This window comes from Aedes albopictus, chromosome 1 (assembly GCF_035046485.1).
Source record: "Aedes albopictus strain Foshan chromosome 1, AalbF5, whole genome shotgun sequence".
NCBI lineage: Eukaryota > Metazoa > Arthropoda > Insecta > Diptera > Culicidae > Aedes > Aedes albopictus.
In genome coordinates this window covers 24,521,532-24,593,402 of record NC_085136.1, presented here as the reverse complement: position 1 = coordinate 24,593,402, position 71,871 = coordinate 24,521,532, and the positions used below count along the sequence as shown (strand labels likewise).

General features: G+C 42.3%; 4 protein-coding genes across 6 annotated transcripts; 3 read left to right on the top strand and 1 right to left on the bottom strand.

The window, feature by feature from the left end:
- The first annotated feature begins 4,864 nt into the window (after positions 1-4,864).
- Positions 4,865-7,116, top strand: LOC115254723 (XK-related protein 6). The gene is made up of 2 exons (XM_029852408.2): positions 4,865-5,778; positions 5,868-7,116. The coding sequence occupies exons 1-2, from the start codon at positions 5,462-5,464 to the stop codon at positions 6,859-6,861; spliced, it is 1,311 nt and encodes a 436-aa protein (XP_029708268.2). The 5' UTR covers positions 4,865-5,461; the 3' UTR covers positions 6,862-7,116.
- Positions 7,117-22,927: 15,811 nt separating this feature from the next.
- LOC115256850 (protein halfway) lies at positions 22,928-41,882 on the top strand. 2 transcript variants are annotated; one of them, XM_029855881.2, is made up of 5 exons: positions 22,928-23,160; positions 23,460-23,962; positions 30,037-30,893; positions 40,779-41,115; positions 41,180-41,882. In XM_029855881.2, the coding sequence occupies exons 2-5, from the start codon at positions 23,960-23,962 to the stop codon at positions 41,720-41,722; spliced, it is 1,740 nt and encodes a 579-aa protein (XP_029711741.1). In that variant the 5' UTR covers positions 22,928-23,160; positions 23,460-23,959; the 3' UTR covers positions 41,723-41,882. The 2 variants fall into 2 exon arrangements, with proteins under 2 accessions (XP_029711741.1, XP_029711739.1); XM_029855879.2 differs by having other exon boundaries at positions 23,409-23,962.
- LOC109405103 (DEAD box protein 52 homolog) lies at positions 41,873-44,052 on the bottom strand. The gene is made up of 3 exons (XM_019678103.3): positions 43,757-44,052; positions 43,017-43,685; positions 41,873-42,957 (listed from the first exon to the last, which is right to left on the bottom strand). Exons 1-3 carry the CDS (start codon positions 43,838-43,840, stop codon positions 41,917-41,919), a joined length of 1,794 nt encoding a protein of 597 aa, XP_019533648.2. The 5' UTR covers positions 43,841-44,052; the 3' UTR covers positions 41,873-41,916.
- A 5,216-nt stretch (positions 44,053-49,268) lies between these two features.
- LOC109415244 (uncharacterized) lies at positions 49,269-56,549 on the top strand. 2 transcript variants are annotated; one of them, XM_019689139.3, is made up of 6 exons: positions 49,269-49,446; positions 49,503-50,827; positions 50,919-51,680; positions 55,127-56,039; positions 56,104-56,277; positions 56,343-56,549. In XM_019689139.3, exons 1-6 carry the CDS (start codon positions 49,429-49,431, stop codon positions 56,427-56,429), a joined length of 3,279 nt encoding a protein of 1,092 aa, XP_019544684.2. In that variant the 5' UTR covers positions 49,269-49,428; the 3' UTR covers positions 56,430-56,549. The 2 variants fall into 2 exon arrangements, with proteins under 2 accessions (XP_019544684.2, XP_062700211.1); XM_062844227.1 differs by having other exon boundaries at positions 49,316-50,827.
- The last annotated feature ends 15,322 nt before the right edge of the window (positions 56,550-71,871 follow it).

Here is a 71,871-nt window from a genome sequence, read left to right as displayed (position 1 = left end):
TTCACAGTATTCTATTCCTCATGTGGAACACAGAGAATCCATTTTCGTTGCAAAAATGTTTGATTTTAACGAAAAAACTGCTTTCAAATGTTTAATGATGACGATGATTTCAATGAAGAATGGTTCAACGTTAAAGAAAGCATTGAGAAGCTAAAAGAGGTAGCCAGAGCGATCAAGGATGCAATGACAAACCTGAACGCCAACCAGTGTAGAGCTCAGTTCGCCGCATCTGGTTCCAGTTCCAGCTCTGGTTCGCATCCGAAAAAAGAAAATGCACGTTGAACTTTTTACTAAGATGTATTCTGCCGTGAATCGCAAGTCAGTCCCATCTGTAAAAAGTAGGCATTGTGAAAATGGACTCAGAAGTTTTCAAATTCGGTTTCTAGGGTATCGCGCCACTTGGGCGGTGGCTTCTATATTCGTCTGTTTTCCACTATAACTCAGTCAATTTTGAACCAATTGATTTGAAATGTTGTACTAGGGTAGATACTATACCTATCTCACCACATTCCAAAAATTGTGTCAATTAGTTCAAATTTGACTGAGTTATAGTGGAAAACAAACGAATATAGAAGCCACCACCCAAGTGGCGCGATCCCCTATTTGAAACTTTGAAAAATCTCCATGAATTGACAACTTAAGCGATCATCATGAAACTTTCACACATTATTTCAAACGTGAAAACGTAACAGTGAAAAATATAAAACTGGCCAAAATACCGTCTACCCCCGTTGGTTTGACCTCATCTAATCTGAACACTTTTTAATTTGACCCCCTCTAATCTGCACATCGTTCAAACTAAAAATGGCTCAAGCATCATTCTGCTCATGGAACGGGGTGAAACGGAACGCAGAATCAAAACAAAACAGCAAAAAGGGTTACCATCAGTGTGTTTTTCGATGCCCACAGGGTTACTAGAAGTTCAAATTAAAAAATTACCCCCGTTGGTTTGCATGAGGTGTCGTTCAAACCAACGGGGGTAGACGGTAGTGTTAAGTTTTGTACTGCAGGGTACGTGTACAAGTTCAAAATAAGACTGACTTGCGATTACATTTCAATGTGGGACAGTCTGACGTGGTGTTGTTTTTACCCTTCTTACACCCATAAGAAGGGTATAAATATCGCTCGAAAAACCGACTTTCGATCCGAGGCCCGGAGGGCCGAGTCTCATATACCAATGAACTCAGCTCGACGAACTGAGCAAATGTCTGTATGTGTGTGTATGTGTGTGTGTGTGTGTGTATGTGCGTTACAAAAAAAAGTCACGCATGTTTCTCAGCCGTCTGTCAACCGATTTGAGTTCTCTTGGAAGCAAATGAAAGCTACTACATCCTAGTAGAACGCTATTGAATTTTTTTTCGATTGGACGTTTGGTTACCGAGATATCTTTCGAAGAGTACTTTGAAGTAATATAGGTTAGCTTTTTGAAAGATTTTTGACATTTAGCATATTGATGAATATCTCAGCCGTCTGTCAACCGATTTGAGTTCTCTTGGGACCAAATGAAAGCTACAGCATCCTAGTAGATCGCCCAGAAATTTTATTTCGATTGGACGTTTGATTACCGAGATATCTTTCGAAGAGTACTTTGAAGTAATATAGGTTAGCTTTTTGAAAGATTTTTGACATTTAGCATATTGATGAATATCTCAGCCGTCTGTCAACCGATTTGAGTTCTCTTGACTCTTCTCTAGTAGAACGCTGTGAAATTTTATTTCGATTGGACATTTGGTTACCGAGATATCTTTCGAAGAGTACTTAGGAGTTATACAACTAAACTTTTTGAGATTTTTAACAAAGTGTATCATACTAAATATCTCAGTCGTGTGTCAATCGATTTGGGTTCTCTTGGCACCAAATAAAAGCTACAACATCCTAGTAGATCGCTCATAAATTTTATTAGGATTGGACATTTGGTTACAAAGATATCTTTCGAAGAATACTTATGATTTATTCAACTAAACTTTTTGAGATTTTTGACCAAGTGTATCATAATAATATCTCAACCGTCTGTCAACCGATTTCGGTTCTCCTGGCATCGAATGAAAGCTATCACGCAGAAAAATATTGCTTAGTAGAACTTAAAAATCCGATGTTTTGAATCAACCTTTTTAGTGTACTTTGAATTAACCCACCCATATTTTTGCTTCAATGCAGCTTTATTGTTGAAACAACAAAATTTCGAATAGAATAAAACATTGCATCTCCGTTCGAATATCAACTGATTAAATTTGTTGTTTCAATAAAGCAGTTTTAATAGATTCAACAATGTTGAATAGTTTAACTACAACTGTCATCAATTTGTCTACAACACAAGTTCGGAGCTTCTGGGAGCTTACTCTTTTAGATCTTGTGATTTAAAGTGAGACTTTTATCAACATATCAGAACTTTTTAGAGTAAGTTTATCATGCTTTTCTAATAACGTATAATTTACATAAATGAATATTTTAGCAAAACATTTAGGCATCAATAAAAGCTGATGAAATTACATCTTTGCTACCCTGGGTGGAACGAATCAATTTTATCATCATGACTGAAGCAGCAGGTAATTCGTGAACATCTGATGGGAATGTACAAAATCTTAACTTTATTTTTTTTTTATCTAGGTTGCTTCCAATCCAGAATAAATCGAAATGGTAAGGATCGGAATAAACTGGTTCCTCGTCAAGTTTGTTGGAACGGATGTCATAGCCTCCATAATTACGTGTTACATATTTACGAATATAAAGAAAATAAATCGTAAACATGAAAATTTTCATGCGTTTCAATAAATAAAGCAATAATAAATCCCAAATTCAACAACAAAAATTTTTTGTTTCAAAATTCCTACACTATTAACATCAATATATGTTTTTTGTTGATTCGAAAAAAGTCATTTTTAGTTTCAACAATATTTTCTATTTGTCTTTGACAGATGTCCTTTTCATGTATTTTTAGAAACAACAAAATTAGTTTTTGGAATGAATGAACGCATTTGTTGAAATAAAAAATATTGCTGGTAAGCCCTGAGTCTACAATAATATTTGTTGATTCTATGCGGAATTCTTTAGACTTTACAATATTTTTTTCTGCGTGTATAATATCCTAGTAGAACCCTATTCAATTTTATTAGGATTGGACATTTGGTTATCGAGATATCTTTCAAAGAGTACAGGTTAACCTTTTGAGAGATTTTTGACCAAGTGTATCATAATAAATATCTCAGCCGTCTGTCAACCGATTTGGGTTCTCTTAGCACCAAATGAAAGCTACAGTATCCTTGTAAAAGGCCCTGAAATTTTATTTCGATTGGACATTTGGTTACTGAGTTATTTTTCGAAGAGTATTTCAAAAAAAATCCTTTGTTTTATTATTATATTCGTTTGTTATCTTGCATGAGCTTTTGACCAGTCTATGGGAAATTAATGTTCAATCAATAATGCTGACCTCATATAAAATGTATACTAGCAGGTTATTGTTTTCAATAAAATTATAAATAACAAATTACAAATAAACAGGAATTCTATGAAAACTAACAATATGTTAAATGAAAGTTTTGAATTTATATATTCTGGGAAAAATGCAAGAACTGGACAGCCAAAATAACTAGCTAATTCTAAAACTGATAAGCATAGTAGATATATTATTTTTGTCCTTTTTACATCATAACCATTGTTGCGATTGCGGAAGGTGTGGTGGCTAGGTCCGACTCTTTCAGCAGAAAGAAAACACATAGGTTCTCCTATGATCAGCTATAAAGCTAAAATTATATTTTATTAAATAAAACAATGTATAAACATGTACAAATAATCTTACATATTCGGTGGTTTAGCTCCTTCTACCACCTCCTCGCTGTAGCTACTGATCTTCACTTCTATTTGACATTATGTTTCTCTTTGCTACAGAGACTGGGGGTGCTAAAGTTTAAATATATTTAGTCTAATCTATGTTCAAATTTTAGATGCGTTTTCATACGCAACAACCATGAATACCAAGTACTTCAGAGCTAATTTAATCGTCTGATTAAGATATATTAGACAAACTGTATCTCGCTGATTTTATTATCCATTTGATAATCGATTCAAGATCTTTTGGCAGTTAACAAAAGATACAGTATTCCAGAATATGTAAGCTATTTTTTTTTAAATTTTGGCATTTCTGGTAGTTTAGTCCATAGTCCATGATGCTATTTTGGAAACCAATCCACTAGATGCCAAATCCACAATATTTTCTAGAACTTTTGGTCCATCACACAAAATAAATATGTTAAATACAAATAATACAACAATCGTTTTAATAAGTGTAAGAAGGGTTCTGTTCACCATAGGTGGATTAAATCGGGTTTTTTTTTTAATTTTACTAAATAAACTATTTGTATTCACGAGGCGTAAAGATCATCCCAAGAATGATCGAAAACGGTCATTAACTCATTTTTGTCCAAAATGCAGATGGGACTGATTTGCGATTCACGGCAGTATTGTAATTGATTATTTTTAGAATAACAATTATTTTTGTTTTGACTCTCGGCTCCGTAGAGTTTTGTATTAAACAAATGAGCCTAAATAAATGAACCAACTGAAAAAAAATATGATAAAAGAAACCGTCTCATATGCAACATTTTTTTCTCGGGTTCACGCGCATCCTACACAGGAAGACAAGGCGATCAATTTAGCAACACTATTACACCGCAATCACATATCCGTCCTTTACGCAAGAAAATAGAATAAAGCATTTTATGCAATTCAGTACCATAATTTTCATTTTATATAACTCATTTTGGTATCATAATGGTCAATTTTTCCGAACTGGCTCATCATGCAATTGAAATGAGTTGAATGAAAAATAGTTGTATAATGTTCATAATGCAACTCATTTGAGTTGCATTATGAACATTATGCAACTCAAATGGGTTGCATTATGAAAAAATCATTGCATAAAATTTTGTATGGAACTCGTTACAAAACTCGATTTTTTCAGCACTCTTCGTATTTATCCAACTCGGCAAGCCTCGTTGAATAAATGTATGACTCTTGCTGAAAAAATCTACTTTTTGCAACTCGTTACATAAATAACTATTAGAGCAGTGAAAGTTGCCAATCAAAGTCAATATCAATATCCATACGCATTTAGTTTATCATAACAACTTTAACGTAATTCACTTAAGAGATTTAAAAATGCCAACATCTGATGTTAATCGAAATGTGGTGAAAAAGTAGTATAAGACTATTATGCGATCACAAACTTGTACTTCGAATCAATGTCAAACCGTCCTCCAAAATAGTGCAAAAAGTTTTGTCATCTGTTTTCTGCATCTGGAAAGAAATCTAGTGATGATGTGAACATTTGTGATAATTTCGCTCTCTACGAAGTAATAAAACTCAATTCAACGAAACATGATATTAATCCAATAAATAGAACTTGTTGGCAAGGACGCCGTCTTTAGTTGAAAACACATCAGCGATCATCAGTAAGGCCAGCGAAATGCAGGAAAAATTACCCACTGCCTACTGCGATGGGAACGGCTCACCCACCAACACCGAAACGGACGGATCCCGGTTGAGTGTGCTGGCCAAACAACCGCTCGATTTCCTAACGCGCACCGACGAGCGCAACTTTACCGTGACCAACTCGGACATCGTGTGGACGGTGGTGTCCATCCTGAGCCGAATAGTGAGCATCCTGCTGAACATAAATCTGGCGTACGATTACTATCGGAAGGGGAAGGTAGATTACTTCATCTGGACCACCTGTGGCATCGTGGTGCCAGGTATTGTGACCAGTACGCTGACGGTTTACATGTGAGTTGGAATTGCTATTCTGATTTATTAAAGTGTTAAAACTGCTTCAAGGTCTCATTTATTAACACAATACCTTTTTTATCTACCAGGTATCTGGAGGACATGAAAGAGCACAAAAAAGTCCGCAAAAGATGCTGCGAAATACTGATCTTCATCATTATCATCCCGCTGTTCTTCCGCTACTGCCAATCGTTGGCGTATGCGATCCAAAGCAAGATCGCCGAAGCGCGAAACGATCGCGATGCACAGAAAAAGTACTACGAGTTCATGATCCAGGAGGACAGTGACGTGGCGCTGGTGCGCATCTTCGAGTGCCTGCTGGAGGCCGCCCCCCAGAAGATCCTCCAGTTGACGATCGTCCTGTCCGGGGAGGATCGCATCACTTGGCCCCAGCTGTTGGCTATTTTCGGCGCGATCACCGGCATTGCATGGTGCATGGCATCGTACTATCGGTGCATCCGGTTTTCCCAGCCGGACAAACGACACATGTCCTGGCTGGGGACGATATCGCAAATCCTGTGGCACTTTTTCGTGACCATGTCGCGAATCCTGGCGATCGCCACCGTAGCCAGCATCTTTCCAAAGTACATGCTGATTGCGTGTTTTGTGCACTCGTTCACCATGACCCTGTGGATATTCTTCTTCGATCGGTCGCCCTTCTGCAGTTCGACTATGCTGCACAGCTTCCTGTTTTCGCTGGTTCTGGGGGTGGTGTTCATCTTCACTTACATCCTGCCAAGAGTGGGTCGGACCTTCTATCGCTACCTTACGTACTACTGCCTATGTGCGGTGGAGAACCTCGTATGTGTCGTGATCTACATCTGTTACGTCCAGAATGTCACCATTAGAGAAACCTACTACCTTCCGCTGCTGGCCGCGGGTCCAATTGTGCCGTTTGTGATCGGGATTCTGTCCATGGTGTGCTACTACAAGAACTTCCATCCCAACATTATGTCGCGGAAGCAGCAGGAAGATGCATCATGTAGTGAGAGTGCCGGAGGCAGTTCGACGGCGGGCGAAGAACGGCCACCGCAAGTGGCGATCAATGGAACGACAAAGGAGGTTTCCGGCGCAAGCAAGTAAGTGGTGACCCACTCGAGCTCGCGCAAGATCTTCATCGGTTGATGAATAGGACAATTTAGTTTAGTTTTACGTAAGTACCAAGCGATCCGTGTGTTGTGTTTTGTTATTGAATTTTCTGTGAATTATCTACAAACCGTGATGAGAAATAATCAGACTGAGACCCAGATGAAATCACTATTTTAGGACCCACTAGATGGTGAAGCTTTATAGTATTATTATGAGTAAATGAAATACATATTTGTATACATATCTTTAGCAGAGCGTTTCCATGCATCCAAACGGCCCTGCTACTGACGATCTTGGGAAACTGAAACAGAACAGTTAAATGTCGTGTCTGAATAAACTGTAGATAAGTACAATATTTATAACCAGAGGTTATACATTATGGGTCTGAGTAAAATTTTGATAAGGTTATGGGCCCAGTAGTCTAGCGCTGTAACCCAAATAACAAGAACTGTAAGAACGCGCAGTTCTATATCTGGAGGGTGAACGAAGGGCATTCGTACAGCGACCACCAGGTTATCCTCTACTGCATAGAGTTTCAACATAGAGCACGAGAACTGGTGAGCGGAATTGGAAGACAAAGGACTTCAACAAGGATATTTTCGTGGAGGCAAGGATCGGTATATTCGCCTCACTCCATTCATATTCACTCCTCTTTGCTGAAGCGAATCGAGAAAGATGCAGCAAACGGATAGTCGTGATCAAACACGCAACTCCATCACCAGTGGGAAGCGATGCGTAAGCTGGTTGACATGGATATTCGTTGCCGATCGTCGCAGTTTGGATCGCAAGCGAATGAATGAATGGCTGGTGAATGGAAAGGATTGGTGAAGAATGCTGGTGAGCGATCGAAGCGGCTATTATCATAACTAGATGAGAATTTCTGCATGTAATGCATACATTTTTAGTGTATTGTTGTTGAAATGCTAGATTAGCAAAGAAAATAATTCGAAAACATCATAAAATCGTATGCACAATATCAATCGTATCACTCACGAATCGCATCACTACTCGATCGCTTGCGATGCGAATGTGGACGAATGAGTAATTTCCAAGTGTGGCTTCCCACCGTTCGCCGGAGTTTGCTGTCGTCGTTGACAAACAAACACACAAACTAAAGCGACGACCATTCGCTGCTGACTGTCTTCGAGTGTGGAAGAAGATGAAAAGTGCAAATCAGGAACCCTGCGTGGAGGCCTGGCATTTAGAGGAAACAGAGTGTACACATTGACGTTCAGCTTCTGCTACCTACCTCAAAGCCAGAAGACGAGTTCAATGAGCACAAAATGCAACCGACAAGGAGTGCTAGGTTGCGTTCAAGGAGGCTAGCTGCCTTTCAATAAGAAATCAAGCGAAGCAAGTCGAACTATTACAAGAAGTTATGCCAGGAAGCTTACGCTAACGCTTTGCGAAATACTTACCGTTTTGTCGGCCTTGCCAAAATTGAAAAGTCCAATGCCGCCAGCGTTATTGTGTCGGACAAGTTGAAGAGTATGAAAAGATGGCTGGAGGGACATCCGATCCGCCATAGGTAGTACCCCGGCTGCAGCACTAGGCTTCGCGACCCCGAATCACAGAAACGACTGGTACGACGGCGAATGTGAACGGTTGAAAAACGAGAAGAATGCAGCATGGGCGAGAATGTTGCAACACCGAACGAGGGCGAATGAGGCACGTTACAAAAAGGCGCGGAACAGGCAGAACTCCGTCTTCCGGATGAAGTAGCGCCAGCAGGAAGAACGAGATCGCGAAGCGATGGCTGTACCGCGCTAAGGACACACGAAAGTTCTACGAGAAGCTGAACCGCTCGCGCAGAGGCTTTGTGCCACGAGCCGACATGTGCCGAGATAATCACGGGAATATTCTCACGAGCGAGCGTGAGGTGGTCGAGAGGTGGCGGCAGCATTACGATGAGCACCTCAATGGTGACGTTGAAAGTACCGAAGGTGGCGTGGTAACAGATCTAGGATTATGTGCACAGGACGAAAGACTTCCGGCTTTCGATGACCTCCAAGAGATTGAGGAGGAGGTTGGCCGGTTGAAAAACAACAAAGCCGCTGGAGCAGATCATCTACCAAGCGAGCTTCTAAAATACGGTGAAGAAGCACTGGTGAGAGCACTACACTGGGTCATTACCAAGATTTGGGAGGAGGAAGTATTACCGGAGGAATGGATGGAAGGTATCGTGTGTCCCATCTACAAAAAGGGCGACAAGTTGGATTGCGAGCACGGTGTGTTTATAGAGAAACTTTAAAACAAAAAAATAAGTAAGTCTGAAATTTTGATCAGTGATGCTTTGGGCCATTCCCTTCAATTTGCTGGGTCGGTTGAAAACATCCATCGGGGGGTCTAGAACAATTTTTGTTTAAGGTTTTTCATGCAAAAACTGTTAAAAGCGCATATTGTAAATTATTGCATCTCCTACAAGTAGCCACAACTTTTTTGTCTTTGAAGATAGAACCATACAATTTTCAGGCGTTTCGAAGTAGTATGCGTAGATGACTGTGTGAAAATTTCATTGAAATATGTTGAATGGTTTTCAAGTAATAGCAAAACTATCAAACGCATATAGCCATAAACCGCATAAACCATATAGCCGAGGCGGTAAACGCACGGGTATTCAGCATGACCATGCTGAGGGTGACGGGTTCGATTCCCGGTCGGTCCAGGATCTTTTCGTAAAGGAAATTTCCTTGACTTCCTTGGGCATAGAGTATCTTCGTGCCTGCCACACGATATTACGCATGCAAAATGGTCATTGGCAGAGGAAGCTCTCAGTTAATAACTGTGGAAGTGCTCATAGAACACTAAGCTGAGAAGCAGGCTTTGTCCCAGTGAGGACGTTACGCCAAGAAGAGAGAGAGATCAAACGCATTCTAAAATACTAAGCTTAGTGGCAAACGATCAACAAAAAATCTATATTTTTTTTATACAATAATACATGAAAAATATTTTATTCTAAACACCTTAAGTCATTATGATGGCGGTACTGTTAAAAATTGTTTTTCAAATGATGAACAATTACATAGTCAAATGCATGAAAAGAAAACACACTGTCATTATGTAACTTTTCACTAAAGTATTAATTATTTATTTCAAGAACGTGGTTTTGCGTATTCATGTACACAAGTACAAGTATGCCTTTATTATGAATCCTATAATAAACACATTTATCATGATTGCTGAGCATGTCGGCCTTCCCTAAAGAAAATATTTTAATGTTATTTGGTAAGCCAAGAAAAGCACTCGACGATTGGGAAACATCTCTGTTTCGAAGAAAAAGTATAGAAACTAAATTATTTTGGAATTAATGTTTACATGCTCAAAATTAAATAGTATTTCACCTTAGTCAATGAATAAAAACAAGTTAACTCTGTTAAAGACCTCATAATAAAATTGAAATTGTGGGTATGAGTCCACATTAAACCAAGACAGGACACAATAACGAGAACTGAAATCAAAACAGAATTCAGTTGGGCAATATTCGATCAAGGGCAACTTTACGGTACTAAACATAGTTTCCGGATTATTCCATGATATTTGACATAGCTGTTGGACCTAAACTTAGGTTTGTCTTTAAATTTAATAGCAATATGATGCTTATTACTTATGCCACCATTTATTAACAAATAACTGATAATAAGTTCTGAAAGAAGAGTTAAAAGAACGGAGTACTTATTGAAAATTTTTCTACATTAGGCATGAAAATTAGGCTGTTCAGCATAAAGCCAAGGAAAAACAATTTGATAACAATGGTTTAAATAGTCTTATCGATTTGCATATGATGTCTCAAAAATATTTTCTGTGGTTTCCTCCATGCATGAGGAAGAGTGATTGATCATTGTTCACTAGTAGAATATTTTCAACATAAATCTATATCTTTCGAAAAATAACAAACAGTTTTTTTGCAATCCACATTATTGCGCCACGCTCTCCTAAAGCATTTCGCTTGCAATTTGATACTTAGATAAGACCTTAATCATTTAAAAAAATGGAAAAAATGAACATGTATACGTCGCAAAACCGCGTTCTTAACAAAAATAATTAATACTTTAGTCAAAAGCTACATAATGGCAATGTGTGTGTTTTCCTTTCATGTATTTGACTATGTAATTGTTCATTATTTGAAAAACAAGTTTTCACAGTACATACCACCATCATAATGACCCAAGGTGTTTAGAATTAAAAATTTTTCATGCATTATTATATAAAAAATATAGATATTTTGTTGGACTTTTGCTACTAAGCTTAGTGTTTTAGAATGCGTTTGATAGTTTTGCTATTATTTGAAAACCATTCAACATATTTTAATATAATTTTCACACAGTCATCTACGCATACTACTTCGAAACGCCTGAAAATTGTATGGTTCTATCCTCAAAGACAAAAAAAATATGAATATTTGTAGGAGATGCAATAATTTACAATATGCGCTTTTAACTGTTTTTGCATGAAAAACCTTAAAAAAAAAATTTTTGTTCTAGACCCCCCGATGAATGTTTTCAACCGACCCAGCAAATTGAAGGGAATGGCCCAAAGTATCACTGGGCAAAATTTCAGACTTACTTATTTTTTTATTATAAAGTTGTTCTACACAACACACCGTGCGAGAACTACCGCGCGATCACACTACTGAGCGCTGCCTACAAGATACTCTCTCAAATTTTATGCCGCCGACTATCACCGATTGCAAGAGAGTTCGTGGGGCAATATCAGGCTGGATTTATGGGTGAACGTTCTACAAAGGACCAGATGTTCGCCATTCCCCAGGTGTTGCAGAAATGCCGCGAATACAACGTGCCCACACATCACTTGTTCATCGATTTCAAATCGATCGACCCCAGCTATGGCAGATTATGCACAAATACGAATTCCCGGATAAACTGATACGATTGATCAAGGGGACGAAGGATCGAGTGATGTGCGTAGTTCGAGTTGTTCGAGGACTAGCAGAGTCTGAACCAGGTTCGGGAGCAAATGAAAAACACGTCTTTACTACTACAAGACTGAACGCAAAGAGAAAGATTTTTATTCAAATTCAACATACAAACAGTACATGAACGCAACCAGGTTGCTGTGATCGTTTTTCATATCAACGACATAAATTCAAACTTGTGTTGCCATTAGCAACCGCACCGTCACGCATGCCATCGCCACCACGTTGATGTTGCACTAGGGTGTGCCACCTCCAACACTCCTCCTCAACATCAACTGTCTCTGTAGTTGGATCGCAGTCGTAAAATTTGTCATAATCCTGACCAGCACAAATCGAATTCTTCACTATCTTGTTATCCACCACCTCCTCGCTGCTGATGACTCTTTCGTCGTGAACCTTGCTTTTACGATGCTTACGGCGACGTTTCCGAGCAGCTACACCTTCGGAATCCATCGACATCGCATGCTTTTTTATCACGTTCAGAGCATACAGTCCGCCAACATTAACAGCAGTCGCGATAACGTCATCCCCGAGAATCAACCGACACTGGTTCGCAACAAACTCAGTTCTTACATTTTTCGTTGCAAGTTTTGAAACCGAAATCAAATTCTCGTTCAGCGTGGGAGCATAAAGAACGTCCGTCAATGTTATCAAAACTCTCTGATTTCGACCGTCTACGCACTCAATCGTACAATCTCCGATGCCACCGGTGCGGATCTTCTCCCCACTCGCGGTCGAAATTACCCGGCAAACACTCGTGTCCAATCTCGAAAACGATTCACGGTTCCTCGCTATGTGCGACGACGCGCCGGAATCAATCACCCACGTGTCCGCGTCACGCGCACCGCTCCTAACCATAAACGTGAACGAATGGTGCTCATTTTCGCGCACTGTTTTAACCTCACTTTTCTTTTTTTCACCTATTTCTTCCAGGAACGCTTTGCAGTTTCGCTTCAAGTGACCTTCCTGTCCGCAGAAGTAGCACGTCACATCCTTCCGACGCATGGTTCCACTCGTCCGTAACACTTGCTCGTCGGTGCTACTTCTTTGCTTCCGATGCTTTTCCGCTTCATCGATGAGCTTTACCTTCACTAAATCGAGAGTCAACTCCTCCTCGTCCCGGGCCTCCAAAGCCGTGGTCAACGGATTGAACGAATTCGGCAACCCACGCAAAATCAACGCGACCTTGAGGCACTCTCTCATTTCGAAGCCAGAGTTCTCAAGCCGGACGTACAACTTTTCGATGTCCGCCAGATACCGCTCCATGTCCTCACCGCACTGATAATTCGGCGCAGTATCATAACGTCCGAGGCCATAAAGTCCCAGGACTTTATGGCGCATTTTTCCGGGGCATAACGTCCGAACTTGCAGATACGCCACGAAGTCCAAGGAAAGAAGGCACATAGGATATTGAGTTCTCGCAGCGCGGTGTCACGAACACTAATGCAAATCTACTGGTTGAAAATATGCCCATTTGATTTTGCCGGGAACAGCTGATTTTTGTTTACTATTTTCCACCAGTAACTAAAGTAGTGCTCGTGTAATGCAACGTGTACGTACACGCAACACCATTAAAAGCAGAAACCACTATTATTGTTGTGCCAGTAGAAGTAAAATGTATTCGGTGAAATGGAAGAACCCACTGAGTGGGTTCTCAACGATATCACTTCATATGATATGCTCTGGAGATGTATACTACGTTCTGAGAAATACAGTTAGTTCATATTTGACCATCGACAATCCTGGGCTTATTTATATCGTCTCCTTGTAAATAGTTTATCTTTAAAATGGCAGATATAACAGTGTCGACGAGGAAGAAATTATGGAATTTGTACTTTGCTTTTCACGACCGTCGGTTTTCGCTGCCTTTGGCGTGATTTTTTAGGTACAAGTTCCATTTGGCGACATGCGTGCTAATTTGCTTTTATTGCTATGTATTCAGGATCGACGATAGGTGTGTACTTTTATTGTGAATTTTGTTTGTGCATTTCACGGCCCCGGGCGATATTTACCTTTTGGCGTGATTTTTTAATGCAGTTGTGATTTGACGATAAGCGTGCTTGTGATTTTTGGCGTGATAATTCAGTGTATTTTTGAAGTGCGTATAATTTGGTGTTTTGTTCGTACTTTTCACGACCGCTGGTCTTTTGCTTTTGGCGTGATTTTTTTTGTTAACCTGTCAATATTTATTTAGTTGGAGTATTTATGTTAACTTTTTTGTACGAACTATGCATGAAAATCTAATATTGCAGTAGAGCGCATTTTATGTTTTTTTTTTTAGCATGGCGTAAAATAAACGCTTTTTATTGCTGATTTTGGCGCTGACCATTTTGGTTTTTAACAATGGCGTATTTTTCTTTTCAATAAGGAGTTTTTTTTTTCAATAGGAAATGTTGGCTTTTATTTGCTCAATTTTTGGACGCCTTTTTTTTTGGAACTTTATTGAATGCCATTTTCATTTTATCCTGCACGTAGCGCAAACAACGCTCACAACGATAATATGGTGATCAACTGTGGCAGACGGGTGGTAAAATTGCCACTACCCGGAATGTGCTTGTGTGCTTTGTTTTTGTTGATTTTTGCATATGATGTTTTGCTTGAGGAAGGAAAAAGAGATGAACAAAAGTGCATTGTGCCTATCACCGTCTTTGCATGATCTTTATCAAGTGATGACAAATAGTGCTGGATGGCTAGTGTTTCGAAGTGTGATGAGCCGGATTCCGGAGTTACAAGAAGGATGGATATCGTATGGTTTGGACGACACAGGAGTGAAGCAAATCCTCTTGCTCCAGTTAATCGAAATCAAGGTTTTCGACTAAATGGCTGGCAAACCAGTGTGGAAGAATGATCGCGAAGGGACACTACCATTCAGCTGGTCGAACATCTATGACGATCCTGACCATCCTGAGCCTGGTGGAGGATCATCACAAATCTAACAACGCCGCCGCAACCTAACCAGTTGAACAGCCACTTACTACACCTAGATCTTGGCTACTAAATCAGAAGTTGGAAGAAGGAGGAATAAGAACATCGACGATTAGGAACCGCAGTTGGACTAACGAACATGATTTAATCTCATAATATTGTAGTGAACTGGATATATATATATACTTATTATGAATAGTTAATTTTCTGAAATTTTCATATACGTTATAAAAAAAATGATTACTGCTAAAACGTAATGTCGGAATAATATTAGATTTTTCTTAAGGAGGAAGGTGTTGTGCCAGTAGAAGTAAAATGTATTCGGTGAAATGGAAGAACCCACTGAGTGGGTTCTCAACGATATCACTTCATATGATATGCTCTGGAGATGTATACTACGTTCTGAGAAATACAGTTAGTTCATATTTGACCATCGACAATCCTGGGCTTATTTATATCGTCTCCTTGTAAATAGTTTATCTTTAAAATGGCAGATATAACAATTATGACGCATCCAAACTTTTGGACGCTATTTCGCAAAAAAACGCGACTTAATGTCCGGGACTGTATGGCCTCGGACGTTGTGACCCGGCCCCTGATAATTCTGGTTCGTAATCTGCTTCAACAACGTTACCTTCTGTCCCAGCGATGCCTTCTGGTGATGGTCCTTCAATGCCGCCCAAGTATCCCTCGCCGTGGTTTTACCTCGAATCAGCCCGTACTGGCTCTCATCCACCGTCAATTGGATCGTGGCCAGCGCTCTTTCGTCTCCTTCAAGCCACGCGTTCGTCACAGGATTCGGGGGAGTTCCGGGGTCGACATACCTCCACATTTGCTCGCGTCGTAGCAGTGCTTGCATCGAAAAGCACCACGCTTCGTAGTTCGTGTTCGTCAGCTTCACGATCCGTGCCCACTCCATCTTCAGACAGCTTCCGGAAAACAGGGAACTTCTAACCTGAGCTGTATTTTCAGGAACGGCTTCTGCTTCTCAATTCGGCGGGTCACACGTGCCGGGCCAATAACCTGTTCGAGGACTAGCAGAGTCTGAACCAGGTTCGGGAGCAAATGAAAAACATATTGGAATGCAAAGGTCTAGGAAACAAGGGCTCGGATTAGAGAGTACAATAAACGCGTGTGATCTCTAGCTTGGAACAAAAACTAACTGAATTTATTTCTCTTTTTAGCTGATACAATGGAAGTAATGGAACTGTCAAACTTAGAAGTGTTGCCATTTCGATACTCTCAGTATCTGCCGAGCCGGGTGGCTCAACACTCCTCCTCAACACTGATTGGTTTGATCCCGATTGCGCTCCGAAGGTTCTTCAGTTTGACTGCTGGGAGCGGTTTCGTAAGCAAATCTGCCTCCATGTGTTCCGAGGGGCAGTATTGCAGTTGTACGACACATTGGTGAACCAAATCCTTTACAAAGTTATACTTAGTGTCGATATGCTTGGATTTTTTCTCGTTCCTGTCTGCTTTAGTCAAGGCGATGCAGCTTTGATTATCTTCCTTCACCGGTATTGGAAAATCAAGCTGCTCCCCTATGTCATCCATCAATTTTCGAATCCATAGTACCTCTTGGAGACACTCAGCCAGTGCAATGTATTCGGCCTCGGTGCTGGAGAGGGCGACACATTTCTGCTTACGACAAGACCAATCAATGACGCCACCGTGAAACTTGAAAAGGAATCCCGAGCTTGATTTGCGATCGGAAATATCGCCCGCCCAGTCTGCGTCGACATAACATTCCAGCTGCTTATTATCCTCGCCGAGGTGACCAAGGCAGAGCTCCAAATCCACGGTATGCTTAAGGTAGCGCAAAAAGCGCTTCGCTTCGTTCCAGTCGGCTACTGTTGGAGCTTGAACACGTCGTCCCAAGATCGAAGTTGCAATCGAAATATCTGGCCTAGTACTCACGGCTACGTACAACAAAGCCCCAATGAGACTCTGATATTGATCAACGGAATCAAGTCTCTCGCTTGCCTCCTCCTTTTGTTGAAGGAAGCCGGGATCCATCGGTACCTTCGATGTTTTGGCGTCTTTCATCCCGAATTTTTCGAACAGCCGACATAGATACGCACGTTGATTGATGCGATACTGTCCGGCCTCTAGACGGACTTGTATGCCGAGAAACAACTTCAAATCTCCCATTACAGTGATCTTGAATTGGCCGTTCAGAGTCTCAACAATATTGGCGAATTCAGTTTCCGTCGAGCAAATAACGATTATATCGTCGACGTAAATCAAAAGGAAAATGTACGTACCTGATGCTTCCAGTATATAAAGGCACGGGTCGGCTTGGGATTGATGGAAACCCATGGCTTTTAGGACGCTGTCAATCCGTTCATTCCAAACACGGGCTGCTTGTTTTAGCCCATACAAGCTGCGCCGCAATCTGCAAACGTCGTTTTGGTTTCCAATCTCATAGCCGGGAGGCTGCCGCATATATATCTCCTCCTGAAGCTGTCCATACAGATATGCGGTTTTTATGTCGATGTGTTTAGCTAACATTTTCCTTGTGCTAGCTAGGGTCAGCATTGCTCTGAATGTTGTTTGTTTCACGACGGGTGCGAATACCAAGTCATAGTCGAGGCCGTATTTTTGACAATACCCCTGCGCAACTAAGCGGGCTTTATAGCGCACGAGCTGGCCATTTTCATCCACTTTGCACTTATAAATCCACTTGCTTCCGATTACCTTGCGATGTTGTGGAAGTTTAACGAGCTCCCACGTTCCATTTTCCTGATGCGACAAAATTTCTTCGTCCATAGCCGACTTCCAATCAGCAGACTGTGGACCATTGATTGCTTCATGAAACGATCGCGGCTCCACCACATTGTGTACTGCCAGACATACTCCATCCGTGTAGCGAGCCGGCGGAACACCAGCTGTTGCTCGCCCTGAGCGACGAACCGGCTGCGGTTGCTCTTCTCTTTCAGGGTCTTCGTCATCGTCTCTCCAAAAGTTGCAATCATAGCCTTCGAAAACTCCACCTGGCCAATCGGCTTCGTCGTCATCCCATCCGTAGAAATCTTCTTCTGATTGTGCATCATCATTTGCGTCCGCTGGTTTTGAAAAATCTTCCAACGGCCACTCGACGCTTCCTGCATCTGCTGGGCGATCTAGTTCCGCTGATCGTGGCTGGATGTCCTCTGACTTTGCTTCCATAAATTCGTCGCTAAACTCCAAAAATCGAACGTCTCGGCTGATCTTGATTTCACCGGTGCGCATATCCAACATCCGATACGCCTTATGTTCAGATGAGTAACCGACAAGAGTCATTTTGACGGCCTTTACGTCCAGCTTTTTGCGTTTTACCGAGGGAATCAAGACGTAACCGGTGCATCCGAATCGCTTCAAGTGGTTCAAATCTGGCTTTCGATTGTACCAGATTTCATATGGAGTTCGATCAACTGCTGCAGATGGTAGGCGGTTCTGCAGATAACAAGCTGTGTTTATCGCTTCAGCCCAAAATCGGTTATCCATTTTTGCGTCCAGCAACAAACAACGGCCCATTTCACTAAGAGAGCGATTCTTCCTCTCTGATACTCCATTTTGTTGTGGAGAGTAAGCCGCCGTGTATTCTGCCTTAATGCCTTCGTCCAAATAGAACCGTCGTAATGCCTTACCCGAATATTCGCCGCCTTGGTCCGATCGGATGATTTGAGGCTTCCGACCAAACTGAGTTTCAACCATTCGAACGAATTCTCGGATCCTCTGTTCCACGTCAGATTTCTCCTTCAAAAAGAAGACATGGGTGTAGCGGCTGTGATCATCGATCATTGTCATGTAGTAACGACAACCTCCTTGCGTGACCACATCCATCGGGCCGCATACGTCCGTGTGGATGATGTCCAATATATTTTTCGACGTTTTTTCCGCAGCTTTCGGGAACGAAGGGCGCGACATTTTTCCTTCAATACAGCACTCGCATGTCGTGCGAATGCCGCAATCCACTACGTTGATTCCTTTTACCAAACTGTTCCGCTTGAGCTCTTCCAACACTGCAGGATCGCGATGGCCCAACCGTCGGTGCCACGAGTGTTGGCAATTTTTCGAATGCCGCTTGCTTTCTACTTTTAGCACTTTTTCACCAAACATTCGCAGCCAGTACATGTCCCCGATTTTATCACCGATAGCAACGACGGTATTCGCGTACACCAATTTACATCCGGTTTTATCGAACTCGGCACGAACGTTTTTAGATGTTAGCTTGCTTATCGAAATCATGTTGCTTTCGAGTGTAGGAACGTATAGCACACCTTGCAACGTGAGCTTAATCAGTTCACCGGAATCGTTCACACATTCAATCAGGCAGTCGCCGGTGCCTTCAACACGAATTTCATTGCCGTCCGCGACAGTTACACTCGAACGCGAGTTTTCAAATCGAGAAAAAACTGATCTGTTACTGCACATATGTGACGTGGCACCCGAGTCAATCAACCACGAATGCGAACGTGGACGGTTGTTGACATTTCCACGCACCATAAACGTAAACGATCGAAAGTCGGTTTCGCGCACTTGTCTCACTTTCTGCTCCGCTTTCGGCAGATTCTTCTTTTTCCCGCTTGCATTTTCTGAACTGCTCTTCTGCATCAGAAAGTCTTTGCAGTTCCACTTTTTGTGGCCAGCTTTTCCGCAAAAATAACAAACAACTGGCTTCACTTCACTGCTTGCTTTCAGCACCCTCTCTTCCGACGTTTTCTCACCGTACAGCTTCTCACTCTCATCGATCAACTTTGATTTAACGAGTTCCATTGTGAGTTCCGCATCTGAGCGGCTTTCCAATGCGGTGGTGAGTGCGTCGAAAGCTTTTGGGAGACTTCGCAGTATCATTGCCACCTGCATGTACTGTGAAAGCTTCTCTCCGCAGTTCTCCAAACGCGAGTACATTTCCTCCATTTCGTAAAGAAACTCTTCCATGCTTTCGCCTTCCTTATAATTCGCACTGCAAATTTCCTTCAACAAGGACACCTTTCCCGTAAGTGTCGCCTTTTGATGATGAGCTTTCAATGCGTCCCACGTGGTTTTTGCAGTAGTCTTCGCCATGATGAGATTGTGCTGATTGTCCTCCACAAGCAATGCAATGGTTGCTCTTGCTTTGGAGTCGCCATCTTGCCACTCTGGTGTAACCGGATTCGGAGCAACTCCCGGATCAACATAACACCACGTTCCCTCGCGCCGCATTAACATTTGCACTTTAAACGACCACGACCGGTAATTCCGATTGTTCAATCGGATCACGTTAACCTTCGAGATGTCCATCGTTCTAAAAACTACACTCTCCTGTTCCTCTTGGCCCCAAGGCTGAGCACATAACCTATTGGAATGCAAAGGTCTAGGAAACAAGGGCTCGGATTAGAGAGTACAATAAACGCGTGTGATTTCTCTTTTTAGCTGATACAATGGAAGTAATGGAACTGTCAAACTGAGAAGTGTTGCCATTTCGATACTCTCAGTATCTGCCGAGCCGGGTGGCTCAACAAAACACGTCTTTACTACTACAAGACTGAACGCAAAGAGAAAGATTTTTATTCAAATTCAACATACAAACAGTACATGAACGCAACCAGGTTGCTGTGATCGTTTTTCATATCAACGACATAAATTCAAACTTGTGTTGCCATTAGCAACCGCACCGTCACGCATGCCATCGCCACCACGTTGATGTTGCACTAGGGTGTGCCACCTCCAACACGAGTATCAGGGACACTCTCGAGTCCCTTCGAATCTCGCAGAGGGTTATGGCAAAGTGATGGTCTTTCGTGCTTGCTGTTCAACATTGCTTTACAGGATGTAATAAGGAGAGCGGGAATAAACACGAGTGGAACGATTTTCACGATGTCGGTTCATCTGCTTGGTTTCGCTGATGATGTTGATATTGGAGCTCGTAAATTTGAGACGTACATCCGACTAAAGAGTGAAGTCAGGCGAATCGGATTACTCATTCATGTGTCGAAGACAAAATACATGATGGCAAAGGGCTCCAGGGAGGAATCAACGCGCCCGCCACCCCGAATTTCTATCGACGGTTTTGAAATCAAGGCGGTTGAAGAATTCATGTACTTGGGCTCAATGGTGACCGCCGACAACGACACCAGCAGAGACATTCAGAGGTGCATTGTGGCAGGAAATCGTGCTTACTTTGGATTCCACTCCGCAGAACTCTACGATCGAATAAAGTTCGCCGTTACACGAAGTTAACTATCTATAAAACGCTGATTAGACCGATAGTCTGTGCCGGTAGTCCTCTATGGGCACGAAGGATGGACTCTGCGTGCAGAGAACCCAACGCGCCCTTGGAGTTTTCGAACGGAAGGTGTTGCCATCTACGTACTATCTACGGCGGAGTGCAGATGGAAGACGGGACTTAGAGAAGGCGAATGAACCACGAGCTGCATCAGCTGCTGAGAGAACCAACCATCGTCCATACCGCGAAAATCGGGAGGCTACGGTGGGTGGGTCACGTCATCAGGATGTCGGATAGCAACCCGACTAAAGTGGTTCTCGAGAGTCATCCGACCGGTACAAGAAAATGTGGTGCGCAGCGAGCTTGGGGGTCGATCAAGTGGAGGACGATCTGCGAACCCTTCGCAGAGTGCGGAACTGGAGACACACAGCAGCCATGGACCGAATAGAATGGAGACGACTCCTATGTACATCAGAGGACACTCAGGCCTTAGTCTGACCGGTAAGGTAAGTATGATACATTTCTAAGGATTTTCTGGGTTACCGTAAATATTCGTCCCGATGTATGAAGCAAAGTTAGCGTTGCACCGCAGCGCAAGTTAAACAAGAGTCTACGACTTGATTACCCCTATTAATCATAACACATGTTCTGTAGAGTTTTCACACATCAATCCTAGTCGAATCTGTACAAAAATGCAATTCATTTGCAATGCATTTGCACAGAAAGCTTTGTTTTCGCTTATCTACTCAAAAAAAAAATACAACACGGCGTAGAAAGCAAACGAGAGAATATAACTGAACGCTCTTCGTGATTAGTGAAAGACGAGTTAAACTTAGCTCGCTCACTCCCACATATCAACGATTATAGGAGAAGTTAGGGTGGCTTGCGCTACATCTTGCAAAAGAGTTTTCTGTTGGTTGATACGTTTGTAAAGTAGATTAACAGACAAACAGACGTCTCATTCTACTCACTTCCCATCGTTTCTCTTTTTAACAAATAATTCAAATATATTGTTCGCAAATCGCTCGCTCACGGCGCTCGCATCGTTTTCGCTCCTGTTTGACGTTTGCTCACTAGCTCCATCTACTCAGCAAGTTTGTGCAACACAAAATAATTAGCATTGGGCGATTGTGTATTCGTGATCAGTGATGGAAACAGTGAGGAATGCAGCTGAGCAGACACAAGCGCAAAGCTATCCTACTCGTGAACAACAGAAGCCAGAATAAATTCGCACTTCCTTCACTCGCGAGTTAACGAAGCTGGTCGCACTCGTGATTGATTCGCGAAGCAGCTCTGAACATTTTTCAATTTTGTGAAAAAAACGAATTTACACGGCCGACAAATTTACTTTTCAGGAACAATAAAGCACAAAACACTACTACCTGATGGATAATTACTTGTTTTGCTATTAAAACCGCACTAAAATGCAATTCCCGCAGCTCCACTTGTTCTTCGCGAATAAAAATTCATGAGTGTTTTTGTTTTGCTTCATACTCGTGAAGCAAGCGGGTGCGAATAAACTCACACACGGCTTACTCTCGGCACCGTGAGTAAACCGTTTGTTGGTTTTACACTCGCGAGTTGATTCACGATGAGAGTGTTTCCATCTCTGTTCGTGATGATGATTTTAATCGCAATTTGTTCCAAGTGATACGTCTCTTTGTCTGTGGTAGATTCATAATGTAGAGGCAAAAAACTGACTTCAATAGCAATAGGTTTTGTACAACTAACATTTGTATTGAAAATACTAACTTCTAGATTTCATACTACATTGTGATATATGAAAAATCAGCCCCTTTCTCAAACTTAACCGGGGAATTTAATCCTGACACCCCTATCGACGCAGTAGACTGCTTTTCCCGTTCAACCAATATCATCCTCTTTACATCACATCAACCTGTATTAAAGTCCTAGGTGGATAGGTGGCGATGAGCAGCGCCTACTTAGAAGCTTCCCATCGTCGTCTACACTCACAGCTAGGCCGTCTCACAGTCGTCGTCTCAGCGCTCTGCTACTGGCTATTATCAGTCTTGAACGGGAATCGACGAATGTTAGACGTATCGGCTAGGAACGATTCGATATTTTCGGTTATTGTGCCTACTAATTGGAAGTGACACGCGCTTAAAATAAATCAAGTGATAATTAGTTCCAATTCGTGAACCGTTCTAGTTTCGGTGCATACTATAGGTTCGATGATTATACGCGGCTAAAGATAGCTCGGCAGATCCAGTTTTATCACACTGCGGTAACTATAGGCGTATGTGTATTTGTATGGGCATTCCCACGCGTATACCGTACGTACAGCATGTTGAGCGAGCGTGCAATCTTGCTTCACCGCGTAGACTTGTTTTCATCCAAGCAACACTAATATTAAGCAAGTGCGATTGAAACAACCGTATCGTATACCGAACGATGTGTTCGTGTGTGGAGTGGATTAACATTCAAAATATTTGTCAAAGTGGCTTAGCCAATTTCTTCTGATATTGTTGTTAGTATTGCGCTGGTGCCGTCTTCTACGTAAGACTATTTGCATTTCCCCAAAAGGCGTCAGATTCGAGCGAACTACGTTGTCATCAGAAGTTCCCTCATACGAGGATTACAGGACGGCCGTATCGGTTTCAGTGTTTATCTGCGACAATATTTGCTCAGAGAAGTGATAAGTTAGAACTTCTTTTTCCGGGTGTGAATGAAACGTGTATCCGCTGATAACATATTACAAGGCGTTCCCGTGTAAATCATCTAAATTAAGTCAACAAAATCTTCTTCGTGGCAAGATTTACACGTAGGTTGTTCAGCGCCAAAGTTGAACTAGGAAAAGTGTCTTATCTCGCGGGGCGATTGTTTGGGGAGAAACTATCGCCGCCATGAAGGTGCACGGTTGCGTATAATGCACCAACCCAGCAGAGTGCATCCACCGATTGTTCAGTGATGCAGCGATCCAGTTTAGTGCGCTGGTCCTATGTGGTGAACTGTGTGAATTAGCTCTTAGGTAGCAATCAGCGACAACCTAGAAGAAGTTTCAATTATAACAAACGTGACTGAAAATGGTAAGTACTTAATTGATTAAGTTATTGTCATCAATCATATTTATCTATCACAAATCACACCATGGTCTTCACATTTATTTTGCATTTACAAGTTCGGTAACTCTTTCAAACTGGTCTTGAAGTGTGTGTAAACCATAAAATGAGTGATTAGTATTTTAATCGAAAAGGTTAAGCTTGTTACAGAATACAATGGAACCCTACAAATGCTATATTATGTTTATCGCTTCGGACTCACTTTGGGCGCTATATAACGAACATAACCTAAGGAACAATCACTCATTTAACTAACGTCGCAACGACAATTTTATTCGACATTATATTGAACAACAATTTAACAATATGCAATCACAGCTTGTAATCAGGCGTTATTAAAGCAAAACTGGAGAATTTATTAAGGAATATTCTCGGCTAGCGCGACACTAGCTTTACTATCTTTAGAAACCTTAGTTATATCAGCACCTAATTAAACTTCTATTCAGCTATAATGACCTGTTGAAAACAAAAATAAATTTATATGCAGATACAATTTTGCTGATCCAGTTTCATTTTTTTCTCATCTAAACATATTTATAACATACCAACTTTTCTAAAAGTTTCCTCAATTTGGGATTTGAACTCGTGATCTCTGAATCGTCCGTCGAATACCTTACCATCTACGCCATCCTGGAATTGGGAAAAGGGTCGCTCAGAGCGAAACATCTTCTCAAAGCAGTGAAACACATATGGATGGTTTGAAAAGTTTTGTTAAAAAAAATAATAATTAACGCTACAAACTTTGAAATTGCTACGAAAATTAGCAAATAATATTTTTTTTTTTGCATCAGTGTGCAACAAATGTCATCTTAAATTTAATACTGAAAAACTGCTTTATTACCAGCATTTGAGCTTGTTGTTTAATTGAAGGGTGATGATCGAACAAATAAACCAGAAATTCGTTTATGTAGCTTCCTATTAAACTATTATTGAACTTAGCCATAATAGCTGAAGTAATATAAATCAAAAGCATTTGTTCGACTTATATAAACAACAATAATCAGCTATTGGAAACTGTGGAATATAAGTTAAGTGCCGAATATTCTATTATGGCTTATTTACAATGTAAATAACATCATTTCGGCATATTATTCCACATACGTTTTTATTCAACTAAGATTGTTATAAACAAGCAATAATGCAGCATGCATGCTTATTTATGACTTCGAATTGTTACTTGGGAAAATAGTACCCTACAATTTTTTTTATCTTTACCTTTGGGTCATCTTGAACCGAACACTACAAATGCACGCTGAAACACAACTTCACAAGTCGACAGCATATCAACTTGCCCTCTTACCCTATTGGATAACAAATTTTCTTTCACTGAAGTACGAGGTTTCATTTATTTTTTGACAGAGTTTACTGGAAAACCGGGAATCCTCAGGAAATTTTATTTATCAGGGAAAGACCGGGAATACTCAGGAAAATTTCACACTGATAAAAAAGTAAAACATGAAAACCAAGTACTAAACTTCACTACTTGTAGATCTACTCAGCAGTATAGTCCACAAAGTTTACTACAATGTTGGTATGAATCTGGTAGTTGAAATAAATCTAGAAATAGGGACAATAGGGTATGTGTGCTATCAATAATCCCATGTTCTCATATTCATCCTATTCGAAAACAAACGATTACGGCACCAATTGATTCCGTTCTTTTTGTTTTCATCGGTGCTCACTTCTAACAAAAATACAAAAATAAAAAAAAACAAAATAAACAGTGCTTCAATCCTTTGTTTTTCGTAGGATGAAAATGGGAGCCACATGCTCAATAAGGGAACGAATACCCTACCAGAAATACCGTCAATGACTTTTTTCCAGAAATTCTGTCAGGGTCCTGTAACTATTTTAGAAATACCTCTTGCAAAACCTCCTGGGATTTCTCATAGGATTCCTTCCGGAGATTTTTCCGGATCCCTGCCTACTGACATTTTTCAAGATTCGGACATTTTTTTCCTTGAGAATTTTCCGAAATTCCTGAATTTCTACCGATTTCTACTGGAGTTTTTCACAAGGATTTTTTTTTTTTTAATTTCTTCTAGAGGTTTTTTTTGGTAAGTTCCTCCTGCGTTTTGCCCAAAGATTTTTTTGCGGGATTTCTTCCGAAACCTAAAGCCTGTATCTGCAATAATCGGGACACAGAAGTACGACTGTAGCTCTGTAATGAATCTATAAAATTCGCTCAATAATTGACTAAGAACTCTTTGGTATATGTTTATTATTGGTGCAAAATTTCATAAAAATCAATGCATTACTTTTAACTATGGATGAAAATCAAACAGACGTGGTTTTAAGCATTTTGTGCAATCATGACAAATTTTCATTCGCATAATAGATGATTCTTTTACGCTAATGTTCAAAATTCTGTGATGATAATTATGAAATTTCGTTAGCACTTATGATACTTATAGAGACACTTTCTTACAAAATTTCATCAACTTTGATCAATTGGTTTGAAAGCTACTGGTGTTGATAGGGGTGAGTGTTAGTGAAAATGTTTCGTGTTTTTCATGTGCGATGTTTGCCTATTCATAACTTTTGAATTTCTCTGTCAATTTTTATGAAATTTTCACAGAAGGTAGTTGTTTATGTGTATATTATGTCTGCAAAATTTGATGATTATTTGTATAGTACTTTCAATAGTACAATCGAAATGATGAAGGGTTTTGACTAATTGCTGTCTGAGGGGCTAAAAATCACGTTCCCAATACCTTTTTCCCAATGTCTTTTTTTTTTATAACATTGTTGAGGGTGTTTCGATTTTTTGAAATTTTGTCTATGCAACAAATGTAGATAGAGATGTTTGTGTTCAAAAGCAAAACTAGGGGTTGTACAAAATTCAAAAGCGCACATTCTACTATTTCATTGCTACAACAAAAAGTACTGCACCGATTCACATGAAATTTTGTAGGTAAAAAAAATGAACACATCTTAAGATGCTATAAGGCCAAATTTGAGCAATTTAAATGTATCTATTGCAGAGTTACAGCTCTATTTCTGTGTCCCGATTATTGCGGATACAGAGTTTACACAAGACTCTCGAAAGATACATCGCAGGTGTTTTCACACTAAAATTTTCTCCTAAAGTTTTTTTCGGAATTATTCTTGAAGATTTTTCGCGATTCCTTCCAGTGTTTCTCATGATGGAACTTCTCAAGTAGGCCTTCCCGGGATTTCTTCCAAAGTTACTGCAAGAGTTATTTATGGGATTTCTTCTAGAGCTCCTGCAAGGATTTCTTAAGGAGTTTATGATGAATTTTCTGCCGGAGCTCCTTCCAGGATTTTTTTCCTGCAATTTGTTGAAGAAATTTTCGTAAGTTTTCTTCAGCTTTGGATTTCTACAGGTGTTTCAGCTGGAATAATCCCTAAAGATTCTTGCGGGATGTTTTTAAAAGTTTCATCTGAGATTCCTCTCGGAGTTTCTCCCGGTACTTCTCTCAGAAAATTCCTTCCGGCGTTGGTCCTGGTATATCTCAGAGATTTTTCTGAATTTATCCTGGGCTTTCTCTTATGTTTTTTTAGTGTCTTTTTGGATTTCTGCAGAAGCTATTTCTCATAGAGTTCTTAACATGATTTTTTACAGGGCTTTTTCCAGGCTTTTCCTCGTAGTTGTTCACCGCACTTCTTGCAGTGATCCACATGAGATTTTTTTACCGATTTTATCGAAATCATTCCCTAATTTTCAGGAATAATTGCTCCAGGAGTTTTTCTCGGAATGTCTCCAGTGATAACTAACAAAATTCCTTGTGAGAATTTCCCGGAGAATAAACCCCTCAATGATCTATTGGTTTTAGAGAACCAGCCTAAAGTCCAGTTTTGTGTTCGAAAGGAATCGCTCAAGAAACTTCTTGACCAATTCCTGGCAGAAACTTTCCACGGTGACTGCCATTTGAACTGTCGTTTCTTCGCAACTGCGTACTGTGATCGAAGAAAAACGGTTTCTTGGGCGATTCAGGCAAGGAATTCCCAATGCATCAAGATAGGCCGAAAAATTCCTTTTGAACTGCAAACAGCCCTTAAGGCTAAAAATCTCTTTAATAAAGACATCTATCTATGATCTATTGGAAAGAACTCGAAAGGTACGTTGAAAACACGCTTAACAATTAAGAATTCACTTAAAAAATATCAAAAATATAAATTGGGTCACTGAAACCCTTCAAATGTGATGGTATGCAAGAGGACATACACTTCACAGTCGTATACACGAATACTTGCACAAATCATGGATGGAGTTGCAAAGATGAGTATATCCATTATCATTGCAGATGTCGCTACTATCTACAATAAAAAGACTCACTCATTTCCACACACCTGGCCAAGTCCTTGCAAGCATTTTTATTAATCTTATCATCAGCTTCGAAAGCGTCCAGAACTGAAACGGCTTCCAATAGATGATTGGATGATGAAAATAGCGAGTAGTCAAAAGATGTATGGACATATAACAGGAAAGATCTCACCAATATCCGTCTCGTCGGACGATCGCACTCTCGCTTTGTGATCTTTCTATTCCTTCTGAAGCACTCGGAGCAGCATAGCTCAGGAAATTCACCTAGTGCTGATTTGTTGTGATGCGCCTGGAATGGCACTGGCGATGATTTCGGAATCCTCGACGATGCGATCCGTCAATCCGGTGAACAACCAATTGCACCACAAACAGCAGGCACTACCTTTCACTGATAACTAATTTTATTGAAAAAAACTCAAGAGGTAGTTTGGAAAAATTTAAAAGAAAAACTGAAAAATTCTGGGTGTAATCTCGGCAGGAAATTTAGGAAAGAACCCTGACAACCTCTAACAGAAATCCTGGGAGGAACTTCCTGCGAAATCCCGTGAGGATGTCCAAGAAAAACATAGAAAATTCTTAAGGAAAAATCCTTGGAAGAACTTCTGCAAGAACCTAGCAAAAATCTTGAGAGAAACTGTTCCAAAGGAGTCCAGTGTGAAACTTGGGAAAACCTCTGAAAAAAAAAGCCGGAAGGTACCCCAGTACCGTGAAAAACTCCTGCAGAAATTCTGGGAGATACTCTGCTAGGAATCCCAAGAACAACTCTCAGGAATCCCGAAAGAACACCGAAAAAATCTCTAAAGTATACATAGAATTAGCCAGAATATTCAATCACCAGTTCTTTTTAAATGTCGATATGCTATCGGAGAACTGAGAAACGGATTTCTCCAGGCTGAAAATGTATTCTTACATATATCATAGGCCTCATATTATTTCTGTTGGAAAATCTGATAGGGTAGAAGCATCAGTTTTGGCCAGTCGGGTGTTTTGGCCATAGTGCGTTATTGAGCCTGTTGCGATCTAAACCAGAAAAAAAAATTAATTGGAGACCCTAATATAATATAAGGTGTGAAAACCATAGAATTTGATGAAGGAATAAAATATTTTCCTTAAGAAATCAGCTCCCATATGTCTGTTTTGGCCAGGGTGCTTCTAATTTGGCCACTCCCATAAGAAATACACGTGATGTGCCAAAATAGAAATCAAAGTTGAGAATATGGACAAAACTAGCGCAGTGCTTCTAATTTTGGCCAGTGTCACTTTTAACGCAAAAATCAAGTACCTATATGTTGATTTCTGCATTTTTCCTATAAAGTATAGATTGAAACCTTTCATTTGACACTTAGGAAGTTTTTATAGGATTATTGGTTATTTTTATAAAAATGATTTCCCCTAGACTGGCCAAAACCGGTGCCCGCACCCTATTATTTTTTTTTTAAGATTGAACAATGCGAAACAATTCTACCTGCAACGGTGTATCTGAGACGAGCCCACCCAAAAGCGATGGCAAAAATAAAACTAATTTAGCGCGGTTGCAGTAGGTTGATATCGGTTTGCTAAATTGTTGTGCAAACACGGCAGACGATAATAGGCGAATTACTGTCCGTTTTGCAAACATGATGGTTCACAAGCAACGACAACAACCCACAATGCGGTGTGTGTATGATACTATCTCTCTATATTAGGCTATCGTTAGACTGCAAATTGATGTAAATTTATGGCTTTGTTCGTCTTTCCTTTCTTCTTGAAACAGATGTTCGTCCACCTGAAGCACACATTGCTGGTAGTTCTAGCGGTTATGGCAGTTGCCATAGACTGCCGAATAGTGGCCGACCATCCTGGCTCGAACTCACTTACAACTGAATCCGTCGTAACAACGCCAGTCGCCGCCGTCCCTGCCGTTGATTCAGATTCCGCCGGTAATCCAGTAAATCCAATCGCCAGCAGTACTTCGACTACCGTCCCTAGTACAACGACTACGACCTCCACAACCACTACCGAGCCATCTACGACCCCGTCCACGTCCACATCTACCACAACAACCACCACCACCACGGAATCGACGACGACCTCCACAACAACGACCAGCACTTCAACGACGACCGTCCCAACGACCACAACCACCCTAATTCCGCCCACCAACGAACTCGGTTGTTACAACGCCGCGCCGGAACTGTGCCACAACCGGACCAGCGAGTGCGAATGCAGTCCGGATCCGATCATACCGGGGGCCATGTACTGCTGTAACGTGACCGACATCAATAAGGCCATTGCTTGCGCTTCCAACGGTGGCGGATCGGAAGCTGGCGGGACTTCCTGGCGGTACATCCACATGCGGAACGTCACCGTCCGGGAACTGGTGCTGAACGTGTCCAACCGGTACATCAAGACCCTGCTGTCGGTTTCGTTTACCGACGGTTCGATCCAGAAGATTAGCACCTCGTTTACGCGGTTTTCGTCGCCGGTGTGTTTCAACATTTCCAACAACAACATTAGCGAGATAGAACCGAGGGCGTTGAAGGAGCTGCGGAATCTCAAATCGTTGGACATTTCGCACAACAATCTGTCGACGATCCCGTCGATGGGCGCCAATCTGACGCTGGATATAAGGTAGGGCTCATTTTATCACTCATTCGTTTATGTTGTTCTGAGGTTCATCCTTTGCCATTACACAACGTTTTCCTAAATATCGTCCAAGATTGTCCTTAGTTCTCGTCGCTGTTGTTTACGCTTGCTCGAAGCTATTGACGAGTTATTTGACATCATCTTCGACAATGCCATAATCGCAATGCTTGCATATTCCACGCGGCTACCGAAGTTCATCTTGTCATCGATCATAACTCCCAGTTGTTTTAGTGAGTGCTTGGGGTTGACCGTGCTCCCGCTGGTGATCACTGCTTGTTGTGACTTGCAGTCCTGAGGTACCCTCGTGGTGATGTCGTAATTGTTCTCTCATTCCTATCGTAAAGGAGCACACTGTAGCTCTCTTGTATCCATCCGGCATAGGCTATCCAGGACTCCTTAGTAGTGTGGTAAGGCGCTCTCGATGGTGTCTAGCGTGATAACTTTACCTTACCTTACTAAGGCAGACTAAGGCCTGAGTGTCCTCCGCTGTATATAGGAGTCGTCTCCATGCTACTCGGTCCTTGGCTGTGTGTCTCCAGTTCCAGGTCCGCAAGCGTCCTCCACTTGATCGACCCACCTAACTCGCTGCGCTCCACGTCTTCTTGTATCGGTCGGATGACTCTCGAGAACCATTTTAGTCGGGTTGCTATCCGACATCCTGATGACGTGACCCGTCTACCGTAGCCCCTGGTTTTCGCGGTGTGGACAATGTTTGATTCACTCAGCAGCTGATGCAGTTCGTGGTTCATTCGCCTTCTTCAAGTCCCGTCTTCGATCTGCACTTCGCCGTAGATGGTACGCAACACCTTCGGTTCGAAAACTACAAAGGGCGCGTTGGTCCTCTGTACGTAGAGTCAATGCTTTGTACCCTTAGATGACTACCCGCCTAGAGTTTTGTAGATAGTTAACTTCGTGTGACGGCGAACTTAGAGTCCAAAGTAAGCTCGATTTCCTGCTACAATGCGTTTCTGATTTTTTTCTGCTGGAATCGATGTCGGCGGTCATCAATCAGTGAGCCCAAGTACACGAACTCTTCAATTACCTTGATTTTATTACCGTCAATACAAAATTCTGGATGGCGGGCACTGTGATTCCTCCCTGGAGCCCTTCGCCATCATTTACTTTGTCTTCGACATATTAATGGCTAATCCGATTCGCCTGACTTCATTCTTCAGTCGGATGTACGTTTCCGTCATCGTCTCAAATTTGCGAGCTATAATATCAATATCATCAGCGAAATCAAGCAGCTGAACGGGCTTCGTGAAAATTGTTCTACTCGTGTTTATCTCCGCTATCCTAATTACACCCTCTAAAACAATGTTGAACCTAGGGGCAAGACACTGTGCAAGCGGGAGCAACTCTGACAGATTCTGAGTTACTCTTTTTATCGATGATCGACGAAAATTGTAGAAAGACATACCTAAAACTGCAATTTTCATTCAACATACGCAACATTTTGCAGTTTGACATTGGTGCCAGATCACACTCCCATTTATCACATAAATGGGAGAAATTTTGAGGAACTGTGAGGAATTCTGAACAACACCTCGAACACAGATTTGCTCTCGTTAGATCTGTCTTGCCCCTAGTGTTGAACAGCAAGCACGAAAGACCATCACCTTGCCGTAACCCTCTGCGAGATTCGAAGGGACTCGAGAGTGTCCCTAATATTGTGCGTTTAGCACTAAATTGATTTCCGAAAAAACTTCATTGACTTCCGCTGCCTTTCCTATGCGTTAAACATAACGTCGGAAGTAGTGCGCTGTATAGAAAATCAGATTTACTGTACAGCGCACTACTTCCGACGTTATGTTTAACGCATAGGAAAGGCAGCGGAAGTCAATAAAGTTTTTTCGGAAATCAATTTAGTGCTAAACGCACAATACTCGAACTACGCACATCACTCGATCCATCGTCGCCTTGATCAATCGTATCAGTTTATCCGAGAATCCGTATTCGTGAATAATCTGCCATAGCTGTTCTCGATCGATTGTATCATACGCCGATTTGAAATCGCTGAACAAGTGATGTGTGGGCACGTTGTATTCGCGGCATTTCTGCAACACCTGGCGGATGGCGAACATCTGGTCTGTTGTAGCGTGTTCACACATAAATCCAGCCTGATATTGCCCCACGAACTCTCTTGCAATCGGTGATAGCCGGCGGCATAAAATTTGAGAGAGTATCTTGTAGGCAGCGCTCAGTAGTGTGATCGCGCGATAGTTCCCGCAATCCAACTTGTCGCCCTTTTTGTAGATGCGACACACGATACCTTCCATCCATTCCTCCGGTAATACTTCCTCCTCCCCAATCTTGGCAATGACACAGTGTAGTGCTCTCACCAGTGCGTATTTTTGGGGCTCGCTTGGTAGTTGATCTGCTCGAGCGGCTTTGTTGTTTGTTGTTCAACCGGCCAACTTCCTCCTCAATCTCTTGGAGGTTAGGGGCTGAAAATCTTTCTTCCTGTGCACGTACTCCTAGATCTGTTACCACGCCACCTTCGGTGCTTGCATTGAGGTGCTCATCGTAATGCTGCCGCAACCTCTCGACCACCCCTCTCGCTCATGAGAAGATTTCCGTGATTGTCTCGGCACATGTCGGCTTGTGGCATGAAGCCTCTGCACGATCGGTTCAGCTTCTCGTAGAGCTTCCGTGTGTGCTTAGCGCGGTACAGCTCTTCCATCGCTTCGCGTTCTCGTTCTTCCTGCTGGCGCTTCTTCCTTCGGAAGACTGAGTTCTACCTGTTCCGTGCTTGTCTATAACGTGCCTCATTCGCCCTCGTACGGTGTTGCAACTGTTCTCATTCGCCGTCGTACCAGTCGTTTCTGTGATTCGGAGCGCGAGGCCTAGTGCTGCAGCCGAGGTCCTACCTATGGCGGATCGGATTTCCCCAGCCATCTTCAAGTCTAGCTACGCCAAGCTGCTCTTTGGTTGGTAGAGCCACTGCTAGCTGCTACGCGTAGTCTTGAGCCACTTCTACGTTACGCAGCAGCTCGATGTTGAGCAGCGGCGTTCGACCTCGACGCGTGGTGATAACTGTCGAAAGTTTTGAGCGCATGCATACAGCTACTAAGTGTTGATCCGAGAATAATTTACCGTCGATTAGCACGTGGTCGATTTGGTTGTCTGTTTGGTGGTCGGGTGATCTCCAGGTGGCTTTGTGAATATCTTCGCGGGGGAAGAAAGTGCTTCGGATTATTATACCATGAGAGGCTGCAAAGTTTACGCATCGCTGGCCGTTATCATTCGTCAGCTCACCGGTCTGTACATTTCTTCCCTTCATTCCTGCACCTGCGCGTTCATGTCGACGACGACGATTTTCACGTTACGCGGCGAGCAACCATCGTATGTTTGCTCTAACTGCTCGTAGAACGCTTCTTTCTCGTCATCAGGTCTCTCTTCGTGTGGACAGTGCACATTGATGATGCTGTATTGCCCATGATCGCATATCAGTCCCATCTTTGCTGGGTTCCCTATTCATATGGGACAATTATGCGATCATAGGCAGTGTAGTTGAAGAAACGGCCCTTAACTCTCAACATGCATCGTTGCATTGATCGGGTGCCACCCGATCACATGTTGTCGCATCTTTCCCAACACTAGAAATCCTGTTCCCAGCAGTTCATTGATGGTGCCACAGCTTTGGTAGAAGATAACCGCTCCATGCCCGCTTTTCCACACTTTCGTCCAGTCCAACAAAGTTCCTGCAACGCTACGATGTCAAAGTTGCGGGGATGTAATTCATCATAGATTATCCTGGTACATCCTGCGAAACCTAATGACTGGCAATTCCATGTTCCAATTTTTTCGTCGCGTGGGTCTTTGCCGATTGTATCGAGTCGTATTTTCTTCTGTGCACCTTCTCGCCAAGGACATCTTGAGCAAGTGCCCAGCAAGTGCTGTTTTCTCAGCTCAGAAGCGTGCGATCAAGGAATGATGTAGGGTAGCGAGCTACCAGGGCAGTGGCCTGTATTTCGCTATAACACAGTCAATTCCAAACCAATTGACTTGAAATTTTGTTCTCGGCTAAATACTATACCACGTTTCAAATATTGTGTCAATTGGTTCAAAATTGGCTGAGTTATAACAGAAAAGTGTTCAAAATAGGATTAAGTATGGACGGCTTTTGGTTTTAGATAAAACCAGAAGGCAAAAGTTGTCCATACATCGTTCCTTGATAGCCAGATTCTGTGCTCAGAAAACATCAAGTGTACAGACAAACAGACGTAACATCTAGAACAAATTCCTTAAAAATTCATCGCTTAGCTACACTAGCCCCAGCTGGTGACGGTATTGCACGAAGCACTGAGCCTCGTAATATCGGCAACAGAAGGCGCTAGTGTGAAACGTCAAACGCGAACAAAAACGATGCGCGCGCCTCTAGTTCTGAAAGTAACAAATGCGGAGATTTAAAATGATCGTTATAACCGTGGGCGATGGAAATTTTATCAGTGTCACGTCTGTTTGTATGTGGCAAGTGAGTATAACTCTTTGCAAGTGAGTGTTCCCATCCCTGCATGTACACCAGTTTCTTTCTTCAGCATTAACCCTTATGTGGCCGACCCGGGTACCCAGCGCCCATTTAAAAAGCACGGTGAAGAAAAAAGCAAAAAGTTTATCGGACACATAACAGTTAACATCATTTCTCCTGTCCTGGTGCACCGGATGATTTTCACATTCGCGCACAGCGACGATACACCTCGCCGTACGTGTCTACCTCGGTCTTGAAGACCAGCCCGTTTCTTTTATCGCGCATGCAGACTAGCTTAGACTTTATTAGTGACTGCCTTCTCTCTACCGTGATCGATAGGTTCTCCTTCCCTTCCCGGTTGGCTTAGGGTCTTTTGGAGTTGACCTTGCCGCTTACGTGCGTTGTAATATGATTGGGAGCCTGGTTACTAGCGCTGGACGTCCCCTTCTTCCTCGACGGTCCGCCTTCCTTTGCTGGTTTCGGCCATGCAGCTCGAACCATAGGGCGGTTTCGTTTCTCTCCGGCAAGCTGAATTGTTTCATGTGCACTTCGACATTCGACCAGAAGGTCGTACTCCTTCTTGGCCAGAGCCACTGACTTGTGGAATTTTAGCAGACCTTACCTAAGCTCCTTGCTGATATTGTTCCACCCGTTGCGTTGGTGTACTTGATCAGATCATTCCATTGCTTAGCAACTACCAACATCTTTGGTGTGAAGCATGGGTCCCGAGATGAACTAGCCTAGAGCTAAAAATCTCGTTAATACAGATAAAACAAATAATAAAACATCTTTAGTAGCTCACTCCTTTTGCAGTTCAGCGCCCGCGTGAGCTCTCATCTGCACTTCCTCTGTTGGGGCTGTACCACCTCGTGTCACTCTTAACTGCTCACTGGACGGTATTCCAGCTTCCCCCTGACCCCGTCGCTCTCTCTACCTCACCGCTTAAGAACTCTTTTCGTTAGCTTTGAAATTCATGACTGTTGGGTCCCTTTAAAGCCACAATCCCACTCTGCTAATGGAGTCCTAGTCGCAAATGATCCTGGTGGATGTTCTATTCTAATCAATAATTCGATTATTTTCATCTGGCAACCGTGCTCAAATCGAGTTGAACGTGTTTTGTTAGTGGATTTTGTTTTGTGATTTTTTCTGTGTTCTACGTAGTTTGTTGATTCCGTTCTACATCCGTTGTGTTTTGATATTACACTGTTTGCACAAAATACTGGAGTTAACATCAAATTTGCGTGCGTTCTCGACTTTTTTGCGGATCTTTGCTCTGGCTATCCGGGTACATTTGGCGCCACTCAACCGTTAGCACCAACCACAGTTACTTTCGCTTGCTGTTCGGGGATTTGCCATAGTTTGCGAACGACAAATAAAAACAGAGATGGAGAAAAAAGAATGTGGAGAGTGTCATCTCGAAATCAACGACTTGGAGCCCGTACGCTGTGGTTTTTGTGAAACGCTTTTCCACATTAGCCAAAACTGCTGTGGTATGAATCTGCGCTCATGCAAGGAGGTTTTTTCTCAAGGCAAAGCCTTGTTCGTTTGTCCTAAATGCAGAAATGAGTTGAACGGTAGAAGCATTCGTGCGTACATTTCTGACCTAAATGATGCCAATGCACCACCAACCGAAAATGACAATAACATCAACACGCAGCTACAGCAGTTGTCTGGTATTGTTGCTGAGCTAAGCAAGAAAGTAGACAATATTGCGAATATTTCTACTCCGAAAGCTCCTGCTTTCCGTGAAATGAAAACACCCGTATGGCCTGGTTTAGGTACGAAACGCCGCAGAGGGGAAAATGGCATGTCACTTGCGCCGGCGGCCGATCGAGGAACTGGTGCTGTGGATCTCAGTGACCTGTCGGTCCCCTTTATTACGCCAGCAGTATCGCCGCCTAAATTTTGGCTTTACCTGTCGGGCTTTCAACCGTTGATCACCAATGATGATGTGCAAAAGATTGTCGCCCGATGTCTTAATTTAACCAGCTCATGTGATGTCATCCGTCTTGTGCCGAAGGGAGCGGACACAACGAACATGAATTACATCTCGTTCAAGATTGGCCTCGATCCCTCTCTGAAACAACAAGCCCTCGACCCAGCGCGTTGGCCCACCGGGCTGATGTTCAGAGAGTTTGTGGATTTTTCAAAAAACAGACGACCGTTTTCGTTCGCCCGGGAGCAGAATGCTGTTACACCGATTCAGCAGCAGCCGTTAGGGAATCCAGTGACAGTTGCTTGAATATACCGCTCTGTTTGGTGGAAGGTGGGAGTCCCAGGACTCTCACCAGAGGCGAGTATTTAGATGATTTTGCTTCTTCCCCTGAATTCAATCACCCTTTCTTTCAGCAACATTCCGACCATGATCCCAGTATTACGGTTTATTACCAAAATGTGAGAGGATTGCGAACAAAAATTGACGAGGTATTTCTGGCCTCAATGGACTGCAACTTTGACGTGGTAATTTTTACTGAAACCGGACTTGATGACTGCATTACGTCACTACAACTTTTTGGAGCACTTTACAACGTTTATCGCTGCGATCGATGTCCACAAAACAGTAATAAATCACGGTTGGGCGGCGTTTTGATTGCTGTAGCTCAGCAGTACATCAGCAGTCAGCTCTTTACCACGAACGCGCAGATTCTCGAACAAGTTTCTGTCTCGGCAAATATAAAAGGGAGAAAAATATCGTTTTGTGCTGTGTACATCCCACCGGATCGTAGTCAGAATACAAGCATCATCAATGAACACATCGCCTCTGTGCAAGAATTGTGCGATGGTAGTTCAACAGACGGTGTGGTTTTTGTGTGTGGTGATTATAATCAGCCACGCATGCATTGGGTAAGAAACGACGTCGGTATCGTATGTGATAGTGCACAACTACCATCTTCTAGCCATACACTACTGGATGGTATGGAATTTCTGGGTTTGCGACAACAAAATCTGGAGTACAATTTGCTCGGCCGTACACTTGATCTGGTTTTTTGTCCGCCCGAATGTGATGCTTTGGTAGAGAGGTATCCTGCCCCAATGGTTGCAATAGATGAGCATCATCCACCGCTCGTGGTTTCGTTTCGCGGAAATGTTGATGAAGCTCGCCCGTCTGCGAATCACGATCAAGCTATTCGTCCGTTGAACTATCGTTTGATTGATTTTACTGCTCTCTCCGGTTATCTGAACAGCATTGACTGGGAATCATTATTTGCATCTAGAGATGTTGACGATTTGGCAGAATGTTTTTGTGGCGAAATAAATCAGTGGCTAGATATGAATGTACCGCGTGTTAGGCCACCTGTTACTCCAGCGTGGAGCACATTTCGGCTAAGGCATTTAAAACGTGAACGAAACACTTTGCAACGAAAACTTCGACGTCAACGAACGAGTGTAAATGCCCGGGACTTTCATCGTGCAGTTAATGCATATCGTCACCTTAATGCCAGTCTGTACAAATCGTATGTGCTCAGAGTACAATCCAGTTTGCGTAGTAATCCACGAGGATTTTGGAATTTTGTCAATTCGAAGCGGAAAACATCGTCAATACCCTCTAATGTTTATCATGGGAACAAAACCGCTGCGTCTACTTTTGAGTCTTGTGAGTTGTTTGCCAGACATTTCGCTGCTGTTTTTGCAAGCAACACTACTTCGCATCAGGAAGCGGCAAATGTTGCTTCCGATCTTCCATGTGATGTGATTAATCTGGATACCTTCATTGTTACACCGGAATTAGTTGTAAATGCAGCAAGAAAATTGAAATGCTCGTTTTCTCCCGGCCCGGATGGTGTACCTTCTGTAGTCCTTCGCCGTTGCATCGATGTTTTGGCTGAACCATTGAGTATTATTTTTAATCGATCGTTTGAACAAGCAACATTTCCGAATTTGTGGAAGCAATCATTTATGTCACCAATTTTCAAATGCGGTGATCGACGTAATGTTGCAAACTACCGTGGAATAACCAGTTTATCCGCCTCTTCGAAGATTTTCGAGATAATCGTTAGTGGAGCTATGCTGGACCGAGCAAAAAATTATATTTCTTTTGACCAGCATGGATTTATGCCAGGGAGATCCGTCACAACGAACTTGTTGAATTTCACCTCCAAATGCTTAACTTGTATGGAAGCCAAGGCGCAAATGGATGTTGTATACACAGACTTGAAAGGAGCATTTGATAAAATCGATCACAAAATTCTCCTCTACAAATTATCGCGGCTTGGATTTTCCTCGCAAATAGTATCTTGGCTGAATTCCTACCTGTCAGGACGAGTTCTTCGTGTGAAGCTGAACAACGTAGTATCGGCTCCCTTCTCCAACAAATCGGGTGTCCCGCAAGGAAGTAATTTGGGACCGTTATTGTTTTCATTGTTTTTTAATGACGTCTCGCTACTTTTTGACGATGGTTGCAAGCTGGGTTATGCGGATGATTTCAAGCTGTTTCTTGAGGTGCGATCGGTGGATGATTGTTTGCGTCTGCAAAATCGACTACAACTGTTTGTTGATTGGTGTGAGAGAAACAAATTAGTCATCAGTGTTGCAAAATGTCATGTAATCTCGTTTAGTCGCCTTGATTGTCCAGTTCTGTTTGGATATAATATTAATGGAGCCATCCTGACAAGAGCCACTGAAATTTGTGATTTGGGGGTTCAGTTAGATGCAAAGCTTACGTTTGATTGCCAACGATCGCTGATTGTTTCTAAAGCCACACAACGTCTTGGCTTTATTTTCAAAGTAGCCAAAGATTTCAAAGACCCACATTGCCTGAAGACGTTATATTGCTCGCTCGTACGTCCAATTTTGGAAAATGGCTCTTTGGTTTGGTTTCCGCATGAGGTATCATGGTGTTTGCGGATTGAAAGGATTCAGAAACGTTTTGTCCGAATGGCGTTACGAAGTTTACCGTGGCGGGATCCAGTTAACCTGCCGCCATATCCAGAGAGATGCCAGTTACTTGGTTTGGAAACATTGCAACGTCGTCGAAAGATCCAGCAAGCTGTATTCATTGCCAAACTCATCAATGGAGAAATTGATTCCCCAGAGCTGCGGGCGATGATCAACTTCCGGATTCCCAGCAGAACACTACGCTATTCAACTCTGCTGGTACATAGATTTCATAGGACTCTGTATGGCTATAATGAACCGATTGCTGCATGTATACGAACATTCAGCACAGTGGAAGATCTGTTCGAGTTTGACGAGCCGTCCAATCGTTTTGCAGATAGAATTCGCCGCTCTAATTTGCTTTAAGTTTATGTTTATGTGATGTGTACTGTATCGTAACAAGTAATAATTATATACTGTTTGTTTTAAGGATTTTGAACAGTTCATGTAGACCAAGAGGTCCGATGAACTTAAATAAACAAATAAATAAATAAATAAATACTTTTCGCATGAATTCATTCCAGAGGCAACAGCGGTATGCTGTGCAAATCCCTGCTGGAATCCCTCAAGGAAGGCATCAAATTCATCGACGAAACGTCAACCTTCTGCCTAACGAATCGAACCTTCAACTGGTTCGACTCCACGGACTTTATTCCGTTGCCCCAGCTACTGCTGAGTCAACGCATCCAGAACGACTGCCCAACGAATTGTACCTGCGCTTTGGAACGGCTCAACTTCGATCTGAACAATACCGATCGGAAAACGTTTACCGCCCAAGTGGACTGCTCCGGGCAGGGACTGATGGATTTCCCGGAACACCTTCCACCGGATACGGTTACGTTGAATGTTTCTAATAATAATGTAAGATGAATGATGGCTGGAAAATGTTATCATTGATATTTATCTAGATTTCTTCGTTTTGCAGATAACTAGTTTGAAAGCCCTGATAGGGAAATCGTACAGCACTGTGCATCGTCTGTACGCCGACAACAACCAGATCACCTCGTTGAGTGACCTCGAGGGGACGGACTTCATCTCGCGGTTCACCGTCTTTTCGATTCGGTGGAACAAGCTGAAAACTATCCAAACCTACCAGTTCCGGTCCAGTCTGGATCTTGGATCGTACATGTTCCTCGAAGGGAACCCAATGACCTGCGATTGTACTGCGGCCAAGAATCTGAAAAACTGGCTCCTGAGCAAGAAGGCCCAGGTGTTCGACCACGATATGATCTACTGCGAGGGGAACACCCATCTGTCCAAGGTGGTGCAGATTCAGGAGAGCAAGCTGTGCCAATCACAGCACGATTGGACCGACTACATATACTATCTGATAGCGACGGAGATCATCCTGTTGATCGCATTGATCGGCAAAGTGTCGTACGACTACTGGGTGTTCAAGACGGCCGGCTATCTGCCCTGGCCGGCAAACAAAATGCCCAAGTTACCGTGCGATTGTCTGTGCGAGTAGGTCGGCTCAGTTTAATGTAAGTAACGCTTTTATCTCTCTGATTAGGTAAATCTCAAGTGCCTTGTACCGTCTGTGATTGATCTTTTAGTGTATTATGTTCGAAAACGGAAGTTCGAAGAATCTACAGTGAAACATGTGTCAAATGTAGAATTACGAATAACTATGAGCTAAATTTATTATTGAAAGAACCTACCTTACTTCGCCTTTTTCTGTTTTTGACTCTTCGCTTGGCCGTTCTTGCTATGGCCGTTCTGAACGGGCATTTTTCCCGTCTTCTTCGCTTTGGTCCGCGCGATCAGCTTCTTCTTCTTGGCACGCTCTTGCATCTCGAATGCCGGTAAAGTTCGAATGGCTGCCCGCTTCGGAGCCTTTTGTTCTAGTTTCTTCCGTTCCCGCTTGGAACTTTTCCTAAGCTTTAGCATATACTCCGGCACAGATCCCCCGGATTGCTTGATCAGTTGGGCGATGCACCTCAGGTTTACTGTATCGTCCTTGGTGAAATAGGTCACTGCCTTTCCGCGTCTCCCGGCACGACCCGTTCGGCCGATCCTGTGCACGTAACTGATCGTGGAAGGTGGGAAGTCATAATTCACCACCAGGTTCACTCCCTTGAAATCTATTCCTCGGCTCATCAGCTCCGTACAGATCAGGATCCAAATCTTACCCTCTCTGAACGACCTAACCACATTGTCCCGTTCTTTTTGACTCCGATCCGCGTGGATGACATCCACATTCAACCCGTCGTAGATCAACTCGGTGAACAACTGCTGCGCTCGATCCTTGCTCTGGACAAACACCAGCACCGGCGGCGTCAAACCCTTGTGAACCATCTCCCGGAAGGCCAACAACTTGCCGCTTTCGCTTCCCACGAACAGCAGCTCCTGCTCCACCAAATCCACCGCCATGTTGGCCACTCCCACCGAAAATCGCACTCTGTTGGGCATATTCTCACTGGCCCAGGTTGTAACCTCTTTTGTAACCGTGGCACTGAAGAAGGCCACCACCTTGCACGGATTGCTACAGGCGGCCATAATCGAATCCAGCTGCTCCCGGAAACTGTTCTTCGACTCTTCGAACAACTTGTCGGCCTCATCCACCACGATGTACTGGATGTTGCTCAAATCTATCAGCGGTGGATTGTGATTGGCCAGGAAGCAGATCCGGTTCGGTGTCGTCACCAGGATGTCGTAGTGCTTCCTGCTTTCCAGCCCATAATCCGTGGTGTGTTCATCCACCTGCGAACGGTGAGACGTTAGTTAAAACTCAGTCAATAAATATATTAATATTACCTTACCTTCGTAATCACGTGCGTCCTCAAATTGATCTCCTCGCACAACCGAAGCGACTCGCGCTGGGTCTGCTTGGCCAACTCCCTCGTCGGACACACCACCAGCGCCCGAAAGCCGCACTTCATCGGCTTCTTCAGATGGTGAATGATCGGTATCAGGAAAGCGGCCGTTTTCCCCGAACCGGTCGGGGCACAGGCATGAACCGGATGACCCTCCAGCAGGACCGGTATCGCCTGCATCTGCACCGGCGTAGGCGCCTTGTAGCCACAACTTTCGATGTTCTTAATCAACTGATTGGACACATTATACCGCTCAGCCAGCTCCCGAAACTGCTCGAGCGGATCCGGAACCGCTACCTTCCGTCCCTTCTTCACCTTAATCTGGTGCAGATTTCGCAATCGATTCACCTTAAACTGGTGGTACCGCTCACGCTTCTCCGGCGACATTAGCCGGATACGTTTCCTTTCGGAATCCTCACCCTCGTAAGCCTCGCCGTCTTCCTCGGATTTTATTTCCTCCTTGATATCGTCTTCGCTCAGGACCAACGGACTGTGCGGAAACAGCGGAACCTGCTCCGCACCGGAGCTATCGTCCGAATCGTCATCTTCCTCTTTGATTTCCAATTTGACCTCGGCTGGTGGTTCCGACGGTGTCTTTGTGGTAGACCCCGTGTGCTACAGTAGAAAACAGAGGCTGTTTATTTTCCGGTCCAGAGCGAATCGCGCTCTCGAGGATAGTGACTTACCTTCCGTTTTAGCAGCGAGGGATTATTTTTGGAAGAGAATTTTACGCCACAGGTAAGCTTACGGAACAAATCACTATTATCCATTGTAAAATAATTTTATTTTTAGCAAATTCTACATAAATTATAAAAGAACGAAAACTTTCGTTGAACTACACGTGCGCGCGAAAGTTTACCAAAGTGTTTTTTTTTTTTTTTTTTTTCTTCTCTCCGTTTCTGGCTCAGACCTCTTGGTCCATAAAGCCAAGGATTGTGGAATATGAGGGTTTAAAAATTACTCATACGGGACGACCGAAAACTGATGCCCCTTTAGTAAATTTATGTATTATGTTTCCAGTTCAAAACCGAATTAGCGACATTTTTTCTTTGACTTCCGCTGCGTTTGCCTTGCGTTAAACACAATGTCGGAAGTGGGGCGCTGTATAGAGCACCAGGTGTACAATACAGCGCCCCACTTCCGACATTGTGTTTAATGCAAGGCAAACGCAGCGGAAGTCAAAGAAAAAATGTCGCTAATTCGGTTTTGAACTGGAAACATAATACCATCAATGAATCGATTACATTCGCAATTTTATTTAACTTAGACTCAAACATTTTTGTTAATTTCATTTAGGTATTCTACTATTTGTTTGTATTCTCTGGGGTTACTGTCTTGAATAATTTTAATGATTGGTTTATTATTATATAATATTTGAATTTTTTCTCTATGTGTATCATATTTAGGACAATCATATAAAATGTGAGCTAAATCCTCTGTGTTCCCGCAATGGTCACAACGTGGGTTAGAGACAATGTTCCAGGATGCTAGTTTTTCTTTAGTCACTACATGTCCGGTTCTTATTCGTCCAATTTGTATTGTTTCAAGAGTTGTCAAATTCAGTTCCCTAAACCATGGTCTATTGGTTATTATTTTGGAGTGTTCAAAGTGAAATCTACCTTTTTCTCTCGAAATTATTTCATATTGGTCCTGCCAGTTTCTATAAGTTTCATTTTTAAATAGATTAAACATGTCTGTCAAAGTATATCCTATTTGTTCCTCAGTGATTCTAGTTGTCCCCATCTTAGCCGCATAGTCTGCTCTATCATTCCCAATCAGCCCAATGTGTCCTGGTATCCACTGAATATGTATTTTCTCTATGTGTGATTTTTGTATTTCATTAACTAATTTAACTATAAGACTGTTTTCCGTTTCATGTGGTTTTAAAAGTAACGTGCAAGCATTTTTAGAGTCGGTGAATATAACTAGTTTTTCAATATTTTTACTATTTGCATATTGTACTGCGTTAATTATAGCCACTATTTCTGCACTTAAAATTGTGAACCCTGTTTTTAACTTGCTACTATATGATATCTTTTCTTGAATGTCATAATACCCGCAACCTACTAAGTTATTTATTATAGACCCATCTGTATATATTTGATAATAATTTTTATATTTTTGGGATATTATCTCTAATACTAATTGTTTTTGAGTGTTTATGTTTAATGTTTTCTTTTTAAGGTCTTTAATATCGTTTATGATGGTTAATTTATCATGAATTGTGTTGTCGTAATCTGGGTCTACCTTAGGTGCTAGTTGATAAAAGAAGAAGTTATTTAATGAAGCTGTTTTCTCTAAAAATGATGTGTGTTTAGGAATGGAGTCTTGACTCATGATCAAGATAAAAGTGTAACACTTATAACGCCTCCCGTGCGAATCAAATGGAGCTGTCACTTTTCCTTGCGGAAAAAATGTCCGCGCTATTATTCCGTAAGGAAAAGTAACGTTTCTCCCCATACTGGATCAGTTGTCAAAATTACTTGCGGAAAAAGAGGGAATTTTACTTGAGCGCTCTACTTGGCAACACGAAACTTAGCTTTACGCAAATGTTCAATCGTCTAAAATATTTGTTCACACGTCAAACACCAAAGAAAGTAGCAAGTAAACAAACCGATTATTCCATACACCACCCAGAAAGTGTAACCGACGCTTAAAATGTCTAGCAGCGAAACGAACCAATGTATGCTGAAACTGGTGGGAACATATTGTGGTGTGACAAAAAATTTCTGCAGGGAGTCGAATACGGTGCAAAAAAAGCAATACAGTGACGATTCGTTCGTTGAGAGCTCGTTAGATGGGCTGTCTCGATGGTTGAATGTTCACTGGTTGGGGCAAAACCCAACTAAAAAGCACTGTCAATGTCAAAATAGATGTCAAAACGAGTTTGACGTCTGACCGCCGTCGCATCACAGCTCCTGTATACAGAACGTTTACGAAAGTATGTGAGTGTTCCGTGACGTATTTCTCGTCACTTGCGTGTGTCTAGAGCATTTTGATCAGTTGTCAGTTGCCCCAACGAACGAACACGATTCGCTAATCGGGGCGCAGTCGTGACCCAACCAGCGAATCCGGACTGTATGAAAAAAGTTAAAGTTTGCTCCAAGATGGTTTTGTTTTGGGATGACTTTTTAACGAGTGAATGAAAACACGATTGACAGTGAGACGCGTCAAAAGCGCCGCCTCCTTGTGGTCATTCAAAAATGATGTACTGGAGGAACGGGGTCGTTGAAAATTGATGAAACTGGCGTCACGGGCGAATTGCCAGTCCCATATACTCAATTTAGTTGAAAATCGGATAAAAAATATCATAAAAATACGGTAAATTTTATTGTTACAACACCATTTTTTCGAAAAATATTCACCATTAAACGTATTGTAATTTACACAGCACACTCACCATCACCCCTATTGTTCTATACCATTCGGCGAATGGTAAATGGCACTTTTACAATAAAAAATGGTGGTCGTTATGTATCTTAACCATAAAATTTTGAGAAAATTTTCATACACTTTTTCGCGAAAAACAATAGAATGTATTGTGTTTTTATGAGACATTTTTAGGGCAATTTTCAAAAGAAAACAATATATCTTAATGTTTTTTCATTGTTCTTACAATACAAATACAATTAATTGAATGGCATCAAAAGAATCGTTGTTACAATAAAAATACAATAATATTTGTTGTTGTTTGTAAGCAGTTTTCGCTTTTGAAAATCCATAGAATTTATATTTTCCCCTAACATTTATATCCAGCATTTACGAGCACTAACGGCCGCCAGAATAATAGGCACATTTTATGATAAGAATCAAACACTCTGATGTCTGTCTGGTAAGTATTGCTTGGCAGCTGTTGATAAGATCTATCTTCAATCTGTTCAAATAACTGCCAAATATCACAAGTCAGACCTCAGGTCGTATGATCCATTAGCGTGGTTCAAAAAATCGTTTTTGCTCCACACCGCTTATTCGATTCCTAACCAGATTATACGTCTTCTCACAAAACTTGAGCTCATTTGGTTGAAAATTGAGACTGCACAAGCCCGTCAAAGTTTGTATGGAAATTACTATGGGAAAACGACTTTTTTCATTCAATAAACCGTAGCATTTCCCCAAGTGCCCTATTGGGTTAGTCGACCCTTGGTAATACTAGGCTACTCTATCAGCTACAACTTTGCCGAAGACCGCATTCAAATCGGACGCCTCATTAATTAGTTACCGATTTTTATCCAGAATCGAAATCTTTACTCATGATGGTTAAACTAATCAATGGGCATCACTGCATTCTGCAGTGGAACATAGTAGCCATGATTTCAGTGTGCTATCTTTGGCGCCATATGCAGCAATGTTGCCTGCTGGGAAGCTGGAGGATCATAGCTAAAGTTTGCCCAGTTGGATACAAATCGATAAGTAATTAATGAGGCGTCCGATTTGAATGCGGTCTTCGGCAAAGTTGTAGCTGATAGAGTAGCCTAGTATTACCAAGGGTCGATTAACCCAATAGGGCACTTGTGGAAATGCTACGGTCGATTGAATGAAAAACATCGTTTTCCCATAGTAATTCCCATACAAACTTTGACAGGCTTGTGCAGTCTCAATTTTCAACCAAATGATCTCAAATTTTGTGAGAAGGCATATAATCTGGTTAGGAATCTAATAAGCGGTGTGGAGCAAAAACGATTTTTTGAACCACGCTAATGATCCATACCATAAATCGTTCACAATTCATGTGGCCATTAGTATCTGTAAATGCTGGGGAAAAATGTTACCGAGAAATATGAATTCTCTGGTTTTTCAAAGGCGAAATCTGTTTACATAACAACAAATATTATTGCATGTTTATTTTAACATCGGTTCAATTGACATTTATTTGTATTTGTATTGTTATCAATGATAGTTTACTATTTACTGGATTCCTTTAATTTATTGGAAAACATTAGAAAAATCATTGTTCATCTTTTTCTTGTCGTAACATCCTCACTTGGCTAAAACCTGATTTTCAGCTAGTTTCCTATAAGTACTTCCTCAGTTATTCATTGAGAGCTTCCTCTGCCAACGCGGCTTGACGTCTGTCAGTCGTTGAAGTTTAATTATTCGCTTAATTAATTCGATAACCGAAACATCTATTGTATTCAAATTTAGAACGAAAACTATAAAAAAATATGTCAAGTGATTTTGTATTTGATTATACAAACATGATCCAAGCCAAGATCCAAGCAACAATAATATTTATTGTTATTTATTTGTTACGAATTGTTTTTAAGTGTAATTGACAAATAAACTCTTTTTTTAATAAGAAGTCCATGAGAACTTTGCAGGCACTTTTGCAACTATTTAAAAACAACTTAAATTATTTTTTACTGATAGTAACTTTAAATTTTTATAGAACTATTGAAAAACAATCGAATCAATTAGTCACAAATAAAGCTAATGTTCACTTATTGTACGATCTATATGGGTTTGATTTCTATTGTAAAAAGTAACAATATATCTACTATGTGTTTTATTATGAACAATAAAACCAGTCATATGTTAATAATATTTACCATGTAATGAATGGTATTTTTTTATCCGGGCGACTAGCGAAGTTGGATTTTTCTCCAAATCCATGCGTTTGACCTAACTTTGGAAATGGTGCGCTGTATAGTAAACCTGGTGTGCTATACAGCGCACCACTTCCGAAGTTAGGTCCGACGCACGGATTTGGAGAAAAACCCAACTTCGCCAGTCGAACATTTCGGGTTTCAACTGCACCACAGAGAACAGACGTTTAAGCTCGAACAAAAATACGTCGAAATCGTGTGTAAAGGATTTAAGTGTACCTCAACGCCACCAACGGAGACTGCCCCACATATAAAGTCGATTTGACACCACGATGGCAGTGTTCATCGTTAAAATGCACTAGCCCACAAAGCGACACGAGCGCCAAACTGCCAAAAACGGCGAGCACTGGAAACAAATATGACAACACAACAATGTAAGTGATGGGACGCTAGCGCCGCGCAACGGGAGCATAACCACATACTCTGATATGACCGTTACAAAGTTTTACACAAGGCAGAAAGCGAAGATAGACGTCTGTTCTCTGTGACTGCACGGAGAATATTGATTGTTGACCCTATGGTTAGTTTTTATCCGGGTGGCCAGATATCTTTCGGCGAGAGCTTATTTTCGACCTGTTCGGATAACCCTTTTCAATCATTGCTGCCAACGTCCAGCCAGGAAAAAAACCAAACCGCGGATTGTTTACTATCAGAAAAGTGCAAAAAAAAGTGTTGAAAAAACAGAAAAAAACAAAATTTTTAACTTGGAAAATAATAAAAATTGTAATAGTTTAGTAGAATAGCTTGGCCACAAAATGTTGTACATCGAAAGCGTGAGTTAAAAGTGCATTTTTGAAGGCACAGCATGAATTATCGATCTTCTCTGCAGCTCACCGTTTCCGGAATTCCTGGATTTGACGACCACTCGCTTCGCTTCCGTTCGGGTCTGAACCTGCTCCGGCACGATCGCCTTCAACAGCAACAACGGTCGCCCTCTTCGTATGCCATTCGGTTTCTGGTGTGGTTCCTGAATCACGCGGAACCGGTGGACCTGCAGCTTGAAATGGCTTTTGGGAAGTCTTCCTACCTGGAGATTCGCATCCGATCCGATCAGCCCCAGTATGCGTTCGGAGTGATGAGCGGGAAGAAGAACCGGGAACAGAATTTGATAAGCTTGCGCCGGGTGTTGTCCCGACCGCTCTCGGTGGTGGTGGATGGTGGGAAGGTGCAGCTGCCGGTGGAGGAGTTCCAGTCGGAGATGCAACAGCTGGGACTGCGGTTCGGCACCGGCCGGTTTCCGATGCTGAACGTTATCCGGGGGGAGGATCTGGAGCGGTGGATCAAATCGGCGCGCAAGCTGTGGGAGATAATTCATGACGTGTTCCAGGTGGAGGTGTTCCGTCGGATGCAGACTTCGGATCAAAACCGGAAGGGGTTCTGCCGGCAGAAGATGAACAACGCGCTGGCCGCGGATTACCAGGACCGGATCGACGAGCTGCAGGGACGGATAAATGGGAGTAAAATGTTTCGGAAGCTGCTGATGACATTGGAGATGAATGCGGCGGTGGTAGCCCAGAAGGAGGTTGAGGCTTACGAAGGGACATGCAAGCGTTACGAGGGGAAGTTAGCGGAAGCAGTATCCCAAGCGGAAGTGTTGGACGAAAAGAGAAAGGAGCTTGAAGATCGATTGGATGAACAAGACAGTGTGGTTCCGGATGTCCGGGAGCTTCTCGAGGCAGATTTGGAGGGGGAACGCGAGGAGGAAGAATGCTGTTTAGCTGGGTTGCAATCGGAAGAGCAATCCCTAGAAGTGGCCAGTGAGCTCTGCCACGATATAGAAAGTCTGGTTCGGAAGATGCAAGGCTCCGTGGATAGCATGCTGGGTCGTATGGATAAATGGCTTCAAGCTCAAAGAAAAATTGCGCAGCTGGAAGTGGAATTGGAAATTAATGAGAACTGTTTGCATGCCGCGGTATTGTCACCAAAGATTCGAGCAAGTTCCATTAACGAGTTTCGCGTTTCCCTGGAAAAGTACCTGGCGAATTCTGAAACACGTTCGAAAGAGTTCTCGCATGCAGTGGAAATGCTCAATCTGACTGTAGTTGCTCAAAGGCAGCATCTTGCGGTTGGGACAATGGACAGAGAGCGCGCAGTTCGAGCCGAGCGGGGCAAGGATTCCATCGAAGAGTGGACCGAAATCGCTAGAAAGTTCACGTGAGTATGGTAAACCCTCTCTAGTGACATAGGCAATTTGCAAACAAATTTGCAACTCTCACTAATTTGCTTTTCTTTTCCCTCGTTTCAGTGAAGCAAAACTCCTGGCTGTGTTCCTTCAGACGGAGGTTCGTCAGAAAACGGCTCATCTGCTGCAGCATATCCCCGAGAATCTTTCACTGGAATCCGTCCAGGGCATGGCCGCGATCCAATACTTTCTTCTCAAAACGGACGATCAATCGCCGTTGAAGCAAAACTTCCTCGGTTTCGTCTGGCAGCACCTGAAGTTCAAGGAATCTAGCCTTGCGGCTAAGGTGGCAGCTTTGGCCATGCCTCACCTCGCGGATCTGTTGCATGTGGCTGTTTTCCAGGAACACGATCCGATGATCGATTTGATCAACCAGCTCTCGTCGAGACACTCGTATCACGTTTTGCCGCTGAATGTGTTTTCCGCACCGAAAACGACCAAAAAGATTCCGTCACGAGTTCGTCCACTGACCAGCTTGCTCATCGACAGTCCTTTGAAGCGGGTTCTGACGGAACTGATGGACAAATACTACTACACGAATGCACCTTACGCCCAAGTAGCTGAAGCCGTAGATCCGGAAATCCTCTTGATCTGTGCTCATGATGATGACGAGATGGTTATCGGCGATGGTCTCGTAGCCGGGGGATGGACCCGAAACGCCGAACGTACGCTGGAAAAACTGTCCGAAGCTGTATCACTTCAGGTGGAGATTGTCCGGCTCAAGTCCGAACTCAGAAAGCAGTACGAGGTCATTCCGAAGCTGGAGGAATGCATGGAACAAATTTGGAACGACATCCAGGAATTGCGACAGGATGCGTTCGATCGGTAAGTAAACGTAACGGATGGTTGCGAGATTTGCACCTGTTCTAAATTCATTATTATCGCAGTCGAATTTCGCACACGATTTCGTAACGGCTAACGTACACAAGCTCACTTGAGTTCAAGACAAGGTCATCTGCTGCACAACAGTTGAACAAAATAAGTTTGATCAGTGTTATATGTAGCTGGGGAAAGATATTGCAGTGGATTTTCAAATTATCACCGAAGTCGAAACCCATTAAGCATGGAATAGTTACAGATACCATCATCTACGATAATCTAAACCGTCAAACCGTTATCTATGCAAGCAGGGAGGCCACCCGAGAGTTGGCCCAGGCCCTTATGGGGACTGGGCTCAGAGCCGGATCAGCGTTAATCAAGAGTGTTCATCTGAACCTGCTTAGTTGCCCCAGTTAGTTCCCTAAGCTGGACACGCTTCTGGAACGTACGCCATGGTTTTATGGGACGGACGACAGCGTCGACCAGGATCATTGGCGACTACTTCATTTGCAGTGATGGATAGTGGCTCTAAGGGGGACCCAACAGAATAGACTTCTAAATCCATCAACAACAACTATGTGATCGAGAGTGGAGAAGCAGAGGTAACGGCGTTGAACCCGGTCGCGCGATGAGAACTGACGAGATCGCCACTACGATGGGGCTGATGTACCCACCAGCCAGCAGATGGCAGGAGGTTCAACAGGAGAAGCACGAGGTAGCGCAACTGACAACCGAGGACCTCACGCGGGCACTGAACCACCGACGAACCGACGTGACAGTGGTGTTTCAAAACTGTTCCCCCTTAATTTAACGGTCGACCAGCAAAGCGAGCGAACCCTTCTGTCAAATCAGCGCAGACGCGAACCTTTTCCTATATGAACACACGGGGGTTTTGGATCAAGCTAGAAAACCAACGCGAACCGTTATAGAGGTGGCGGTAGTGTTCAGCTATGTTTCGTCATGGAGTCGCGGACAATCAATTTGAATTTGTTGTAGCTGTCACGTCGGTTCGTCGGTGACTGAACCGCAACAGGAGCGGACTACCAAAGATGGTTGATGGTTGCCGAACAGCTGGATGAGCTGATCGGCTACACGAGTGGGCGGACTACCATCATCAAGGACCTGAAACAGGGCCTGTTGAAGCTCCACAAATCGCTGGCTCTAGCCAAGAAGGAGTATGATCTACTAGTCGAAGAGCTGAGTGCGGCTGACGCGAGCAAGAAGGAGCGGTCCACCCAAACCGACAGTTTCCTCTTCCTGGTAATGCGACGGTGCAGCACGAAACCATGCAGCTCGCCGGAACCGTAGCGGAGAGGTCAAACCGCACTACGCTTCGAGCTGCATGTCCGAAGCCTGCCGAGGAGACGCGGCCCAAGAAGCGTCTGGCAGCGGCGGGCGGAAAGCCAAAGAGGAAAAAAGAACGGCCAGTGCGAGTAACCAGGCTGCCAGGACAGGAGAGTTGATGCTAGTGTTGAAGGAGGCGTTCAAGAAAGGTACCTCCTACAAGGCACTAGCTCAAAAGGTATTAGACGAAAAAGTGCTGGTAAGAGCCCTAACGGCGGAGGCGACACTCCAGTGACCACCGGACGAGATCACCGACGCAGAAAGGCTTGCAGCCGCAGCACAGCAGTGCAAGGGAGATGCACCAAGTGCATCGATCTGCGTACGAAAGGGCCCGGCAGGCACGCAGATCTCCACGAACAAGCTCCCCGCAGGGGAGGTGAGCAAGGCGACTGCAGTCGGTAAGATCAAGGTAGGCCCATGTGCCCCCTCAGCATATACAGTAGACGTTCGATAACTGCAACATGTTTACGTTTCAGTTAGCGAACAAAATTCGATAACTGCAACGTCAGATAGGCGTCAACAACCCATCAATTGACGTTAAATGAAAGAAAAATTCATTCGATTGTTCATTTGGGCTAACTTGGCGCACCGTTTTGACGGATAGCGGTGCGATAACTGCAAATTTGTTGCACTTACCGGACTTGCAGTTAAAAAGCATTGCAGGTCAACCGTTTGCACCGACCGAACGTCTACTGTACGAGACGCCAGTGGCGTGCTTCAAGTGCTTTGAGCAAGAACATAAGTCGTAGGCATGTAAAAGGCCCCGACAGGAGCAAGCTATGTAGAAGGTGCGAAGGGGAAGGCCATATCGCTAGGGAGTGCCACTCGACACCAAAATGCCTGATTTGCACGGTGAACAAGGATCACACGACGGGTGGGCTTAAATGTCCAGGCACGTGAGAAGGTCGAACCAACCGATGATAATAAAGGTTACACAGCTAAACCTGAACCACGGTGAAGCCACACAACAGTTGCTGTGGCAATCAGTCTCGGAGTCAGACATCGCCCTACTACCGGACCCAACCGGTCGTTTTCCGGCCAGGAAATAATTTCCATGTCGCACGAGGGCTTCGCAATAGCGAAGATCAACGGGGTGTACTACTGCAGTTGTTATGCCCCTCCCAGGCGGCCGATAAACCAGTTCTCGTCTATGCTGGATTCGCTATCAAGCGCACTAGTGGAATTGAGCCCCGGTGGAGGCTTCAACGCCTGGGCGGTTGAGAGGGGTTGCCGCATGACTAACCTGAGAGGCTGGGCTCTACTCGTAGCTATGGCTACACTGAACGTAGATGTCGCGAATGTAGGCGACAAAAAAACTTACTACAGTAGCAACGGTGCAGAGTCCATGATACACGCACAATGACCATCTGGTGATTCGATACAGGGTGGAACACGGAGGAAGACGGTCACAGCCGAAGGTCATCGGGGATGACTGACCTTGCGATAAGCCGACATTTGTGGAGCGATTGCTTATGGAGAGTAACACCGACGATCTATCCTGCGCTGATCTAGTCGGGACCCTAAGCCGTGCATACAATGCCGCAATGCCAAGGCGATCCCTACCCTGAAATGGACGCAAACCGGTATAGTGGTGGTGTCGTGGAACACCGCGCATCCTGCCTAAGAGTAAGTAGGAGGATGCAAAAAGCTCTCACCGATGAGGGTAGATTGGAGCGAAGCAAGGCCTACACTGCCGTGAATCGCATAAAACCAGCAAAGATGGGACTGATATGCAGTACAGGGCGGCTAAACTAGCACTGAACAAAGAGATTGAGGCGCGTAAGCGGGCGTGCAGGCTCCCCATATGTCCAGAATGTTCAGATTGCGACGAGACTACGGAGCACGTGCTCTTTGAAAGCCAACGCTTCCTGGAGCAAAGGTCGAGTTTCAGGAGATATGCGGTAGAGATATCACTCCTGACAACACTTCTGAAAGGATGTGTACCTGGGCGGACAAGTGAGATTTTGCATATCAAATGATCACAAGGTTTACTTATAGATTCGATGACGTATAGTCAAGTGAGTCCTTAGGTAGTTAAATACAATTTCTATTTCCCTTGAACTAAACTACTCCACACCGTACCTTCAAACAATTTTCATTACTTCCAGATATCGTCAGTTGCATCAATCTTTCCCAAAAATCTCCGAGATGCCTTCCGTCCTGAAACAACTGTTCCACCAGAAAACTATTCTTGTTCAGCAGGACGTTCGTTTCAATCTCCTCACAAAGTTTTCGCAACATCTCAAAACCAACAAGCTCAACAGTCGTGATTGGTATAAACAACGAGCTGAGGATCTACAAAAATCCCTGGATGAAGCTCGTCAAAAGCACGACGCACACGAATACGATCGAGATCTGATTCAGTTCAAGCACGACGTTCGCAAGCTGGGCGAACTGCTAGTCCAGGCAGAATCCCTCCACGCGATCAGTTTGCCGTTGGAGCTTCACAAGACGCTTATGAAATCTCTAACAGAACATCAGGAAGAATTGAAAGCCCCATTGCAAGTCCTCGAAAATGAGCGTATCAACGTTCTGAACACTTTCGAAATCTCCAACCAGCTGGATCTTGTCCAGCGGCAGATGATTGAACCGGAGCGAACGATGTTATCCTACAACTACCTCTTCCTCGAACTGGCCGCCTTCCTCCAAAATCTACGCTGTCAATATCCAGCCATCAAATTTCAACAGTCCAAGCCCAAAACCGTCAGCACGAACCTGCAACGCGTGTACGAAGCGAGGCAAGTCCTGAACCACACCCAGCCGGCCTACTCGTCGGAGGAAATCGAACGATTCAAGGTCCGTGTCGGGCTCTGTCGAGCTGAGCTGGACCTCCTGACCGACCACCGAAAATTTGTCGTGGCCAACATGACGCTCCCGTGCATGGACAAACTGATGGCCCTCAAGCTGCGGCTGATAACCCAGATGGTGGCCGAGTTGCCCGGATATCTGGGCGAAACCGGAAGTCTCCGGTTGAACTTCCAGTACGATCAAACGAAATGCTCGCAGGAAGCTTTGGGTGCGGTAAGTGCTTTATTCTTGCTAACGTGTTTTGTAAATTGGCAACCTTTTATCGTGTCTTCCACAGGTTGCGTTCCAAATGGACTACATAGTTGGGCTGATGGTGGACTTCGTGGACGATGACGGCACCGTTATCTGGTGCCTCAACGGCAATTCAGCAGTACTGCCCCACCTGATGTTCTTCCTGTCGTTGTTGGGCGTCGAAGGGTGTAAACTTCTGGTGTTGGATAACACTTTCGTGGTAAGTTGGTTCGAAATGCCTATGCAGGGTAGGTACTATTTTAATTTTATTTGGATTCATTCCAGAACCTTTCACAAGAGGAACGGCAACATGCACACAAGCTTTTGGAACTTGTGTCACGTAGCATGCAGATTTTCGCTGCTGTCGAATGAATGGAGTTGCAGTCATTGATTTTTCTGTACATTCAGTGATGTACGTTTCAGATATTATTTTTTATATTTATTGTTGTGTAAGTTAAACAATTTTAACAAATAGACCTCTCAAATATTTCATCATCCTCTTACTTTTCAAATCATATCCATACCTTCCATCTTGTCTTGTGTATGCTCCTCGTCGTCTTGTACATCCCTGATATCTTGCGAATACAATATTTGCAGGGCTGTTATCCGGCATTCTTGCAACATGTCCTGGCCAATGGTTCACCACCATTCTCCTGCTCGTCACAGCAGTCACGCTTTGTAAACCAGACTATAATCACTTGAATATTGAGTGAATTAGACCTGAATCACTTGCATTGGCGGAGCCAGCATTTTCTTTTTTCTTTCTCACTCTCCTAAACATACACGAGAAAGATGGAAGAGGAGGCAGCTTGCCTCCATTTGCGAAGACTCACATTTACATTTACATTAGCGTAACCTAGCGGCAGATTTGCTAACCAAACTGTGAATGTTGCGTAACTCACCGGAACAATTAAGTTTCAATGCTGAAGTTATTGTTATAAATACATCTAATGCCGTTTCACTAAAAACTTTCCCTTCTTTCAATGAAGGCGGTTCTTTTGATTCTTTTAACCCTCTATACTTCCCATGGTTGCTCTAGAGCACCATCGATTTTCGATGAACTCGAGACAAACGGAATCAGATGAATATGATGCAATAGTTTTTAGAATATGATGGTAATGCCATTAGGTAAACCTAATTCCCAACTACTTGTTTCAATAGTGGAACTATTGATAAACAATCAAATTACTATTGATTTTTTTACTAAATTTTTAAACTTAATTTTTGTTCGTTGATTTTGAAAAATTTCACCAATTTTCAATAACTTTTGTTCAAGTACTTTTTTCCAGTGCTAGCTATCAAAGCTACTGATGCTATAGCGGCAAAATCGGATGCGCTATTTTTCCCGTTTTTTGCTTGTTTTCTCCGCGTAATAACTATCGTCGAGTTACAAAAGTGGACAAGTACACTCGGAACCGTCCCACTCCGGTCGAAAATGCACCTAGTGCGTTTTCTAACATAATTATTCGCCGCGATTACGATAAACCCAAATCGCTAACCTCAAACATTGAGACCGATGTTTGTTGTGATGCCAAGCGGATGAAGCGGAGCCATCCAATTCCAAACGCGGCCGATGCGATGGATGCTACTCCCAGCAGCCAATCGGTGCAACCGTCGATCGTTTCCCAGAACATATTCGAAACGCTATCCTCTGTCGACCCGGACGGCGATGTAAACAACGCACCGCAATCATCTCTCTCCACCACGAAAAAAAGTCGTCGCCCACCGCCGATTACAATTACAAGGGCACGAAAGACACTCGAGAGTTGTTGAATTCGGTCAATGTTCCGCAAACCGCGTACCGTATGAAAGCAGTTAAATCCGGTACCCAGCTAAATGCGACGGATAACAACTTTTTCGACGCTGTAATCCAGGCGCTGCAGAACTCCAACACGGAGTTCTTCACTTATACTCCCTCACACCAGCAGCCGGTGCGGTTCATCCTCTCGGGTCTCACTCTGTACGACCTGACAATAGAGTTAAAAAACTATAGAGGTTTATTACCTCTATTGACCTGACCGAGCTGAAGCAAGAGTTGGAGATGAATGATGTGCGACCGACGGAGTTGAAAGTGTTCTCACGGAAAATGTGCGGCCCAGAAGAAAGTGTGCTTTATCTACTGTACTTTGCGAAAGGTACTGTTGGACTTTCGGAGCTTCGAAGAGTCAACACTCTATTCAGCACAATAGTGAGCTGGAGATTCTTCAGCAGAAAACCTGATGATGCAGTCCAATGTCATCGCGGACATGGGACGCGGTATTGCAACGTGTCTCCTCTTTGCGTGAAATGTGGCGAAAAGCACCTTACAACGGATTGTAAGCTTCCAGCCAGGACCAACCTTAGCAGTGCCTCCACTACTCGCAAAGAAATTCGATGTGCAAACTGCAGTGGTAATCACACAGCGAACAACTAGAAACATCTCCAAAGTGCAAGGAGCTGGTTCCCAGGAGCCGTCCAATCAGAATTCTAATCTTTTCACCATCACTGAATTCATGTGTTTGGCGAAAGACCTTTTTCTACGTCTGCAAGACTGTCGTACCAAGGAACAGCAATTCCTAGCTCTGTCAGAGCTGATCCTGGAAGTACGTATATAATGGCTAATCCGACTTCGTTGCGCATAGTGAACTGGAATGGTAGATCCATTCATAATAAACAATTAGAATTTTTCGAATTTGCTCAACGACAGAACATAGACGTGGCAGTCGTAACAGAAACCTGGTTACGACCACAGAACAGATAGGCATCTTAGAGCAAATTGAAAATTCCATCCACTTATGTGGTAAATTTTGACATTCATTGCGCAATAAAATGATTTTTTCTTGCTTGAAATTCACAGTGCATGCTCTCGTCTAAAATGACAAGCACGGCTAGTCTAAAACCGTTTGACGTTTCGGTGGAACTCGCCTATTTATGAACACACTGAAAAAAGTTGACACGGCCGATTCATGTATTTGATTTATGAACTGTTCCATAAACGTCAAAGTTAGTCAGATGTGTTTTCCATTGAATTCAATGGTTTATACACCGCAGATTAATTTGATTCACAACATGAACTTCACAACAGAGCTTACATCACCGAATTAAATGTAAGTCACATCATCTTAATATTTGTTACACCTGGCGTTCAGTAAGCTTTATCTTTAACTGAACCCGATAGCCAAATCATCACAATCTCATATGTGATGCGATTGAAATTGAAATAATTTCCAAACGAATTTGCGCTATTGTTTTTTTAATGAATGCATGTGTATGTATCATAACTGGTGACATATAACTCACGAAAAAAAACCTCAAACGTGTTTCATCATGGCCACCATGAAGAACGTGAGTTAAGACGTGAGCCGCTATTTTATTTTTCTTAACTCCACTCAATTTAGGGTTATTTTTTTTAACTATTTCCAGGAGAATACATCGATAGGCCAGTGCCCAGAGTTTGAGTGGTACAACTTTGATTATCCTATCCTCGATTCCGTCACGGGAAGGTTCATTTATTACGTCCATCGTTTTCGGGATTTCTAGAATGTCACACTATTTCCCTATACCTAATACACGTACTGTCACACTTTTATAGACTCCCCCTCCCCCATATGGTGGAAGTAATTTTTAAACGTTTTCCACTCTGTTCTGCTTCATTGTAGAGCTAGCATCTATTTCAACCGCCTTTTGATTTCCACTTGTCGGAAATTATTCGTTCTCCGAGGGAATTCTTCCAGGATATTTTTCAATGAATGTTTCATTTTGTCAACACCCAGGAAGTCGATTGACGCTTTCCGGGTTTAATTTGCGCCCTCTGACTCGCTATTTTCCTATACCTAATACACGTACTGTCACTTTTTTCTAGACCCCTCTCCCAAATGTTGGACGTAATTTAATAACGTTCCCTGTGAAGTATGAAAATAATCAATCATTTTACATATCAACGATATTCTTCGCAGTGTTGGTAAACTCACACTCAAAACTGGCTCATGAACGGCTCCTGCGTGAGCAAACTCGCGTGCGATTCTGAATCATTTTCTCACGCACGAGATTTTCATGCAAAATCTCGCTCTCACGAGTTTAGCGCCGAAATCTCGTTCGCTTGTAGAACGAATCCAAATCAATAAACGACATTCTTTATTGTTGTACGCAAGATTTAGTCTTATTCTATTATACAATCCTAAAAACTTCGTTGTAAATATTATCCGTTGCAAGAAAATAGAGAGCGAAAATGGCACAAAATCGCTAATAGACCTCCGCTGGTGTCTTTTACAATAAGTGCGCGAATGGGCCAAAGAATACTGCGCCGAAAACACCAACACGATTTACCGCACTGGCGGAGGTATTGACCAATCCAAATTCCTGTGTGGTAGTGGTTTGTGTTCAGATTTCCCGTGTTAATTTATCTGTAAGAACTTTGTAAACATCTTTTGTTCTCACGTATATGGATAGGCTTGCAGTAGGTTTCGTGAGACTTTTTTTGGACAACTCAATAGAGATAAGTGACATTTCAACACACGAACACTAGCGCAAATTTTTCCTCACACAAAAGTGCACGCCGGTTGAAAGGCTATTCAGATTGCATATGCAAATATTACCCAATCGAATTGGGTAAAACGGGTAAATAATGATAAAACTAACGTCCGGGGCAAGAGTGCAAATATTTTCCTCGCAGTTTCACAACTACATCTACTAAAAAGGCACGCATACATTTGAACGTGATTACCTCTATACGAGCACTTGCGCTCAAAAATTTTCGCGCAACGCATAATAATAAGAACACCAAGAAATAAAGCAATGAGTAAAATCACGAGTCAACTCGTGCATGATTTTTCCGGTGGTGAGTTTGGCGAGTCAAGAATCGCGCGTGAAACAACTCAATCATGAGATTTGAGTTTTTAACAATACTGATTCGTCGGTCTTCTTTCTATTTTTGTAGAAATAGTTTTCCATAGGTAGTGCGATAACTGGTGCACGCACCCTACCCCACTTCAATCAGAATGCACAGGCATTTAAATTTAATTCCGCGTGAAATACACATGATAAACGTGTGATTTGTTGAAAAGTCGGGGCAAAAAAAAAGTTGGTGAATTTATATCTCGCGTTTAGTCTCATACGGGCGAATCAACAATGATCGATTTTTCTTCATCGATTTTCTTTTTGGATTTTTCCGCGATATACCTACCACTAATATTCGGATGATCTCTCGGTGCGTTTCGGTGAAGGACGACTAGAATTGGCATCTTAAATAACTAAAAAAACAGCCAACATTATTTGCCGGCCACGTTATTAACCAAAGAGAAAATCGATGAAGAGAAACCGATTATTGTAGATACGCCCGTATGATACTAAGCGCGAGATATGTTTAACACGTGACATTCGAGGGTTTTACAATTTGCGCAAATCCATGTAAAACATCAATATCCCAATATCAAGCAATCCTAGACGTGTCAATTTGTTCGAGTGTATGAACTATTAGACGAGAATAGTCGTCTAATTGCCTGCTGGGTGGAAAAATTCACAGTGTAAAAAGCTTGCCCGCCACCGCTAGGTTCGCTGCTGTCGATTTTTGATGACCAGCGCCTATTTTTCTAATGATGATGTCTATCTGTTCTGTGTTACGACCCAACATTTCTTTTCTTCATCCTAATTTTTGTTGTGTGCGACTCGATCGGCCCTCCGACACCGAGGATGTTAGAGGAGGAACCGTGCTGATTGCGGTCCGTAAAGGAATAAAGTTTAATCAAGTCAGCGTCGCCACGAAAACAGTAGAAGCCGTCGGAGTTTCTGTTTCTACTGATAACAGCCAAATATCCATAATTGCTGCATATTTTCCCGGGGGTCGACGATGTTCAGACTGGTCACTATTTCGTCGTGATATCCGTGCAATGGTTGACCAAGATAACCCTTTCTTCATTGTCGGAGACTTCAACGCTAGAAATCGGGGAATATATTGCTCCAGGAAGCCGCTCGTTCGGGGTTCTTCGTCAACTATCCAGACACTCCGTCGTTTATTCCAACCGGCAGGGGGAAACCGTCAACCCTAGACCTTGTTTTGTCTAACAACATCATTGACATGTCCAAACCTATTGTCATGAATGAGTTATCGTCGGATCATTTGCCTGTTGTTTTCGACATCAAGCTTTCTGCCCCCACGGCGTCTCATCATCAATCTATCCGGTGCTATGCCCGCGCCAACTGGGTCGCTTTCCAAAGGATGGTGAATGCTAAGCTGAACCCAACTGACCAGCTTTTTGACACCATACAGGACGAAGATGGAATCAACGCTGCTCTGACCTACTTAAAAAAACACACTGCTGGATGCTGAATCAGTTGCTGTGCCGCAGGTCGTCCCTCGCCCATATGCTGTTGCAGAAATCTCCGAAGACACCAAACAACTAATCCGGCTTCGTAACCTACGGCGGCGGCAGTGGATGCGTTCCAGGGACCCGTTGCTGAAAGAAATAGTCCTGTCACTGAACAACCGCATTCGTGACAATTGTACCAACGCTCGGTACAGTAAGTTCACGGAGACTTTGGTGTCAATGGAACGCGGAGACAACAAAATTTGGCGTCTCACTAAAGCTTTGAAGAAGACGGTCAAATACAGTCCCCCTCTACGAAGCGGTGGCACTTTGTACGCCTGTCCGCAGGAGAAAGCCAAATTATTAGCTGAAAGTTTCGCCCAAGCTCATAACAACCAGGCGCCCGACGACAGATCTACAGTGGATGCTGTCAAGAGATCCATCGATCACATCGAGCAATCACTGCCAGCTCCCGACAACTCCTGGCTTGTACGACCTAAGGAAATAAGCAGCATAACCCGAAGCTTGAAGGTTAAGAAGGCGCCCGGCCATGATGGGATCAGCAATTGGCTGTTAAAACACCTTCCTCGGAAAGCCTTAGTGGTTCTCGCCAAAATTTTCTCAGCTTGTCTAAAACTATGCTACTTTCCCGCTGAATGGAAACACGCAATAGTTGTCGCGATCCCAAAAGCCAAAAAGGATGCTTCCGTTCCATCAAACTACAGGCCCATCAGTCTACTTCCTACTCTAAGCAAACTTTTCGAGCCCATCATATTGATACGTATCGAAAAACATTTAGAAACAACCCGTATCATTCCACATGAACAGTTCGGCTTCCAAAAGGGTCACTCTACAAGTCACCAGATCGTCCGTTTGGTGAAACAGGTTAGGCGTAACTTTCGACAAGGTAACTCTTCGGGTCTAATCCTCCTAGACGTAGAGAAGGCTTACGACTCGGTATGGCATGACGCCATTTTGCACAAAATGCACTTTGGGAACTTCCCTGTGCTCGTTTTGAAAATTATTCAGAGCTTTCTGAAGGATAGGTCTTTTCAAGTTTCGGTGAATGGCTGTACTTCAGAGCGGATAGCCGTGCCTTTTGGTGTACCGCAAGACTCTGTATTGAGTCCTACCCTATATAACATTTTCTCTGCCGATATTATTCAAGTAGATGGAGTACAATATTACTTTTTTGCTGACGACACCGGGTTTCTAGTGTCACATAAGAATGCCAATGTTGTGGTAGAGAAACTGCAGCAAGCCCAGGATTCTATCGAAGAGTATCATAAGAAATGGAAGGTAAAAGTCAACCCAACCAAGTCACAGGCCATTTTCTTCACGCGCCGACGAAGCCCAAGATACCTACCCCAGGCTCAAGTCTCTTGCGGTGGTGTTGATATACCATGGACCCCAACCGTTGGTTACCTTAGTATGACCCTGGATCAGAAGCTGAACCTCGGTTGCCATGTGACTAACTGCATTCGGAAATGTGACATCCTAACAAAATCACTCTATCCGCTTGTGAAGAGGCGCTCTCGGCTTCACCCCACCATCAAGGTGCTCCTATACAAAACCGTGTTTAGGCCTACGGTGACGTATGGGTTCCCCGCATGGTTTGACTGCGCGCAAAGTCATCGAAACAAAATCCAAATCAAGCAAAACCGTGTACTAAAGATGATGCTGGACTTGAGCCCGTTCCACCCGACTGACGAGGTTCACAGGCTTGCTGGTGTTGAACGGATTGACGACTGGCTCCAGAGGCTTGTTCCTAAATTTCTGCTAAGCTGCTCTACCTCCACAAACCCTCTTTTACAAGAGTTGGCCGTATAGTTTTGTTGTACTGTGATATTAGTTTTTAAGCTTTCCTTTTCTACCCCCTGTTTCCAGTAGCTATTTCGAAGGTTTTTGTCTGTATTTTCCTTCAATGTTGATTTGTAGTCGGTGTGTTATAATTACTAAATGTACTCTTGTCTAAAGTTATCGATGTAAGGAATGCCATATCACGATAAAGAAATTTATGTATAAAAATGTGTTAAGATAAATCTACGAAATAGGGGTAGGCGGGGCATAATGAGCAGCCCAAGCATTTTTCCACCAAATCCAGTAAATTAAATGCAACCAATGTGTAATTTTAACGTTCAATCCTCATTTGAACCTTAACTGACGAAAGCTAATCGTTGAAATTCCGAATAAAGTTATAATGTTGTAGAATTTTATGTTTTTAAAAACGTATAAAATCGTGAGTTGCGTTTTGTGGGTGGGGCATAATGAGCACCCTAGGTGGGGCAGGATGATCAATATCAGTTTTGTACACAATCAAATGCTAATTGACTATTCTTGTCAATGATAAAGCATACCGGCAACAATCAATGAGAATTTGAAGGGATTACGGGGTTTAATTTGTAGGGAACTGTGGGGTTTTAATGAGTCTTCTATTGAGGAATTTTTAAACGGTGATAATTTACAGATACTGAAATTTTCAAGTTAATAAATTGAAAGTTACAAACAAAACCTTACTATATGCATCAAAACAGAGAAAACCAAAATTAAAATTTGTTTGTTGAAGATGTTTACCATTTTCATTATTTTATCACTAGTTGCTCATTCTGCCCCACCCTACTACCAACTCTTTGAAGCATATTTTTTCAACAAAATAATTATACAAATAGTTGAAAAGTGTTACAAATACATTTCATTGGCCTAGGGAATATCAAGAAAATCGATAGATGCCCACTAAGTTGTGATTTTGATACCCGAAACCTTATTTTAGGCCACCTGATTCTTATAATATTTTCCCAGTACATGACCACTTTACGCATTTTGATAATTTTTTCAAGGTAAACGGATTTTTTGACTAATGTTTTGTCATCAACTCATTGGATTTTAGATAATAAGGCTACAATCAAGCAATTTGTTTTGTTAATTTGAAGATTTACAGTGAAAATACAAGGTGCTCATTATGCCCCACCTGCTCATTATGCCCCGCCTACCCCTAAATAATAAATAATAATAAAAAAGTACTTTTTTCGGAAACGCTTTCTTGGCATAGAAATAGTCGTTCTAAGTCGTGGGAAGGAAAGGGTTAAGCTTTAAGGACAAGGTATTTGGAGTACACAGCTCAAATTTTCTCGAGCACAAATCTAGAGAACCGTCAAACGGATCTGGTTGAAAATGTAACTCAATGTGCGGAAGCAAGCATCAAGTTACATTTTCAGCCAGATACATTTGACGGTTTTCTAGATTTGTGCTCGAGAAAATTGGAGCTATGTACTACAAATACCTTGTCCTTTGCTAAAGCTTTTGTTAACATCGCAGCTAAGGTAGTTTCACTAGAAATACCCCCTTCTTTCAAAGAAGACGCTTCTTTCAAGTTTTAATGTTAAAGTTATTTGTTATTATTATTATTATTATTATCTTTTTTATCGAGATTAAGTTATTTGTTATACAGCTCAGCTAATGTCGTTTCACTAGAAATTTTCCCTTCTCGTTTAAATCATCTACAAACATAAATATTTTTAAAGAATGTATAAAAACTAATGATTTAAAATTACTTCTTACGCGTTTCGGGGAAACTGGCATTCGGGGAAATAGCGTTCAAGAAAACGACATTCGGGGAAATGTAGCACAATCGTCTTTATGATATCAACGGCTTTTTGATCCACTTACTTAGCTGAAGACTTGAACTTTCCGTTTTATCTGGATCACGAGATAGAGCTGGTTAAAATGCGTATTTTTATAACCTCACTAGCGTCGCCTAGCGGCAAAATAGCGAACCAAACTGCTTGCCTTTATTAAACGACGTTCTGACAACTATTCCGAAGGATTGAACTTTTTTTTTCTTTGGATGGCGAGATAGAGCAGGTTAAAAATGCTCATTTTTACATGCCCACTAGTGTCATTTAGTGGCAGAAAATCCTCTGAGAATTTATTTGATAAATACATTTAAAATTTCTTCCTGCAATTTCTTATTGATTCATTTCTGCAGTTTGGTCGGCAAATTAATTGTGATATTACCTAGCAATTCCTTTGGTAATTTCCTCTTCAATTTCATTAAAAATTCACAAATTCCTTTGGAAATGATCGGGAAATTACTTCAAGATTTTTTGGAAACTTCTTTTGCAATGCTTTCGGAAGTGCCTTCGACAGCTTATTTGGTATTATTTTTGGAAATTTCTTCTGCTACGGAATTTACTTCAGATTGCCCTTTTACAGTAGCAATTCCTTTGGGAAGTCGTTCGGTAATTTCTTGAGAGTACCTTCAGCTATTTCAACATTCAAACGTATTTGGAAATTGCCTTTTGAAATATTCTGAATTTTTTTGAGAACTTCTTGATTGTTGATGAATTTCTTGAAAACACCTTGATTTTTGGAAATTCTTCAGGTAATTCCGATGAGATTTTCTCCGGCCATACCATTGTATCCTTTTTTTTAATTCGTAAGGAGTATCTAATTGAATTTCCAAAGTAATAACAAACGAAATTCTGTAAGGATTTTCTAAAGGAGTTCTTTCCCATGCTGAAAGAATACTGAAGAAATTTTTAAAAATTCAATTTTGCAAAGAGCTGTCGAAAGAATTACAAAAGTAATTGTCAGCTATATTTCCAAAGGGATTGCAGGTGAAACTTCCAAAGAAAGCCGGGATGAACCTGCCTACGGCAGAAAATCCCCGAATAAGAGATAAAAAAAAACTTCCAAAGAAATAGATAAAGGAAAACCCGTAAGAGTTGCCTGATAAATTTGCACACCGTCTTCAGCCAAAGACCACAGACTAAATATAAGTTACACTAGACAACGGATAACAAGTAAGACTGTAAGACATCCAGTGGCTCAACGAAGAATTTTCCGTTTGGCGAAATTTTTCTCCCGACCGGATGGGAATCGAACCCACAATCCGTGGCTTACAATACGCCCTTTAAGGCTGGCGTTACTAACAGTACGATCATGAACCCCACAGTTATGCGGTAGGTATTTTCAAATATAATAACTTCAATCATTTTCCAATATTACTTATCGAACAAAATTCCAAAGAATTGCCGAAACAGAAAACCCAAAAAAAAAAACTTATATGAAATTTTGGATCAAATCCAATAAAAATTGCTGAAAGGATTTTCAAAGAATTTGCTGAAGAAATTCCGCCAAAAGGAAATTTGAAATGTTTTCACAGGGGTTCTTTTAAGAAATTCGCCAAACCGATTTGCAGAGGAAATACCGAATCAGTAAGAATTGGCAAATATGTTTCCAAAAGAATGTTGAAAATATTCCCAAAGTAATAAGCATAGGGTTTTCCAAACGAATTGTAAAAAAAAACAAAAAGAACTTTCAGACGGGATTCCCAAGGAAATTTCCGTAGAAGAAATTTCTAAAGAAGTTCACAAAGCCATTGCCGAAGCATTTGTTACATGAGTTATTAAAAAACCTTGAAAACTTTCCAAAAGAATTGGCAAAAAAAAAAATCCAAAAAATAATTTAGCAGGCTACGAATGAGTGTAATCAGTTTTGTACCTTTAAATTCCGCCCTATTTTGCTTATCCTTTGACACAACTCATTCGTAGAGGGTATTCTGCTTAGAGGGTTCGAAAAGTCGGTACAAAATCATAATGTAGCAGGTTTAAAAAAATCCCAAAGAAATTCCCGAAGGAACTTTCAAAGTAATTTTAGAGCCGATTTTCCAGATTCCTTAAGGAATTGCTGCACAGATATCCAAAGTATATAACTGAAAAAAAAAAAATCCGAATAAACTACTTGACACCGAGATCAAACTGACAGCTCCAAAGAACACAAGTACCACTTTGTGAGCGAATTTTGAAATAAACTTTCAATCTGAAAGCTTCTTTTCTTCTAGGAAGGTTTTACAAACATAGTAACATGGATACACAACGATTATATCAAGCTTTCAGCTTCTGAGAACAATACACCCCAAATCATTTTTACTGAAATTTGCCGAGTTGAAAGTTTTAGCAAAACATTTGTGAAAATTCAGCAAGGTTTGCTGATTTGTTCAGTCAAATCTACTGATCACCATCAACGTTTTGTTGTAACCCAGCAAATTTTGTCGAAAAAAAAAGCAAAAAAAGCTTAATCTTTCAGCTCAGCAAAATTTGGCTGAAGCGTCTTGGTGTGTAGCATCACATCATGAAAACTCTTAGTCTTCAGAGTAACTGATACGACGTTCAGACTGAACTGGAAGCTCCTAACAACACTAGCGCCACGCAGTGAGTGATTCTCGAACTAAATTGTTTTCTATGCGAAAGCTTTTAGTCTTCTGAGTAACTTTGCCGAAGACAGTATCCTTCTAAGTGGACCAGATCACGAGATATACGACATTCAGACTGAATTGGAAGCTCCTAAAAGAACACTAGCGCCACGCAGTGAGTGATTCTCGAACTAAAATTATTTCTATGCGAAAGCTTTTAGTGTTCCAAGCAACTTTGCCGATGACAGTATCATTTTAAGTGGTCCAGAACACGAGATATACGACGTTCAGATTGAACTGGGAGCTCCTAAGAACACTAGCGCCACGCAGTGAGTGATTTTCGAACTAAATTGTTTTCCATGCGAAAGATTTTAGTCTTCTGAGTGACTTTGCCGTAGTCAGTATCCTTCTAAGTGGTCCAGAACACGAGATATACGACGTTCAGACTGAACTGGAAGCTCCTAAAAACACTAGCACCACGCAGTGAGTGATTCTCGAACTAAATTGATTTCTATGTGAAAGCTTTTAGTCTTCTGAGCAACTTAGCGAGGACCCTATCCTTCTAAGTGGTCCAGAACACGAGATATACGACGTTCAGACTGAACTGGAAAATCCTAAGAACACTAGCGCAGTGAGTTATTTTCGAACTAAATTGTTTTCTATGTAAAAGCTTTTAGTCCTCTGAGTAACTTTGCCGAAGACAGTATCCTTCTAAGTGGTTCAGATCACGAGATATACGACGTTCAGACTGAACTGGAAGCACATAAGAACACTAGCGCCACGCAGTGAGTGATTCTCGAACTAAATTGTTTTCTATGAAAAAGCTTTTACTGAACTAGCGCCACGCAGTGAGTTATTTTCGAACTATATTGTTTTCTATGCGAAAGCTCTTAGTCTTCTGAGCAACTTGGCGAGGACCCTATCCTTCTAAGTGGTCCAGATCACGAGATATACGACGTTCAGACTGAACTGGAAGATCCTAAGAACACTAGCGCCACGCAGTGAGTGATTCTCGAACTAAATTGTTTCCTATGTGAAAGCTGTTAGTCTTCTGAGCAACTTTGCCGAAGACAGTATCCTTCTAAGTGGTCCAGACCGCGAGATATTCCACAACTACTGGCAAAATGTAGTGCTATCCCACATGTCCGACATGGTGCCCTGTGTAGCAGATTTCCGGTGGCCAATGTTCCCGGAACCACTATTTCAACATATCAACACATTCTTGACGAAATTATCTATCAAATAAGACTTTGGTCATTTGAATTGGTGAAAAATCATCATTTTATAAGAGTTTGAATTTCTGGGTCATAATGACCACAATGCATTCGTAACTTTTTTTATTGGCGCCATTTTGGTTTCACCTTAAGAATTTTTTTTAAAGACTCGTTTCTGCAAAATATTAAAAGCCAAGAAGTTTCATTACGATAAGTTAACTAACAAAAGAGATATTAATGCTTGAAATCGCGTTTTGGGTCATAATGACCCTAATGCACGACGAAGGTTAACCCATTAACGCCCGAATTATGCCACAATCACAGTAGATGTCTGATTTTTTCTGAAGTACCTCAACCCCATAAAAGAAAGTTATTGTAGTGATTTAAACTTAAATCTACGGTGAAATTTTCGTTTTAATACACAGTGGGGCATATGCACGTGAAACGTTGAAAAACATTTATATATATATATTTTTTTTTTTTTGCGCAGCTACCTTATTTTTATGAGCTTTGTAAATCTATTTTAGATGACTTGATCATGATGCAAGCAATAGTTGATATTATTTTAATAAAAAAATTACAGCTTGAAATGTTTCAGAAAAGGTTTACATTACATACATAGGTACAAGGTTTACATTAGCAATAACTAAAAAAATCTTCCATTAGTTTATCAATGGATAGTTTTCAACAGTTTTGAGGCAATCCAATATGCATCATTCTAATAATTTCTATATATAACAAGTTGATATTCGGCATTCTAGTAGTATATCCTGCCCACCGTGTCCTTCTGGCTTTGGCAACCTCAGAGCGTTGCGAGCACGTGGCTCACCCTCTGCCGCCACACACCGTTATCTTGTACAGCGCCAAAGATCATCCTATGCACTCGTCATTCGAAAACTCCAAATGTTTACTAGTGTTCTTTGAGCATGGTTTATGTTTCATTTTATAAAGGACCACCTTATTAGCGTTCTGCACATCTCATTCTCATCTACCTCAGCTTCTTCCGGAGCTCACAGTAGAAACAATTTCCGCTGATGATGCGTGATCGTATTTCACAGCTCACGTAATTTACAGCTGTGGTTATATAGGCCTGAGTCCTTTATGTAGTTCTATTCTCGAGAAACACAAGTACAAAATTTCTATGTGTTGCGGCGAAAATCAGCCATTTTACCCTTGCGCAAACAGTGAGAGTAGTCATATGCTATTAGCTTCACTGTAGATGATACAAATAAAACTAGTAGGAGGTAACGATAGCATCAAGTGCGTTGATCACTAGTTGATCACAGTAAGTTTGTTAGAATATGTAATAAAAGGAAACTAGATCCGAATTGAACCGAAGCCGATAATTATTGTTGTCAAATGACTGAAGAATTGTAAATGAAAAATGAACTGATATGTTTTAAAATGAAATGAAATGAACGTTATCATTGAGTTCAAGTTGATAACTTATTATGCTATACTATATTTTGTTAAATGTTATATTTAGTTATCAATATGAAATAAGACGGCTGTTTGATACCTAGCTGGTTTTGTTATCAGTCAGTAGCCATGCAGTTCTATTTTATCGTAAAAACTACTTTACCAATACAAGTTCAGAATTTTTAGAGCCCACTTGCGCCCCCTAGCGGACAAACCTACAACCAACTAGTTCACTAACAGATAGCTCTTGATGTCCTGATCAACCTTGTTGAAGCCCAAATTCTTTTATAGGATTCTTGAGATACAGAAGTTCAGAATTTTTAGAGCTCACTAGGCCACCTACCGGATAAACCCAGAATCAACTAGTTCACTATCGGATAGCTATTGATGTACTGATCAACTTTTCCGACGACGAAATTCTTCTATGTAGTCGGATTTTCGAGATTCAGCAGCTAAGAATTTCTAAAACTCACTAGCGCTACCTAGCGAATAAAACTTTAATCAACTGGCTCACTATCGGATGTAGCTTGTGATGTCCTGATCGACCTTACCGAAGACGATTTTTTTCTATGTAGTCTGTTTTTCGAGATACAGAAGTTCAGAATTTTTTTAGCCCACTTGCGCCACCTAGCGGACAAACCTACAATCAACTAGTTCACTTTCCGATAGCCGTTGATGTCCTGATCAACTTTGCCGAAGACGAATTT

Excerpts from the sequence above, each read along its gene's own strand:
- LOC115254723 (XM_029852408.2), top strand. The coding sequence starts at position 5,462 with ATGCAGGAAAAATTACCCACTGCCTACTGCGATGGGAACGGCTCACCC. Across the intron at positions 5,779-5,867 it reads AGTACGCTGACGGTTTACAT|GTATCTGGAGGACATGAAAG; the intron begins GTGAGTTGGAAT and ends TTTATCTACCAG.
- LOC109405103 (XM_019678103.3), bottom strand. The coding sequence starts at position 43,840 with ATGGATAATAGTGATTTGTTCCGTAAGCTTACCTGTGGCGTAAAATTC. Across the intron at positions 43,686-43,756 it reads CCTCGCTGCTAAAACGGAAG|CACACGGGGTCTACCACAAA; the intron begins GTAAGTCACTAT and ends TTTCTACTGTAG. Across the intron at positions 42,958-43,016 it reads GGACGCACGTGATTACGAAG|GTGGATGAACACACCACGGA; the intron begins GTAAGGTAATAT and ends CACCGTTCGCAG.
- LOC109415244 (XM_062844227.1), top strand. The coding sequence starts at position 49,479 with ATGAATTATCGATCTTCTCTGCAGCTCACCGTTTCCGGAATTCCTGGA. Across the intron at positions 56,040-56,103 it reads CGCAGGAAGCTTTGGGTGCG|GTTGCGTTCCAAATGGACTA; the intron begins GTAAGTGCTTTA and ends TGTCTTCCACAG. Across the intron at positions 56,278-56,342 it reads TGTTGGATAACACTTTCGTG|AACCTTTCACAAGAGGAACG; the intron begins GTAAGTTGGTTC and ends GATTCATTCCAG.
- LOC115256850 (XM_029855881.2), top strand. Across the intron at positions 30,894-40,778 it reads AATCTGACGCTGGATATAAG|AGGCAACAGCGGTATGCTGT; the intron begins GTAGGGCTCATT and ends AATTCATTCCAG. Across the intron at positions 41,116-41,179 it reads TGAATGTTTCTAATAATAAT|ATAACTAGTTTGAAAGCCCT; the intron begins GTAAGATGAATG and ends TTCGTTTTGCAG.